At 57.5% G+C, this 56,697-nt stretch overlaps 1 protein-coding gene across 1 annotated transcript; it reads left to right on the top strand.

Moving 5' to 3' along the window:
- Window positions 1-14,706: 14,706 nt before the first annotated feature.
- LOC121497818 (cell wall protein DAN4-like) lies at window positions 14,707-50,434 on the top strand. The gene is made up of 6 exons (XM_041767524.1): window positions 14,707-14,932; window positions 29,825-29,995; window positions 30,422-30,622; window positions 30,678-30,822; window positions 43,567-43,781; window positions 50,307-50,434. Exons 1-6 carry the CDS (start codon window positions 14,707-14,709, stop codon window positions 50,432-50,434), a joined length of 1,086 nt encoding a protein of 361 aa, XP_041623458.1.
- The last annotated feature ends 6,263 nt before the right edge of the window (window positions 50,435-56,697 follow it).

The following is a 56,697-nucleotide window of genomic DNA, read 5'->3' as shown; positions in this document are numbered from 1 at the left end:
TTGCTGGAAGGATTCCTTTTTTTAACCTTTTATTTATTTATTATGAGAGAGAGAGCACATGCGACCAGAGGGAGGGGCAGAGGGAGAAGAAAAGAGAATCTCAAGAAGTCTCCATGCTGAGTGTGGGGCCCCACGCGGGGCTTGACCCTGAGATCATGACCTGAGCAGAAATCAAGACTCGGTGCCTAAGCCACCCAGGTGCTCCTGGAAGGGCCCCATTGTACAGGTGGGAAACTAAGCCCGAGAGTAATGGATGGATAGAGTATCTAACTCTTGGCCCAGAATCCCTTCTGGCATCCCAGAGTTTAAATAAAGTCATAGAATTTTCAAAAAAAAAAAAAAAAAGCTCTCGATGACATTCCTCTGGGAAAACAAGGTCCCCATTTCCAATTTTTGCCCCAGAGAGAAACTCTGTATCTGTGACCAGTACATACCGGGTACAGCTGGGCTGATGGTAACGGTGGCCACAGAGATACTGGTTGGTTGATTTTCCTCTGGACACTCGAACATCCTTAAACCCCCTTCCTGTAGCAGGTGCCGAGGAGGATGGATACCTCACACGCTGGGCTCAGCACTTCACTTATGTTATTTCAGGAATGGGCAAACTTTGTCTATAAAGACGTATTTTCTGTTTTGTGGGCCATGCGGTCTCTGTCACAAGTATTCAGCTCTGATGTGGCGCGAGGGCGGCCGTGCGTAAACACACGAGCATGTCTGTGTTCCAGTAAAACTTTATTTACACACTTAAATTTGAATTTCAGCTAATTTCCTATCATTTCTTTTGATATTTTTCAACTACTAAAAAATGTAAGAGCCACTCTCAGCTGGCAGGTCGTTTAAGACGGGCAGCAGGTGGATTTGGCCCACCGGCCGCGGCTCGCTCACAACAACCAGATGTAGTTTTTGTTGTTCCCCCCATTTTAAAGGCGAAGAAACCAAGTCCCAGAGCTCTTTGGGAATCCGCGTAAGGACCCACAGCTAGCCAGGGGCAGAATCATGGTTCCGAGTCCGGCAGTCAGGCCCCAGAGTAGGGGTGGAGGGGACAAGCTGCCCAGGGAAGGGCACGCAGCAAGGGGGAGACGCAGCCCTGCTCCAGGCCCCGAACTCGGTCCGGGGCTTGCTCTTCCACACCGTGCATTTATTCCTCATTTATTCCAACTAATGCTCATTTGCTAAGTAGATCTGGAAATGCTGACATGAGAGTCAGTTGGGGGTGGCAGACAGGGGACGAGAAGGCGGGAGTGAGAGACGGGCAAGAGGGGCCACCGCGTCCACACGCATCCACACGCATCCACACGCACGCACACACAACGGCTTCCATTTCCTGAGATGTCCACCTGCTTTTATGAATATAAGTGGATTTGTAACAAGCATTGCAGCTGCATATAAGGCATTCAGACATGGAGACAATTTTACTAGATAATAGACTATCATGCAGGATACAATTTAAATTAAAAAATGCAATTTTCACCTTGAAATGAACAAATGATTACAATTTCTATACAAATTAAGGCATTCAGCCTCTCTTTCAGTAGTGGCACCAGCCCATGAAATATGACATAATTACCATGAAATACATTTTCAAATATTTTGATTTTTGTCCGCCGCTTTTTAAAAAACATAGGCCGCCTTCTAGGTCTCCGAGTGTGTGTTGGCATTTCCCACCTTCTGGGAAAAACACATTAAAAAGAAAAGCCAAAGTCCCCGAAGATGAAGTTGGCCCCCCTCCCTGCCCTCCCCTCCTCCCATCTCCTCACCCCTCTGAGTTCCCTGCCCTCCCCCTCCCCCTCCCTTGGCTCAGAGATAAAATTGAAAAAAGGCAGACGGAGGAGAGGGACGCAGGCGACCAGCTCCAAAGCCTGAGATTTATCTAAATTGCTACGCTTATCTGAAGAATCGCATCTGTTGGTTATCTCAACGCCAGCCACTCCAACCCTCCACCCGCCTCTTCTCTGGAAATCGCTTCCCCAGCCCCCAGCTCTCCCCCCTACCAACACGCAACCCCCCCTCCCACCCACCTCCACTCTTATTTTTTAATTATTTTTCCATTCTGTTGTCTCTTTATGGCTGGAGACGGAAGGATGAGCAGGCGCTGCCTGGGGCTCGCTCCAGCCCCCGTGGGCTAGACAAGGAACTTTGGGGTTGGGCAGGAGCAGACTGGGGAGGCGGCCAGTGGGTCTGGGCTCCCGGGGCGGGGTCTCTGTCCACCACCCAGGCTGGGTGACTTTGATGAAGGTCATCCCCGGGCTAATCGGTCTCCTCCCTGTGCCCTGGTGAACGACCCCGTCCCTGGGGTCTGCGCTGTGGGTGGACCTCGGGAGCCGTTAGATCTGCATCCGGATCACTTAACAGCAGACCTTGACCTCCCGCTCGGGTTTGGTCTTGGCTCTGAGCCTCCAGCCCTGACCCGTGGCCTCCTGGGTGGGCTTCACGGCTCCCGGTCCCCGCCCCTCCCCTGCCACCCTTGGGAGTCGGTTCCCCTCTCGTCCCGGGCCAGCTGTCCAGGGCCTTTCTCTCCTCCAGGGTGACACCAGGCCTTCCTCAGCCCCGCCTGGGTTGGTTGAGAGTCTGGCCCCTTCTCTGGCTCGGCAGGGTTGCCCTCCCACTTTCTCCCTGAGATGGAGCCTAAGGAGGAGCAGCTATGATAAGAAGCAGGGCCTAGAGCCCTTTGCTTTATACTTTGCACGTCGGCTCTTGTTTCGGAGCACCGCCACCTGCTTTGACTCGCTCCCACATTGCAGCTGACCCTGTGCAGGGAGGCCTCACTCACGAGGGACAAACTCAGCATTCACCGGAGGAGGTCACCGGGTATCATTGGTCACCAGACCAATGTAGGAAATTCCCAAAGCGATTCCAGACGCAGGGCCGTGTCTCCCAGCCATCTGTTTGGAAGATACTCCGTGGGACTCTATGGCCTTGGACCACATCCTACCCTACACTCCACCCTCCCACCCCCTTCCCGACCCCAGGGCCACGAAGACTGGGCCGTTCTCCAGCTTAGAAAGCAAAACGGGATAGCTTGGTGGAAAGAGAATCGGTTCTTGGGTCGAGCATTCGGGGTTACAGAGTCTCACCTCTACCTCTTTTTTGTTCTCCGACCTCGGCCAGTTTGGTCTCTGCTCAGTGTTCTCATCTGTAAGATGGAGGTGATGATTCTCGCACGCGGAGGCCACGAGAATTAACTCTGAGAGCACACGGCAGGCCTTCGCAGCTGTGAATGTCTCCCTCCCGTGCTGTGGCTCCAACGTGCTAAGGGATTTGGAGATATTGTTTAAAAAAAAAAAAATCTTTCTATTTGTCAAAAAAACCCAAGCTCCAACATGTCTATCACTTAGAAAAGTGTTGGTGTTTGGGGATGAGTCAAGTCTCTATGCCTGGAATAGACCCCAAGATATGAAAGACACACGTGTGGGTACCCGGGGACAGTGTTGGGAGCCGAGCGGAAGGAGAAAGGAGGGATTCCTGGGACAGACTATTATCGTAAACAGAATGTTGATCGAGCACCGACTCCGTTACAGGCCTTGTGCTGAGGCTCGTCATCTCATTTAACGTTCATGACAGTATTATGAGGTCGCGATTCACACCGTTTAACAAATGGAGACGCTGAGTCACAGAGAGGGTATGTCGTCTGGCCACGATCACAGTAGAAGTAGAAGTAGAAGAGCTGGGATTTGAACCCAAGCTTCTGGGCTCCCAAAAACTGCAAAACTCATGTGCTCAAGGCAGACCAGATGACCACCTTTTCCCACTTACTCATTTTCTTGGTGAAAAGACACAAATAAGGTATGACCTTGGGACCAAAGGCATGTCAACAGCTAATGGCTTGAGTATGATGTGTTCACAGTTAGCTTTACTCCAAAACAGAGTTCAGTGATGCCGAGTCCAGGAAGCAGGGTTACCGAGCCCCTCTGTGCCGCTCTGGTCCGACCAAGACTCAGGGAGCAGCTGAGGCGGCAGGGGTGTGGGAGGGGATGGGGAACACATGGTCAGGGGGTCAGATTGCACTCGGGGTGCTGCAAAGCCCCCCTCGGGGCTCGGCCAGCTCATTGCTGTCTCCGGTCCTCCGCATCTTCCCCTATAGAATGAAGGGGCTGACCTGAAATCAGCCGTCTGCACGCATTTCCACGGGCCTCCCAAGGAAAGGGAAGGCACTGTCAGTGCCCACGCCCGGGGCACGCTGGGTGGGCCAATAACCCCAAACATCCCCGCCCCCAGGCCAACATTCATCTACAACAGTCAAACGTTTTTCATCTTATCTCAAAAATGCGTTCTAAATTTGCATCCTGTTCCCAAGTCTCTGCTATAGGAACTGTAATTACGTAATTTTTATCTAAATAGATAGAATGATATATAACATGATGTCTATTTATACGTTCATAATATATTTTATGTATTTGTAATTTTTTTTAAAAAAAAGACATAATATAAAAATGGTGCCAGCTCCGTTCTGCATCTTCCCTGTCACAATTCTATCAAAAACCACCCCCCCCCCCCCACCGCCCACCAACCCCTGGGAACGTCACACGACATTTCTTTCCTGTGGCTTTGCATTGCCTGCAGATTCAGCAAAAGACCACATCGTTTTTAATTGCCCTTCCTCCCAAAGCCAAAGTTCTTCTAGTATAACATTCTATTATTATAATATCCACACATTCTAACATTGAATCGTTTTAACATCCTAACATTATAACATCGTCACCCTTGATTATGACATTAACGCGCGGGCACCGTCTCCCTCCAAGCCACTCTATCTGGTCTTCGGTGAGGCCCTTGAATCTTTGGCTCACCTGCTCCGAAGGGTCTGGTTCTGAGTCAAGGGTGGGAAGGTGCTCAGCCCTCCTAGTTCCCCTGGGAGCGCAAACCAGCCCCGTGAATGAGCCCTGGGGAAACTTCCCGGGGGTGGGGGGCACCCAGACCAGTCTGTCCCCTGCCTCCCACCTCCACAGCCATGCAACTTGGACATAGATAAGGCATTTGGTCATCCTGGTCTTGGGGCAAAATGATGCCCCTTACAAGTTGTTTGAGATCTTATGTAATCCAGTAGCATCTAATAATTATTATCATAGCTAACGTTTGCTGGGTGCTTGCTAAGTATTCCACATTCACTCTATGTGTGATCTGCACAACTTCCCGGCTCTATTATTGATCCTCATTGACCGAAGAGAAAGCAGAGGCTCAGAGAGATTCACTGACATGCCCAAGTCCCACTGCTGATTGCTGAGAGAGGCAGGACTCTAGCTCGTGACGTCTGGTTCCGTCGGACCAGTGAGTGGAGATGGACCCATGGAGAGTGAGGAATCGAACTCAGAGCCGGACATTGCAGTAATTGTTTACTGTAAGTGAATGTGTGCATGAACAGAGTCCACTTAGAACTGTACCAGCCTTCAGAAACGAGCAGCCAACATCTAGAGGAGTGGAGGGTTAGCTGTATTGTTACAGATCACGGATGCTCAGAGTGGCCAAGATGGTCTAAAAGGCCACCCAGCTGCAAAGTGACCAGGACCGGGCGGTGGATGGGAACGGCTGGCACACAGGTCTGCTGCGCAGGGCATTGTTGTCTGTCCTCCATGGAGCTGCTTCAACAGCAACCTGATACCCAGCAGCCTCGCAGGGCCATCCTGGGTGCCTTGGAAAGTCACTGGTGGCAGGTTCCGATGACCTTGGGCTCAGCAACCTCAGAGATGCTTTAGGGAAAATAAATATGAAATTGGCATCAGAATCCCATTAGAAAGACAGGATTTGCTAGGCCGTGTATTAAACAAAGCTGAGGGGCACCTGGGTGGCTCAGTCGGTTAAGCATCCGACTCTTGATTTCAGCTCAGGTCATGATCTCAGGATCCTGGGATGGAGCCTGTAACACACGCTGCCCTTGGTGGGGAGTCTGCTTAAGATTCTCTCTCTCTCTCTCTCTCTCTCTCTCTCTCTGCCCCTCTCCTGCACTCTCTTTCTCTAAAATAAATAAATAAATATTTTTAAAAAATAAATAAAACAAAGCTGAGTGGCAGTGATGGGGTGGGGGATAAAGGTCCTTAAACATCTTCATCGTGGTTGGCCAAGGTGCTCCACTCCTGGGTCCCCCAGCCTCTGGGGAAAAGCTCTGACCAAGCGCTCTCCACGGGGATGACAGGAGAGTGAAATAAAATGAGAAGAACCCAAAGGTCCAACAATCGGGGGATGATTAAGGAAAATATGGTATCTCCACTCAGTGAGCTGCTCTTGCGGACACTTTAAGGGACATTTACATCTTCAACGACAGAGAGAAAGGCGGATAATCCAGTGATGATCCAAATAATTTAGGACAGAAAACCGACTTTGTGATATGCTCTCCAACACGTGAGCGTTCCCAGAAGGTAGACTGGAGGAGCGGGGTGAGAGCTCACGGGCCTGCCGTCCAGTGGCATTGTGCAGATGCTTCATTGCCCCGGGCCAGGGAGAGGTAACTAGAGGCACGTGATTTAGTAAAATCCCCAGAGCTTCAAGCCCGAGTGTGTCCAGTGACTAAGAATTAGTGAAACGCTACTCACTGCGTCTGTCCCCACGGGGCACGGGGAGAGCTTGTGGGCTCGTTTGGTGCCCCCCGCCCCGTCCCCACACCCTGATGTGGCGGGGTGTCCCCTTTCCAGGGCCTTTCTTGTGCGGATGTGCCAAGGCCACCATCTACGAGCCATCAGAAAGGTTCCCTCTAAACAGAGGGTCGTTTCAACAGGACACTAGCGTCACAGCCTCCAGCAATCCTCACCTGGCTGAGCAGTAGGGATTGGGCAATAATGCTTCCTTTTATCATTACTAATACTTGTCATGGTGGCCACCATTCACTGGGCACCTTACATGCAAGAGCTAAGACCCCAACATGCATCACACCATTTGATCCCGGGGACGAGGGGTAGGACGGTCCCCGTTTGGACACGTGTGCTCTGAGGTTCTTCTGGTTAACGGGGTCACTCAGGGGCCGGTGCCAAAGTGGGGTCCAAGCCCTAGCCCCTCTGACCTTCGCCACCACCAAGCCCAGCTCACTAGGCGGGAGCCTGTGAGTAGCAACCGGACCCCCGCGCGTAGGAAGGCACTGGTCCCCTCCCTGCCCTAAGGAAGTATGTGCATACTCTTTAGTTATTAAGCATGGAAAGAGCTCCAAGAGATGCAGGCGGGTGAAAAAATAATAGTACTAAAGTGCAGAACTGTGTGTGGTGAGCCACCATCTGTGCATTAAGGAGGAAAAAATATAGGTAGGGAGCTTGCTTGCACATGCGTGAGAAATCTCTGGAAGCTACACGAGAAGCGGGCTACAGGGGCCACCTCTGGGGAGGGGGACAGAGGGAGATGCCTTTGTCCTTAGATTCCTGAATCACATGAACGGGTGGTATTGAATAATTAAAACTGGGAATTTGGGGTGCCTGGTGGCTCAGCGGTGGAGCATCTGCCTGCCTTTGGTTCAGGATGTGATCCCAGGATCCTGGGATCGAGTCCCACATCGGGCTCCCAGCAAGGAGCCTGCTTCTCCCTCTGCCTGTGTCTCTGCCTCTCTCTGTGTGTCTCTCATGAATAAATAAATACAATCTTTAAAAAAAAAAAGATTTAGACAAGAAAGCTAGAGAGAGAGAGAGACAGAGAGAGAAGCTCAAGAACACTGGACAAAAAAAAGAATAAGAGAAAGGTGGTTTATATAGAAGTTCATCCATTCGACAGCTACGACCTGAGCACTTACTCTATCCCCAGGCTGTGTTGGGCACTGGGGTGCAGCAGGGAACCACATGGTCACAGTTCTTGACCTCAGAGAGCTCCCATTCTAGGAAAGGGAGACAGGCGGCAAACAAGTGAACACACGAAGACCGGAAAGAATCATTACAAATGGGCTGCAGCAGAAGGGGTGCGGGCCCTGCCCGGGGGGTGATGGTGCTGAACTAGATGCCTCTGAGCAGACCATACGGACACAGAAGCCTGAATGATGCAGGGGAGGCAGCCACCCGGAAGCTGGGGAAGTGCCTTCTGGACAGAACAGTCAGTGCAAAGGCCCTGTGGCAGAGAAGGGCATATTCTATTGGCGTTCTGGAGCAGTGAGGGAAGGGTTCCACCTCAACCTTTTTGCAGGAGGAGAACTATTTTAACACCCAGCTAACAGTCCAATTTTTTCCTTTCCTAAGAATTCAAACAAGGTGACGGAGCCCCCTTCCCCCACCACTGGAATTAGTCTCTCTGCCCAGGACTGGGCCGTTATCACTTTGCCATTTACGCTTCCAGATTCCTTTCTATGCATCCAACACGGAAACAGCAATGCGGTTTGCAGAAGGTGAAGACCTGAGGCCACATCGCATGTTTTTCCAATTTGACGTTTTACTCTCCGAATCTTGAAGAGCTTCGCGAGCCCTTGTACCTTTAACCTATTTTTTTTAAATTTTTATTTATTTATGATAGTCACAGAGAGAGAGAGAGAGAGAGAGAGAGGCAGAGACACAGGCAGAGGGAGAAGCAGGCTCCATGCACCGGGAGCCTGATGTGGGATTCGATCCCGGGTCTCCAGGATCGCGCCCTGGGCCAAAGGCAGGCGCCAAACCGCTGCGCCACCCAGGGATCCCCCTTTAACCTATTTTTAAAAATCCACTCCTGGTTTCGACTCCATGAACATTTATTTGGTTTTTTAAAAAAATGTTTTTAAAGATTTTATTTATTTATTCATGACAGACACACAGAGAGAGAGGCAGAGGGGAGCCCAAGCAGGTGTTTTCTGGGTGAAGAGGTCACAGTTAGAGGTCGCAGCCTTACCCGCATTATCATCTTGCAGCCATCCTAGAAATGGGTGTTATCATTTCTGCTTTAGAGAGCAGAAGCAGCAGACACAGAGAGGTTCAGAAATCTGAGGACACACAGCCAGTATGTGGAAGACTGAGGGTTCAAACCCAGGCTATCAGCGCTTTAAATCACTTCATTTCATGGCTTCAAAAAGTAGAGGGTGGCGTGGAGAGTGTCCTGCTGGTGGCTGCCGAGCGCCCCTCCGCTTGCAAGGCCGAGCACCCAGCCCATCAGGGAGACGGGGGTCCCCAGCGAGCTGGTGATGCCCTAGGGGGCAGGCAGGGATCTGACAGCGGCGGGGGACCTCACAAGAGTTTGGTGAAACCCCGCTGCTGCTTCGGGACCAGGACAAGGGAAGGGCTCAGCCCCGGGGGCACCGGAGACACTGGGAAGTGGGGGGAGCCCCCTGCGGCCCGTTGGGGAGGGGAAGGGACTCGCTCAGGGCCCGCCTCAGAGGTCTCGGGGTGAAGATGGTGAGGACGAGGGTGGTGTAGATCTGTGCTGCTCATGCTTGAGTTCGCAGCACCCAGAGGGCTTGCCGTGTGGACCCGGCCCCCCTGGCCCCAGAGTTCCAGATTCAGCGGGTCCGAGATGGGGAGGGATAATTCACATCTCTGACAAGCTGCCACCGGGGACCCACCGGGAGACTCCCTGGTGCAGTTGCTGGAGGAGGAGAGCTGGCTTGGGAAGGGCCTGAACCCAGGGCCTGTACCCCCTGCCCCCCGCCCGCCCCCAGGGGCCGTCAGCACTTGGTAGCTACTCTTATCTTATTTCCAGGCAGGAATTTAAGACGCGGGGAGAGAGGCTGAGTGGCTTTCTGAGGCCCCCAGTGCATCAGAGCCCGTGATCTCCCATTGTGTCCCCCAGCTTCTGCAGGGGACCCCGGAGGCCCTGTGGCTCCCCTGGAGCCAGCCTCCCCGCCCCGCCCCTCACCTGGTCCTCAGCCCCACCGTTGGCACTGAAGGAGGTGCCGAAGAGAGTGGGAAAGGGGGTGGGGCCAGGGGGCCTTCCGTCCCTGGGGGGGCAGGGAGCAGGGGAGGGGCAGGGGAAGGAGGGGGCCCGGTGAGTGTGGAAAGGAGGAAGGATGAGGATGAGGGCATTCTGAGCATCGTTCAGCAGGTACGCACCGAGCACCCACTGTGTCCTGGGGTTGGAGGAGGGCTGACGCTTCAGACGGGAAAGCTGGCACCAGGCAGGGGAAGGACTGGCCTGGGGTCCACCTGGTCTCTGTCCCGGGGTCCCTGCTGGCTGAGGGGCTCCCCGAGCCAGTCAGGGCCTGCTGAGGCATCTCCAGGGGGTGTACCCACCCCTCCTTTGGCCGCAGAGATGCTGGCCAGCGACGCCGGAAGGCAAGAGAGAAGCACCTGCCAGTTGTTGAGCTCCTGCGAGGTGCCCGTTCCCCCTGAAACCCTGAGAGGGAGGCACTACTGTCCCCTCTTTATAGATGAGGACACAGATCCACAGGAAGGGGTGACTCATCCAGGACCGTCTGCTCACCTCCCACGAGGCGCTGGCTCCGAGCGGAATTGGCCCTTCACCTGCACGGTCTCGGAGCGACGCAGGGAGGTCGGAGCTGGTGCAGCTCAGCGAGGCCCGCCACCCACCCGAGGTCACGCAGCCAGCGGACGCAGGAATTTCGTCGTCATCCTGGGAGATGACGATGCTCTCTGGGGGACGTTGCCTGGGCAGAGATGCCCGCGCCAGGGCGTGGTCAGTCACCCCTCCACTGGCCCTGCACGCGGGGGCCTCGTTCCCCATTTCCACCCTCTACCCCAGCAGTGCCTGCACCCCTGCCTGCCCCCTCTGGCTGCCCAACTGTCACGGATTATTCTGGGGACCCTGGGGACAGGGGAGGGAACATCTGGATCCTGTTACAGGGCCTAGCTGGGGGTCCGGGGGGAGGGGGGTGCCAAGGCAACAGAGCACGGGACCTAAATGAGTTTCAGAACCTCCGAGGAGCCCGGGTGTGGGCGGGTGAGGGGCCGAGGGGCTGCGGTCCGGGCGGAGCAGGAAGGTGGGATCAGAGCAGGCCTGAGAACCCTTCCTGAGCCGCTGGGGCCAGGCGGGAGGCAGGATTATGGAATTAGTTCAGGAGGCAGCACCGGGCAGGGGTTGGCGAGGGTGGCCCCAGGCGGTGGCCCAGCCAGGCTCCGTCCCCTCCTCTCAGGGGGACACTGGGCACTGAGGGCTCGGCGGGAATATGGTTTGGTTTAGGGGCCAGCCCCGCGGAACAGGTCAAATCAAATTCAGCTTGAAATTCCAGGCCGGTCACGGCAGCCCAGGTGAGGGCCGAGTGCCAAAGTCAACAGTGAGGCCGGTGGGGTTGTGCAGGGCACGGGTGGGGGTCCGCACCGTGGGGGCCTCACTGCGCTGGGGGAGGGCCGGACCGAGGGGAGAAACCCCAAAGAGACCACCATTCTCAAAGCACAGGAAGCAGCAGTATTACACCCCCCTTTTTTTATATGAATGAGGAAACTGAGTCACAGAAGGGCTGTTTGCCGGAAGGTCACAGAGCTAATAAGTGGCAGAGCTGGGGCAGGGATTGGAGGCCTTTTTGCTCCCCTAAGGGTGTACTTTGGCCACATCATGCTCTCTCTCCACAGCGCGCAGTGTGGATGGTAGAGCCAGGGGCGGTGAGGTCGAGGCCAAGGGCGCCGGCACCCTAGGGTGCAAGGCTGGGCACAAAGGCACTGGCACTCAGCTCGGACGCACACCCCCGAGAGGCGTTGGCCCTGGCACAAGACTTGCACAAAGTCTGTGTAAGACAAGCCTCAGCCCACGAACGACTGGATACAGACGATGGCAAGGGCACAAGGGACACTGATCCCCCCTCTCCTTCAATCTAGGAAGCCTTCTTAGCTCCAGTGGAATTTCAGAGACAAGAGGCAGAGCTGGGTGGGTGGAGGCTTTGGGGTCAGACAGACACAGGTTTGGGTCCAGGCTCTTCCTTACACCTGCTGTGTGACCTTGGGCAAATTACTTAACTTCCCTGAGCCCCAGTTTCCTTATCTATAAAGTAGGATTCATGGTGCCTTCCCCTCAGGGAAGATTTTGCAAGCATGGTGTGAGGTGATAAATGCAAAACATTTACCTGCAGGACCTGCACATAGTAGGTATTCAGGAATCATCAGGTGAGAGCCTGGGACTGACCCCAGGGAGCATGTGACACCGTGGGTGATGCCAATCAGACCTGAGTCCCGTGCAAGTTCCACGTTCCTGGTGGCAGGTGCCTGTCTCTGCCCTCGGCCGGATCGGGCGGCAGGTATGCCGGGGAACCTGCATCTGGCCCCAGGTCAGTGCTCGTTGGGGACTGGGGGGGAATACAATGACAGAGGGTCACAGAGTGACCATAAGGATGGCAGAGGTGAGGACAGTGGAGGGGGTGAGAGGTGATGACAGCGGGCAGCCTGGGTGGCTCAGTCATGGGGTTGGGGGGCAGCAACCTACTCTTGGTTTCAGCTCAGCTCATGACCTCGGGTGGTGGGATCGAGCCCCTCATCGGGCTCCACGCTAAGCACAGCGTCTGCTTCAGATTCTCTTTCTGCCCCTCCCCCACCAAATAAATAAATTTTTTTTTTTTAAAAAAAGAGGTGATGACAGGTGAGGTCCCTGATGAGGCGGTGCTTGAGCTGGAACCTGAGTCCCACCCTGAGTCATGCTTTTTGTAAAATAACCTAACACATATTGCCATCGTGGCACTGCTTTACGCGCGTCCCTTGTGTGGGCACCTGGGTCTCTCCCGCATCTCTCTGGGGCGGCACCGTATCACCCCCGTTTGACAGACAAGGAAACTGAGGCCCCGTGGTTTGCTCAAACTCACACAGACAGAAGTAGCAGATCCAGGCAGATGCAGGAGCCAGGCCTACCTGACTGCGGGGCCCCCGTGACTAACCTCCAAACGCTGGACACCAAACCTTCAAGACTGGACGCCAACGCTGCCCAGATTTGGGAGGAAAATTGCAGAGTTTCTCACTGTTTAGTGGATCCAGAAAGACAGGCTGGCTTTGTGGGGACGGCACTCATAATACTGCTTCCGATGAAGCCGTGTCAGAAAAGCAGGACGATCTCTGGTCGTCACAAGCCTGCACGCTGAAGCCAGATGGTCTGGGTTCAAATCCTACCTCTGCCATTTGACGCTGTGCATCCCTGGATAAGTTGCCTATGTTCTCTGCGTCTCTGTTTCCTTATGTGGTGAAATATGGGGCTCACGATCATCCCTGCCACTCAGAGGAGTTGAGTTTTTTAGTGTTTTAATGTGCTCGCAGACGGCAGGCACTTAGTAGGGGTGTCCCGGGCTCGGTCCAGCATCAGAGCAGCCTTCAAATACCGGGACCCTGTGGCTCTGGAGGGTAAGTCCCACCTGGTTGAGGCAGAGCCATCGGAGAGTCGAGACCCAGGCCATCAGCGGAGGGGGTGTCATCTCACCCCTGCTCCTCCTGCCAGGAAGCCACACTGGCCTGCTCCCTCTCTCCTCCACCTGCCCCACAACGTCTAGGAGGCCACCCAGGCCTGGACACAGCCCGAGAGCTCTTGAGAGCAAGATCCAGCTGCAACACCACACTGACTTGGAGGCCACCCGGGCTTCTACTGGGCCTGCCACCGGTCCGTCCTCCTGGGGTCAGCGGGGTCCAGCAGCCCCACCTCGGGGTGGCCATGACCGTGGTGGAAGCTGCTGCGTCCTCTTGCACGTGTGTGCTGACCACCGGCATCATCCTTGGCCCAGGAGATGCCCCGAGCACGAGGCCCCTGCCCTCACAGAGCTCACCTCCCAGGGGGACGGGGGACAGGGGACAACGGTAATGTCATCCCAGGAGATACAATGGGAGGAACACGCAGAAAAATAGAGCGGGTCAAAAGGGTGAGGAGGAAGGAGGGAAGTGTCGGCAAAAGAAGCCTATAGACGTGTGCAATTGCAAAAATAGTAATTGCAAAAAAAAAAAAAAAAAACCCTGCACGCTTCCTCTCTTCCACTAAGCATTTGCTCAGGAAGGTAAGAGCTGTGCGGATTCCCGGGGAACGGAGCAACCGACTCTCGGCAGCAAAGCTTTCTGTAAAGCTTCATGTCACCTTACAGGGAAGGTGACATGCCCTTCTCCGGAACCTTCTCTAGGCGATGGCCACCCAGGGAGGAGCGGGCCTCTGCCCCCGCCTGCCTCTCAGAGGCCACGATGAAGCACCTGCACGTCTAGGCCTCACTGTCACAGGGGGTCACGGCCTCACAAGCCCGCCCGGCGGAGGGGCTGGCCGGCCTCACCCAGGCGGTCTGAGAAAGCCTTCACGCAGCCCTCCCCCGGCCGGGCAGGCGCTGTTCACCAAGCAGGCGCTGCTGGACGCACTGCATGGATGCCTGCTGGATGCGCGGCGTGGCGCTCACACCTGAGTCAGGATCTGGGGATCCCTTCCCGTCCTGGGTCTCCCCGGTGTCCGACCCCTCGGCCAGCGGCCACGGCCAGCCCAGGGCTCGGCCCCTCGGCCGGCCCGAGGCCCCAGGCAGGAAAGGGCATGCGGCTCCTTTAAGGCAGGCCCCAGCTGGGTCGCCTGGATATTGGAGCAGGACGAGATTAGGTGGCAGGAGGCTCGGGGCCCAGGCCAGATGCGCCTGAGCGGGGCCTTGTTATGTATTCATGAGCTGTGAGGAAAAGAAATAAAAGGATTCATTATCGCCCAAACTGTTACTAATGACATGTACCTGGAGCCCGAGCACCTCTGGAAATCTAATGCGACACACTCCGAGAGAAAATGTATTCCCGGGCCCGGCCACGCGGCCGATGGAAAATGTCCCCTCCCTGCCCGTCCTCATTGCCATTCACTCAGGGCGACATTTACAATTCTTCTGCCATTATGTCCGACCAGGGCCTCTGAGCCTCTGTCACGACCCGCACATTAGCTGAAAATTGGAAATTCCACAGCGTGGCCGTGGCCATGGCCGTGGCCGTGGTGGGCTGGGACGCAGCAGGGTGCGGGAAGCGGAGGCACAGGGGACCGGGGGAGAGGAGTGCCAGGGGCGCGGTGCTGCTGGCCTTGAGGGGCCCTCCGGCCCAGATCTGTCCCCAGACCCGGCCACCCACCACACCCTTGGGTGGCCAGGGCGAGGACCGGCCCCCTTTCGCGTCTTCCCCTTCGCCCTCCCTCCCACCCACTTCCTCTCGTGAGTCCTGCAGCCTCCTGCATACCAATCCCGGATCCTTTGTTCCCTTCAGAGCCTCGGTAGAAAACAGTCCAAACAACTCAGCAAGAGACGTTAGATCAGATCTTTCTTTTTTTTTTTTTTTAAGATTTTTAAAAATTTATTTATTCATGACAGGTAGAGAGGAAGAGAGGCAGACACAGAAGCAGGCTCCATGCAAGGAGCCCAATGTGGGACTCGATCCCGCGACCCCGGGATCACACCCTGAGCCAAAGGCAGAGGCTCAACCGCTGAGCCACCCAGGCGTCCGTCCCATTCCAGATATTATTTTGCAAGATGAATAAACGTGTGCAGGGAGCGCGGCGCGAGCGAGCGTCGTGTCGACCCGTCTTCACCCCCGCACTGTGCAGCGGGCTGTGTTTGGATCCCCATTTTACAGATATGAAAACCCAGGTTTGGAGACGTGGAGGGATTTGGCCAGGGTCACACGGCTGGGGGGGAGCAGACCTGGGATTGGCCCCGGGGCTCGGGTGATTCCTGCACATGGGCCTTGTCCTGGCACCAGGTGGAAACTCCGAGCTCAAGCCTCAGCTCCTCCCAGAAGCCTTCTAGGGCAGGCCTCAGCCTACTGTGACCAGATCTCGGGGACAGGCACCTCTAGCTGCCCTAAGACCAGCTGTCCCACGCGGCAAACTGCGAGTCTCTGCTTCGCATCCCTTCCTGGCAAAGGTACAGCTGGCGGCCTGTCCCACCTGCCATGGCCTGGGGAGCAAGCGCCCCGTCACCTGCCGCCTTCTGCGGTGCTGAGCACCCACTCGGCATGCAGGGAAGCCTCGTAGACTGGCCGTCTGTGCCTTGCGACTTGGGAGGCAGTGGGAGGAGGCAGGAGGTAACCAGCATAGGCCCCACCCAAGGAAGTTTTCATGGAAATGATGGAAAAAATAAAGTATTTCAGATAAACAATAAATAACTTTTTAATACAAACATGTCCTAAATATTATTTTTTAAGAGTTTACTTATTTATTCATGAGAGACACACAGAGAGAGAGGCAGAGACACAGGCAGAGGGAGAAGCAGGCTCCATGCAGGGAGCCTGATGCGGGACTCGATCCCAGGACCCCAGGATCACGCCCTGGGCCGAAGGCAGACGTTCAACCGCTGAGCCACCCAGGCGCCCCTGGCCTAAATATTATTGTTTACCCAAAAGTCTAATTGACATGAGGTCTTGTATTTTCATTTGCTAAATCTGGCAGTCCTAGCCCTGAGGTGCCCCAAACTGCCCCACAAGGGACCCGGCTCACCTGGGGGCTATGGACTCCATGACCCCAAACCACTAGTTTCCAAGCTCTTAAAACACTTCAGCTAGAGGGGTGCCTGGTTGGCTCAAGTGGTTAAGCGTCTGACTCTTGGTTTCGGCTCAGGTTGCGATCTCAGAGTCGTGCGATGGAGCCCCACGTCAGGCTCTGAGCCTGGGGAGTCTCCTTAAGATTCTCTCTCCATCCCTCTCGGCCCCTCTTCACCTCTCTCTCTCTCTCTCTCTCCCCCTCTCTCTCTCTTCTCTAAAACAAAACAGCAAAACGAACAAACAACCAAAAAAAAAAACATAAAACAAACTTCAGCTAGAGATTCTATTTCCCAGACCTGCCTGTGGCTACGTGTGGTCACATAAGTTAGGTTCTGGTCAGTGAGATCTAAGTAAAAGTGATATTGGATGATTTGGGGTCATGATTTGGGGTCATGCCTTGGCGGGAAAGGACAGATATCTCTTACCCATTCCCACTTCCTGGTTGCTGGGCTGCAGATGAAAGGGCAGGAGCTGCAGCAGTCATACTGAACCCAGAAGTAGAGGCCACACGTGGAGGATGGCAGTCGCTCTAGGACAGCTGAACCACTTACTTCACTTACTTCTTCACAAGATTGAAAAATAACTAGATAAATAAACAGAAAAAAAAAACTTTTAACTTGTTTAAGCCACTGTATTGTTGGGTAAACTTATTCTTTTTTTTTTTTTTTTTTTTTTGAGAGAGAGAGAGCAGGAGCAAGGAGAGGGACAGAGACAGAGAGAATCTCAAGCAGACTCCACGCTATGCATGGAGCCAGACATGGGGCTTGATCTCACGACCCTGAGATCATGACCTGAGCCAAAACCGAGAGCCAGACGCTTAACTGACTAAGCCACCCAGGTGCCCTTTGGGTTTACTTCTTCTAGTAGCTTAGCCTGGACCCCAACAAATACACCCTTTCACCAAAATGCCAGGCAGATGAAGAAGGGGCTTCATCTCATTCACTGTTGTAACACTTGTATGTGTCACCACATCAGACCTAAATATTTGCAGAACAAATAAGTGAATGGCTGATCTAGACGAACTCTTAAGGGTATATTAACAGTTGATTAATCAATTAATTACCACCATTGGCATTTAATCAAAGCTTACTAAAGTGTTTAATATATAGTAACTCCTTGGATCTTACCTTGGGGAAGTGTTCTTACCCTCCGGGGTAGGAACCACTCACACCCACATTGTGCAAAAGACAAGGCGAGGCTGCCTCTCCTGGTTTGGAGAGCAGATAGGTGGGAGCACAAGGATGCCGTCTGGTTTTGGGGCCATCCCGCTGCCTTCACCCTGACCCCTGGGATAGAGACATGAGGGAACGGGCAACACTACAGCTCTATCCATATATTCACTCATCAAATCTGCCACCAGTTAAGTGCCAGGCACTATTCTAGAAGCTAGGAATTCAGGAATAGGCAAGACAAAAAAAAAAAAAAAAAAAAAAACTATGCCTACACAGTGCTTATATTTTAGTGGAGGAGACGGACTATAAAGGAAAATGAGTAAAATATAGATGTTACTGCAGGATTCCATTCCTATGAAGCCCAAGAACAAACAAAACTAATCTATGGTGATAGAACTGCCTTCAGAGGGGGGATTTGCTGGAAGAGACACGAGAGGGCTTTCTGGGGATGATTAGAAATGCATGTCTTAACTGGGGACGTGGTAACATGGGTGTGTACGTTTGTCAAAACTCACCAAACTCTCCATGTAAGGTCTGTAAATTTTGCCATATACAAATTAAGCCTTCTAAATTAATTAATTAATTAATATGTATGGAAGAAATACAGTGTTCGGATGGTTCTCAGTGCTGAGGATAGAACGAAGAAGGAAGTCAGGGGTGGGAAATTGGGATTTTACATAGTGTATCCATGGAAGGGAGGGAGGAAGGGGGGAGGAAGGGAGAGAGAGAAGAAGCGAAGGAGGTGAAGAAATGAAGGGACAAGTAGTAAGAGCCATTTCTTGTCCAGAAAGGGGCATTCGCAGTATGAATCCATTCGCCCAGAGCTTCAGAGTCTTGGACAATCAGGCTTCTCCAACACGGGAGGGGCAGCAGTAGTTTCTACTTGAGAACAGCCTCTTGCGTGGGGTTTCAACAAGGAGCGGTTTGAAGACAAACTCCATGTCCCAGGGTCTCAAAGCAGAAATCATGCCACAGACGAACACGGATGACTTCTCTGCTCATGGGGGGAGAAGGAGATGCTCCCCCCACCCCTCTCCTCCTGATCCCCAAACCCCTACATCTCTGAGAACACATTCCCCCTACACACCATCCTCCCCAACTAGAATAAATGACACTGGGACAACTGGAAATTTGTATGGAAAAAAAAAAGTCAATCTTGAGCCCTTCCTCACACCATACACTATCAATTCTAGATGGACTGTAGCTCTAAATGTGGAAGTAAGATAATCAGACTTTTACAAGAAAACAGAACACCTCTGTGACCTTGAGGTAGACTAGAACCTCTTCAAGTCACAAGCCACTGAGAAGGTGGAAACCCAGCCCTCGGAGAGGGAGGGAGGTGACACTTGCATGTGTTTGAAAAGGACTCATATCCAGAATATTAGAAAGTCTTTTTTTTTCTATAAATAAATAAGAAAGAGAGAAAGTCGTAGCAAAATGATTAAGAGACTTGAACAGACATCCCACAAAAAAGCAAATATCCAAATGGCCAATAGGCATGAAAAGGTGCTTTGATTTCATTCATCGTTTGGGAAGTCTAGATCAGGACTAGATTCCGGAACGAGCGTGGGAGGAGATACCATGGTTCTCAAGAACGTGATGTAGACCGGCGGAGCGCCGCATACTCTGCTGTTGGGGGTGTCAACTGGTGCGACCCCTCCGGGACACTGGCCATGTCTATAAAGCTGTACGTACACCTCCCCTGCGATCCAGCAATTTCTCTTCCACGTCCGACATACGCGTCCGACAAGAGTGCTGATGTTCACCAAATGCCATTTACTGTCAAGCCCACGACAGTGACCTCCACAGCGGCCTTGTTCTGGAAACCATCCAGATGTCCATGGACAGTAGAACAAGTAGATAGTTTGAGACAGAGTCTTGCAGTGAGAGGACGCGGCTTGGCCCTGAGAATGAATGAACGAGGTACAACCACACACGATGGCCGGGCTGCACGCCAAGTGCTGGAGGACCGTGCTGAGAGGAAGGCGGGTATCTTTGGAGGAAGGTGCCGTGGGCCGGGGGGGCTCACTGGGAGATGGTTTGGCCATGTTCTGCTTCTTTTTTTTTTTTTTTTTAAGATTTTATTTATTTGAGGGAGAGAGAGCATGAGCAGGGGGAGGTGCAGAGGGAGAGGGAGAAGCAGACCCCCCCACACTGAGCCGGGAGCCCAGCGTGGGGCTCGATCCCAGGACCCCGAGATCAGCTACCTGAGCTGAAGGTAGATACTTAACCGACTGAGCCCTCCAGGTGCACCCCCTCCATGTTCTGTTCCTTGACCGGGGTACCAGCCACACAGGTGTGTCTACCTGGTGGAAAGTTTCCCAGCTGTATGCTTGCGATTTGTGCTCCCCTCTGTATTTATGTCACACTTCAATTAAAAATGTGGGTTTGTTTTTTTTAAAAAAACTTTAAAGTCAGAATTTGCCCACCTACCGCAGGGGCTCAGCTCACGAGCTCCTTGGCATCCTGAAGCGACATCTACTTATCTGGACACGTGGTAGCTAAGCTTCTAGTGAGAAGTGGCTTTCTTTGCAGGAAGGGATGTCTTCCCGAGAGTGGCTCTTTCCTTCTGGCCTTTGTGAGACAGAGGGACACGTGGGGGGCTCCATGAAACTAAGCAATAGCTTCTGTAAGAGTCGGCCCCAAATGCCAGGAGGGCGCGGACACTTCTGGCCAAGGAGGGGTAAAAGGGGTTCTTGGCACCCCGCTCTTTGGGAATCACTGATCCAACAAAGTCTTCCCCTGGTGTTTCTCACTCGCCATCCGTAAAGCCCACCTCAGTACCCAGCATGTAGAGGTGCTCACTAGACGAACTAGTGCAAAAAAAAAAAAAAAGGTGCATCAATAACACGAAGTCACCACAGCAGCTCTGGTACTGGTTACACCCCCACACACACCCAGTGATGGGGAACTCATCCCCTCTGGAGGGAGCCCAACCGTGGAGAGCTCCAGCTGCCGGAGGGCTGCCCTTGGATGGAGCCCCCCACCCCATCCTCCTCCTATATCCTCAACCCCCTTCCAGAATAAACCTCCCCTAGGGGCCTCCCATCACCCGCCCCCCCCATACACACCACCTGTCAGAGCCAGGGAAGAGGAGCCCTGCTCAGGCCTGCGGGCGGGAGAAGGAAGGGAGAAGTGGTTTGGCGCCACACTGGGCATCCATTCACTCACTCGAGCATTTGTTCATTCAGCAACCTTCCTCCGGGCTCCCATTCTTGGGTAGACTCTGAGCGATGCATGAAGGACCGAGATGAATAAGAAACTGCTCCTGCCCCCGGCTTACTAGGGATGGGGCTGGCAGGTGAGGATGGCCTGCGTAGGGCCAGGGCCACGCTGAAGGGGAGGCCTGGCACCTGGAAATGAGTCTAAAGAGGCCAGAGATCCGATCCCCATCCACCCGCCTGCTGCTCACCGGGGTGGTGGCAACACTAATGCTAATAATACTAATAGCAGGGTCCTCGGCACCCCGTATCACGTCAGCTCCTCTGACAGTGACAGTACTAGCATTGCCTTCCATGTTACAGATGCGGAAGCTTCGGGATGAAATCACGTTGCTCAGAAGATACGCTGCCAAGGAGTGGGGAAAACGGGATTCAAACGCGGAAGAGTCTGAACTAGGAGCCACAACACCCCCGTAAGGGTGGAGGGGCACGGGAGCACGGGAGAAGGAACAGCCAAGCAAGGCTGCTCTTGGTGGAATCTAGGAAGACTCCCTGCAGGAGGTGGCCCTTGCTCCCGTTCTGGAAGGATGTTGAGAGGCTGACCACGCAAATGGACAACTGCCTCGCCGCCTAAGGTAAAAAGCAGAATGTCGACCCGCAGCTGGCAGCAGCCTGCCCAGGAAATCCGTCCCTTATCCCCAAACCAGCCAGCCAGGCGGCCTGCTGCAAGTCAGACCTGCCGGAAGCCCGGTTGCTATCTCTGGTGATGGGCCGGGAAGCTAAACACTAACTTTCTAACAGTCAGCATCGAATGGCTGGATTAATAACCCACAGCTTTCCCTAATGGTCCTTCCCGCTTCCACCTGAGGACCAACCGGAGAAAGCCAAGTTCGTGCCCCTCACCCATCACACAGGATGCCCTGCTTGCGGTTGTCCCACCTGCACGTCCGCTTTGCCGCGGCCTCCCAGCAGGGCACACCTGGAGCCTCCCCGTTGTTCTCCCCACCATAGAGCTTTCCCACTTCGCCGGCCTTCGAGTCTCTGCCGGAACACAAGGGATGGTGGCTGACTCCCTTGCTACGCGGTAAGCGCGGAATAAAAAGCCTTTGCTCCTCTCGTTCGGTTGGTCTCGTTGATCTCCACAACAGGTAGGAGCTCACCAGGCGCCACGGCAGGGGCGGGAGGAAGGGGTGGGTTAGCCAGCCACGGGGAGTGGGGAGACAAGGAGACACCAGGGCAGTGGGAGCGAGCCCAGGTAACTCCCACTCGGCTTTCAATGCCCAGTTCAGGAGGTGTCCTCGGCACCCATGGGCTGGTGACTATTTCGGGGGTCCCCGGAGACCAAGTGAAGCTGCCTGACCAGCGCCCAGCTGGGGACCCCTGGGGACAGCTTGAGTCACACACAGCAGCACCTGCCCGGATGGGGAGCCCAAGACCAAAGAGACCCCTGTGCACCTGCCCTCTCCGGGCTGCTCAGACCCCTCTGCTGGGCCCTGCCCCCCGACCCGGGCGCCCCTTCCCCCTCGCGTGTCAGCCACATCTTCTCCACTTTGGCTGCCCTCCCTGGCTCTACTAACAGGTACGGACTAGCAGAACATTCTGATTTAATCAAGGCCGCAGACAGGATCCCCCTGCTGCCACTGCTTGTACTGCCCGAGGCCCAGGACGCTCAGATTAATTCACAGGATGTCACAGACACTGTTCTGCTGTGTTTGTCATCTCCCCAGCCAGGTGTGAGGCTTCCTGTGGCCCTGGACACAAGGCCTCGGCGTCCAGGCCCAGAGTCTCCACCGCCACCTCCCCACGGCCTTCGCACCAATCGCCCCCAGCTCAGAGGCGGGGCCTGGGGCCAGACCCTACTTCAAACATCTGGATCTGGAGTCGGTGAGAGAGAAGAGACAGAGAGGCTGGCCCGGGGGTGCAGAAGATCTGGAGTCTCAGAGCCTCAACTCCCCCCCCCCCCCCCCCCAGGGGAAAATTAAATTGCCCTAAGGTCCCAGCCACACCCCCTCTCTGTTCCCTCCTCTTTTTACCTTCAGTTTGCAAAGTGGTGTCTGATAGCGCGCTGTGTGCCAAGGTCTAGGGACCCTGCCGTGAGTGAGACATGGTCCTGCGTCCAGGCAATGTGCTCTGGGCCTCAGTGTCTTCATCCACAGAAGGGGACACCCATGTCTCCCCGGACTGCTGCACAGGGCGATCGTGAGGGTGCTGGGAAGTTGTCAATGTGGCCATTACGGGGGATCGGTGGAAAGAAGACCCCACACAGAGTCAGGGGCTCTGGGTTCAAGTCCCAGACAACCATCAGCTAGCGGAGGGGCCTCAGGCACGTCACCACCCCTCCCTGAGCTTGCCTGCTCAGCTGAAAAATGGGGAGAGCATGAAGACTCAAATTAGGAGCTATTGGTCAAGCCCGGCGTCCTAAGCACTGTTCTTTGCAGGGATGGATTAATTTAAGCCCCACCCCCTCCCATTTTCCAGATGAAAGAAGCTAAAACACAAAAGGTCAAATATCATATTCAAGGTCATGCAGCGCGGGTACTGGGGCCACGTACAAAGCCCGGCAGTCTGGCTCCGAGCCCACTCTCTCAAGCCCTTGTGCCCCACGACCGATCAGATCCCAGGTGGGTGAGCAACCCGGCCCAAACCAGCACCTGCCACAGTCGTGGCAAACTAAGGCGTCTTCGGTGCTGCCTCGGAGCCCTCAGCAACCAGGTATGATTTCTTCCATAAGTTTCTTGCTGTTTTTATGTTTATCGGTTTAAAATTCAGACCGAGAACTGTCCCAGGGTAAGTGCCCTACCTCTCTCATCAGACACTGTCTGCCGAGTCTCTCCCATCAGACAGGGAGTTCCCCAAAGCAGGGGCTCTCTCTCCCCATCATCCTGGGAGTTCTGGGGGGTGAGGACAGGAGGGAAGCACTGGTTCTCACCCCAGCTTTGCACCTGCCTGTCTTTATCTCCACCTGGGGGGCCAGCCGTTCCCAGAGACATCTGGTCTACCTCCCAAGGGGCCCCACCCACCCAATGACCTTTTCCATCCGCCTTGGAGAAACGAAATCCCCTTTCCTAAATCACTGCCAGGGTTGGAAGAATGTGAGAAACCTGGAGCTGGGAGCTTTGGCTGCTGAAGTGCTAAGAGTTAATTCAATTAGCCGGGACGTGTGAAGCTCAGACGGCAGGCCTCCGGCTGGACTTCCCCGCCTCGCCCCGAGCCGCCCCGCACCCAGCGTCCCCTCCCAGCACCCCACTTTGTGGCCCCCATAGTCTTCATTTACACAATAGCTAAGGCCTGAAAGATGAGTGAGTCCGACCCCCATGAGGACAGCGATGGCCTTACCCACGGCCCCCCGGCAAGTCGTGCAGAGTCTGGCTTTGACCTCATGGTTTCTGAATCAGGCTCTAAGCTCTGCCTTTGCATTTGCCCTTCCCTCTATCTAGAATGCTCTTCCCTCAGCTCTTTGCTTGGCTCCCCCTTTCTCATCCTTAAGGTTTCAGCTCAAGTCGCCTTTCCTCAAGCATAGTCCCAGCCCCTCCCCAGAAGTGTCTGTCCCCTTTCCTGCTTGATCATCCACATGCACTTGTCCCCAGCTGACATTGCCTCGTCTACCAGTTACCCTCTGCCTCTGCTTCTAGACTGTCAGCCCCGTGAAGGCAGGACGTGGCTGTCTGCTGCACGTCCACGTAGCTGGCAACTGTGTCCTTGTCACCTGGCATGTTGCTGGCCCTATATCTCTTTGAGGGATGAATAAGTGAAGGTCTATGAAGACCCTAACTGACCGGGACATGGACCTCCTCTTCTGCAACGGTGGAAGGAAGGATGCCAAGGGGTCCGGCCCTGCCGCCTGCACCCTTCCCACAGCCCAGCTGTGGCTGCAGCCACCTCTGATTAGGCCCCAATTAATGGAGAGGCCTTTCAGCCATAAGCTTCCATTAGTCACTCAGGGTTCAGCTGTGAAGTCTGGCTAATGGCCAAGACAGTGGCCTCCAGAGAGGCCGGTGGGGAAGGAAATTTGGGAGGTCTCAGCGGTGTGACTATCTGAGCTGTGGCAGAAAGGCCAGGGATGACGTGGGGAAGGGGTACAGGAGCTAGGGGCAAGGTGAGGCCAACAACCTGAAGTGTTGCTTTAGTCTTCTGTCCCAGGGCCGGGAGCTCACTCAGGGAGGGTTTTCGATGTCTCCCATTGTACATAGGAGGCAAGTGAGTCTCAGAGAAGTTGCATAAGCTACCCAAGATCACACAGCAAGTGGATGGCGGAGCCAGGATTTAACCTCCAAAAGCCTGGCCCCGAGGTCTGATCCCCTTTTGAGAATGTTCTATGCTCCTCTGTGCTCTAAAACAGGTGTCGCAAAGAGGTTATGGGGAAACCGTCCTCCCATAGGACAGCTTGGTGATGGGCAGCAAAGCCTCGACGACAGTCCACACTCTCTGATCCAGGGATTGTACTTCTAGAAATCTGTTCTAGGGGAGCGACGTGGCATATGGACCATGGTTTATGCACAGTGATGCTCATCACAGTATGATTTAGAACGGAAAATGGGAGAAGAGTGGAATCGAATCTGATGAAGTGGTTATGCGGTCGCCATGAATGATGTTTATGGAGCATTTGCAACGACACAGGCAGCAAAGACTGACGTCGGGTAAAATATCAGGGTTTGGAACGGCAGGCAAGCCCGCGGAAAAGTGTTCAACGCCACCAGTCACCGGGGCAGTGCAAGCCAAGACCACGATGAGCGATGGCTACAAACAGCTAAAACAAACAATAGTGACGATACGAAATGCTGGTAACGATGAGGAGAAACTGAATCTCTCGTACACGGCCGGTGGGAACGTAACGTGGTGTAGCCGCTCCAGCAAATACTTTGGCAGTCTCTCTTAAAAACTAAATATACACGTACCGTACAACCCAGCAATTACCGTCCTGGGCATTTATCCCAGAGACATGAAAACTGATGCCCACGCAAAAACCTGTGCATGAATGTTCATAGCAGCTTTCTTCGCAACAGGCCAAAGCTTTAAAACAACCAAAACATCCCTCTGCGGGTGAACAGTTAAACAAAGAGGGGGTACGTCCGTGTTCCTCGGGCAAAAGGAGGAATGAAGTATCGATACAGGCAACGACATGGGTGACTCTCTAGAGAACTATACTGAGTGTAAAAAAAAAAAAAAAAAAAAAAGGAGGTCACATAATATATGATTCCATTTATATAACATTTTCGACATAACCCAGAATTATAGAGATGGAGAACAGATGCGTGGTGGCCGGGGGGTCGGGGCCGGTGCGTGAGAGAGAGGTGGGCATAGCACAAGGAAGAGCCTTGCGTCCTGTACCTTGATTGTTGCCATAGTGGTTGCACAACCCCACACGCGTGATGAGAACCACACAGCACAGTGCGCCCATGGCGGGTTTTTGGCTTTGCTCTTCCACCACTGTTCCGTAGTTACAAGCTGAGACCATGGCAGGGAACTGGGCAAAGCGTACACAGAACCTCCCTGTCCTATCTTTGCGGTTTCCTGGTGACCCATGATTATTTCAAGACAAATTTATTTTCATTCTCCAATTTCTTTTTTAAGTAATCTCCACTTAACCCCACAGGGGGGCCCGAACTCACGACCGCACCATCAGGAGTCGCGTGTTCTACCAACCGAGCCAGCAGGGTTCCCCGAGAAGAAGTGTTCTGTGAAGCGGGACTCGCGAGCACCTACGGCACGGCATGACCTTCGAGATGGGATGATGGTGGTGGGGAAAGTGGAGCTTCCCCCCCAAGATAGTGACCCCCTGGGAAACTTGGAGCTCCGACCTCATGTCCTACGGAAAGCGCTTTTCGATCATCACCTTATTCCCACAAATCTTCCAGCGACATCGCGTTACTATCGCCGTCTTACAGAAGAGGAAACTGAGTCACGGGGAGTTGGGGAGTGCCCGTCGCGGGCGCAGAACAGAGATAGGAACCCAGGATAAGAGCCTCTCCGCGGCTCCCCGCTGCCTTCCCTGTAGCAACGTGCGCCACTGGGTGGTGGTGTTTATTTTCCCCTTTGTGTCTCTGTATTTCCTCTAATAAGCATGTCTTACTGTAATAATCAGAAGAAAAAATAAGCAAACACTAGAAAGTGTTCCTTGGTGGGTTGCCTGTTTGTTCTGGAGCCCGTGGCACACGTCTACAGTTTCTGTCTCAAAGACACTCTATCCCGGCTGCTGGCACAGCGCGACCCCACTTCCCCCTCGCAGACAGTGGGGTCTGCAGTGAGAAGCCCCGGGTCCGCCCGCGCCCACCAGAGGCCCTTGGGCGACAGCTTGGTTTCCTCATCTCCAAAATGGGAATCAGAAAAAAAAAGGGGGGGGGATCAGTAGACTCGGGCACTCCTCAGGGCCGCGATGAGGACAGAGGGGTACCCGGTGTATCCTACCCACACGTACTGCGTACCTCCTAGGTGGGAACGCTCCGTCCTCCACACAGCGGAAGCCAGGATTAACAAGCCCGCTACCTCCCTCCTGGGACACGGCAGGGGAGAAAGAGCCAAGCAAACAACATCACCACTGCTGTTGTGTTGTTGTCTCTGGCTGGCTGGCTGCAGCCGCGTCCACGCAGACGGGGCGGGCGCCGTGCCTGGGGAACTGGGCGGCCCGGTGGGGGCATCGGAGCCTCCCTGGGAACGGCAGCCCCACAGGACCGAGGGGAAGGCACCGCAGCCCGCAAGCTCCAAAGAGCCCGAGAGACCCCACTTCACCCGCCGGTTTGCCACACTGAGAATCGATTTGGAAGGGTGTTTCCCAGAATTGGGCTGGCCTCCTGGTGTCATTATTCATCGTACCCTGGCCGCCAGCCGCCTCCGCGCCAAACCCTCTCCACCCTCACCGCCTCTTGCATCTGGGACCTCCATCGCGACTGAGATGGGAGGGCAGCTGGGGCAGGAAGCTGGTTCCCGTAAATACCCCCACCCACCCCCGCGCCGCGGGTCTGGATGCCAGCACCCCACCCACCCCCCAGCCCCCCCATCCCAGCCTTCACCAGCTGAGCCCCTTGGAGAGGCTGGGTAAGGAATGTCACACTGGGGCCAGGGGAGCCTTTCCCAGGCTGGGGCTTAGATGAGAGGGGTCCAGGCCAAGTGACCAGAGCTGGGGCTGCCAGGGGTGGGGGTTGCACTTCCTGCCCCCAAGGGGAAGATGAGACCATTGCCAGCTTCCCATGGCCATCACAGCCTACAGATGTTCTGGGGAGTGTTCAGGAAGTGCAGGGATTAAGGCAGGGAATAGGGAGCTGTGCCCAGGGAAGATGGAAGAGGTCATAGGGGGCAGGGGGAGGGGGGGAGGGCAGGGGACCGAGGACCCAGGCCACCTCTGTCACTGACATGCTGCACAACAGCCCACATCCCTCTCTGGGCCTCACCCGTCCATCCACAACCCAAGAGGGCTGGACCAGCCGGTTTTACCCCACGGTGCTCACCGAGCACCTCCCGGGGGACTGAGGGTCTGTGGGGAGGGCAGACGTTGAAGGATTTCATGGGACCAAGTGGGACCAAGCAGTGAACAGACCCAAGGGGCAGGTCCAGGTACCGCAACTGGGTGTGGCAGGGAATCAGGGTGGGCTTCCCCGGAAGTCAGGGCCGGGCCTGGCAGCCCAAAAGGTGGGAGCAGTGCAGGGGGGACAGGGCATGACTTCTTCGGGGACACCGTGATCCAGGGACAGCTGGTATGTGGTGGGGATCAAAGGCTCTGGGGGCTGGCCCACGGCTGACACAGCCCTGCCGGCGGCAGTAGGGAGTTTCATCTTTACCTTTAAAACAACCAGCAGCCATTGACGGTAAAGACAGGCCAAGGTCTGCGCTTTGAAACGTTCCCACCCAGAACCCACATGGATAAAGCCGGCAAGAGAGGTGCTGCTGTGCCCGAGGCCGGGGCCCCCCTCCTGCCCAGAGATGCCGCAGGCTCTGAGGAACCCAGTTTGGGAACCGGGCTGCACAACCTCTCCGGCCCCTTCCAGCACCAACATGCTAGGCTCTGTGAGGATTTTAGGACATCCCTTAACACCCACAGCCAAGCCCCTGCACCTGCTGATCGTCTGGCCTGACTGTGCTCTGTGCACAAAGGGAGTTCATCTGTGCATTCATTCATGCACTCATTCATTTATTCATTCAACAGGTGCTGGGAAGGCTGTGATGAACCTGTGAGCAGGCTCCTGCTCTCAAGGGACTCACGGGCCAAGACAGTGTTGCGTTCATCACAGTACATCAGGGGCTCACTCAGGGCCCAGCACCCAGGTCCCTAGCATGTCTCTGCTGAGTAAGTGAGTTCGAGAATGAAGGAGGGTGTGGGGCGCCTGGGTGGCCTGGTCAGTGAAGCGTCCAGATAGACACAGAGAGAGAGAGAGGCAGAGACACAGGAGGAGGGAGAAGCAGGCTCCACGCCAGGAGCCTGACGTGGGACTCGATCCCGGGTCTCCAGGATCGCGTCCTGGGCCAAAGGCAGGCGCTAAACCGCTGCACCACCCAGGGATCCCCGCGTCCAGCTCTTGATTGCGGCTCAGGTCGTGATCTTGGGGTTGTGAGACGGAACCCCACATCCAGCTCCACGCTCAGCGGGGAGTCTTCTTCCCTCCCTCCCCCTCCGCCCCTCCCCTTTGCTCTATTTCTTTCTCTCACTCTCTCCAAAATAAATAAATACATCTTTAGATATCTTTTTAAAAATTATTTATTTATTCATGAGAGACACAGAGAGAGCAGAGGCAGAGACACAGGCAGAGGGAGAAGCAGGCTCCATGCGGGGAGCCGGATGCAGGACTCGACCCCAGGACCCCTGAGCTAAAGGCAGGCGCTCAACTGCTGAGCCACCAGGGTGCCCCAATAAATAGATCTTTAAAAAAAGAGAGAGAGAATAAAGATGGGGAGGAAAGAGGAAAGGCCTGAGGAAAGGGAGGGGAAGGGCAGGATCAGCCCCCGTGGGAAAGGCTCTGAGGACCCTGCCTTCTGCTCGCTCGCCCCCGCCTCGTGTCGCTCCCCCTCTCTGCTCGTGGCCTGGCAGGCACCATGATCCCTCCCTGACCTGCCTGAATTGTGAGCAAATGCTTTTCCAGTCCAGGCTGGAGCTTTTCAAAACGAGAACAAGGCAAGGCAAAGAAAGGCAGATGCCAAGGCACACAGGCATGGTTGCAGGGCGCAGGCTCCTTGAGGAAAGTGTGGCCGGAGTCGCTGAGGAGTCATTGACCATGGTATCATCTCAGCCAGGTGTGCTGGGTGCTAGACCCAGACGACAGCCGCCCCCAAACCACCACCAGCAACCCCACCACCGGCGACGATGTCGGGACCACCACCAGCACCAGTAATCGTGTTAGCCATGTCACCACCACCACCACCACCACCACCAGTAACTGTGTTAGTCCTTCCGTCACCCAGACCAACACCACCAATACCAGTGACAGTGTTAGCACCCAAACCAACAATAACATTAGTACTCACGTCATCCTGACCACCAACGCCACCAATACTAGGAACGAGGTTAGCATCACCATCCTCATCATACCAGCCCCACCAGTAACAACACCCACACCGATACCAGTAATCACGTTACCACCACCATCAACATCAATACCAACACTACCAGTAACAACGCAATACCAACACCCACAGCCATACCAGTCATCGTTTTTTTCTTTTTTTTATTATTTATTTATTTATTTATTTATTTATTTATTTATGATAGACCTAGAGAGCGAGAGGCAGAGACACAGGCAGAGGAATAAGCAGGCTCCGTGTGAGGAGCCCAACGTGGGACTCGATCCCGGGACTCCAGGATTGTGCCCTGGGCCAAAGGCAGGCGCCAAACCGCTGAGCCACCCAGGGATCCCCAATACCAGTAATCTTGTTAGCACCACCATCAACACCAACTTCGTCAGGAACAATGTCGACACCCCCATTAGCACCAACACCACTAATAAGATTGTCAGCACCAACACCACTGGCACCACCGGTAATAATCTTAGCCTCGCCACCGCCAACACCAACACCACCAGAAGTAATAGTGGCACCGACACTGCCAACGGTAACATCACGACTCCTGGTAACGACACGAAGAATAATCTCAACGCGAGGACCAGGGACCGATAATACCGTCCCTGACGACACGGCCACCAGTCACAGCGTTGACACCAACACCATCAACACCACCAGCACCACCACCACCCACTCCGACACCAATAACAAGAGCATTATCACTACCAACCCTGCCCCTCAGTCACACGAGTAAGACCATCTCCAACACCCTAGCACCATCATCAACAAGAGCAAAAATCATCCCACCCACAGCACCTCCTACCACGTCAGCCCACCACTGACGCTGATAGAAAACCCAGCAATACCGTCAACAGCACAAACCCCCTGCGCTCTACCGTCAGCGCCGCTCCACCTTTGTGCCAGACGTGGTTTCAACGAAGGCTCACCCCAAGTCCACACAGTACCCCTGGTAACACCTCTACTGTAACCAAGAGAGGACAGAGGCTCAGAAAGGCTAAACACAGTGTGTGGGCACAGGGCTGTGGGTTCCCGACTCCCGCTCCAGTGCTCTCCCTACTGTAGCCTAGTCCATCTCCTTCACCCGGAGGTGGCCTGTGAGCTTGCTGCGAGGTGGGCCGGAAATCTCTTGTCCCCGGCACTTACTGGCTGTGAGGCCTTAGGGGAGTCTCTACGAATCTCAGGGTCTCTCCTTCCTCACCTGTCGAAATGGGGACAGTAAATCATCGTGTTCCAGGGAGGTGAGCAGACTCCCACAGACACAGTAAGTCGCCAGGCAGGGCACCGGGGGCTCAGAAGGCAAGGCGTGGGTAGCAGCTGTTACTGTTATTAGGGTTGGCAAGAAAAAAAAATGTTCTCATTCTGCAGATCGGGGCTCAAAGTATCCGTATGCTGTCGGTAGCAACAATCATAATGACCCCGAGTGCTTGTGGAGGGCTGAGCGCACTGCCAGGCTGTGTCCTGAGTGTGGAGCATCGCGAGGTCGAGGCCCGGGAACGGTCACTAATTAACGAGGAGGAAACGGCTGCGCTGGGATGTGAACCAGGCAGGCAGTCTGGGCCTGTGCCCCCTCCAGGAACATAATTAGCAGCCAAAGCACCTACTACGTGCTGGTGCTTCCCACGTAGCGGTGCAAGCTTCACCACCTTGCCGAGCGGATAACACCGACCCCGAGATGGACTTGAACTTGGGCTCCCCACTTCGGCTGGCTCCAAAGTGAGGCTCTCACGGAGCCTCGGGGCCGCCCCCCTCGCCTCCGGGTCTCAGGCTGTGGCACCCCAGCTAACCAGGAGGGACCTCAGCACCCCAGGGCGGCGCCCTCAGTCCGCCACCACCCAGGGCAGGCCTACGCCGGGGTCTGTTGGGGCACAGAAGGTGGCGGATTCCAAGCCCGCCTCCCGGCTTCCGGGGCTGTCGGGGCTCCAAGAGGGCCCCCCGCCAAGCCTGACACGGGCCCAGGGGAGCGCGGGGCGGGGTGGGGGGCGGTCAGGCCTGTTGGGTTCTTGGCATCCCCGCGAGCAGCTGCCCGGGCAGAAAGGTTTCATCTTTCCAGACTGGATAGAGGAATCTGCCCCCCTCCCAAGTTCTCGTTCCCAGCGAAAGACCTTGGCAAGACCCCTGATCCTCTCTCCTTCCCTGGGACGGATGGCTTCCAGCTGCCTGCCGCCCCGGCCTGGGAAAATCCTAGGAGCTCTGCAGGTCCCAGGACCTCTGAAACCCGAGTGGCCCCTGCAGCACCCGGCCCTCCCGTCCGCCCCACCCAGGGCCCCCGCAGGCACCACCTCCCTCGCTGCCCCCCGGTTTTCCCCAGCCAGCCCCAATGACAGCAAGCACAAACACGGAGCACTTAGAACCTGGGCGGGGGATTAAGCAGAGGAACGATCCCGTCATCGATCGCCCAGGGCATGCCCACCGGTGGGGGTCACCTCACCCGTGCTCAGTCAGGGTTCCCCACGCCCTTGGACGTCGGGCGCCTTACAAACGGGGAAACAGGCTCAGAGGCATAAGATGCCCGGTCCCATCGCTGATGAACAGCACAGCTGGGGAGTAGCTGGGTCGCTCTGCGGTCCTCCAACTCCCTCGCTAAAAAAGTGGGGAAACTGAGGCCCGAGCCAAGAGGACACTGCCTGGAGCATCGGGGCTGGGTGTGAGCCCAGGTGTGTCTCACCCCGGGGATGGTTCTCAGTCCGCTCCCCTCCCTGCCTTCGAGCCAGGATGCTCTTCTGGCTTCATGGACCCTGCCTGGACCCTTCATGGACCCCGCAGCCAGCCTCCATCCCTCCTTCATCCCCACAGAGGAGAGGGTCTTTGTGCAATGTGGGTCTCCTTCAGGCCCTGCGGTGACTGCCATCACCTTGAGAGCAGCGCATGGCCCTGGCCCTGTGAGCACAGCCCTGTCCCTGTCCCCGGCGCCCTCGAGATGCTCCCCCTCCAGCCTCATATCCTACACAACGTCCGTTCCCCCAGACACGCGCAGCCCTGCTGTGCTTAGGGACGCTGCTGCTTCAGCCCGGCCTGCTCTTGCCCTCACTGCGGGGCTCCACACTGCATCCTGACTGCACCCCCCCAGCTTGCCTGCCTCCCCCACCAGGCTCGGGCTTGGCTCCATTGCTCTCTGGGGACACTCTGCAGGACCTGCCACCTCTCCCCGTCTGGTCGGAGAGCAGCAGAGCACAGCAGCCAAAAAGCCCAGGCCCGGGACGGACCCTCGCTCTTATCACAGCCTCGTCACCCTGGGCTGTGTCAGTGGTGCTTGGAGCCGGCAAGGGCGCCAGAGGGCCCCCCAGTGCCTTCCCCCAACACCGCCTCCACGACGGCCTGGAATGACCAGCTTAGGAAGAGTGAGAGGAACAGGTGTCGCCCCCTCCCTCCGCCCCCCTGCAGCGGGGGCCTTTCCCACACGCGGCCGCCAGCTGGGGAAGATGGATGGGCCCTCCCCGGCCAGGGCCCAGGAACAGAGGGCTCATGTCACAGGAGGCTTCACATCCTCGGCTGCAAAGGGCCATAAAACGTCCTGGAGCCAGACATGGGATTCAGGCCATTTTTCCAAGTCATGGGAGATTGGTTGTTTGTTGGAGATTTTTTTTTTCTTTTTCTTTCTTTCTTTCTTTCTTTCTTTCTTTCTTTCTTTCTTTCTTTCTTTCTTCTTTTTTCTTTCTTTTTTCTTTCTTTTTTTTTTTTTTTTTAGAAGAAAAAGAGAGAGAAGGAGGGAAGACTTTCTGTAGCACTGTCCCCAACTCCAGCTGCCTGTCGCAGTCGCGGTCAGGAGACACCAGTGGTGGCTTCCCGCACAGGCTTCCTCTGCCTCCGCCCGCCCATCCAGCCCGGGCCAGGCCACAGCGGTTCCCCTCCCTTGTTCCCCCAGAGGGATGGAGGGGCCTCGGGCCTCTAAATCGGGTCCCTCTAGCTCCCTGTCCCACCCGCCGCGGGGTTTGTCAAAAGCAGAGACGGGGTTGCACTGGAGCATCTGAACAGCCCAGCCAAGAGCAAGGAAATGGGATAGAGCGGGCCCCTTCTGCTCTGACCCCCTCCATCCCGTGTGCACCTTAGTGGGGCGCTCCACTCGATGTCACGCAAGCGCCGGACCTCTCTCTGGGACTCACTGCTCCCTGCTGAGATATGGGTACCGTTGTCCTTTTGATCATGGAGACAGGACTGCTGAGTGCTGACTATGTGCCAGACACAAGGCCTGCTGAGTGTTTACCCACGATCTGCTGTGGCTCACCACCCCCTCACCCTCCACCCCCACAGGGCCACAGATGGGGTGTGAAAGGATTAACGGCTTGCCCTAGGGTCACCCTGCAAGGCGGTGGGAACTGAGATTTGAACCTGAGCATCTGGCGCTATATGCTGTGCCTCATCCCATGGCCTCCAGCAAATGCTAAAGGCTCTGAATGAAAGCTGGGGGTGCAGGGGGGTCGGGGGGAGCTCTGGCACGGTGGGAGGGACGTCACCCCAGGTCCCACTTCCAGGACAGAACTTCCAGGTTCCCTGCCAAACCCTAGGCCAGAGGCAGAGATCCTCATCCCGCCCTGCGCCCCAGGCCACCTCCCTCCTTCCCCCTTCCTGGACTTGCTTCACCATCTACTGTCCAGAATTCAAATACCCTGAGGCCACCCCCCACCCCGTCCCCCCTCAGACTGTGGCGTGTTGGGGACAGAAGCTGATGATTGATTTCTTGAGCCTCCCTAGCTCCAAGCAGAGGGCCTGCCACCGATTCATTCATTCTGCAAGCGTTTATTGAGGACCTACTGTGTGCCCGGCGCTGTGTCGGCCCCGGAGCTACGCCAGTGTCCCCTTACACACAGCCCCTGCCCTCCTGGAGCTGACCTTCTGGTGGGACGGACAGGCACAGATCAAGTCGCTGTGCTGGGGGCCTTAGGCGATGTGGTGGTTGGAGGGCAGGGGTGTCTCATGTTTACACGGAGACCCGACGCATTAGGAGGAGCAGCCTGGGAAATGAGGGGAAATGTAGCCCAACTTCCTCTGCTTACAGATAGGGAAACTGAGTCCCAGAGAGCTCACACAGCCAGTTAGCAGCTGAGTTGGGACGAGGTGCCCGGGGGCCCCCACACCTGCCCGGGGCTTGGGCGCTTGTTCCCCTCCCCACCCCACCCCCCAGGAGGCCAGCAAGGGGACAGGGCAGGTGTCTCCAAGCCCGAGGCACAGCCTGGGGAAGAGCAGGAGGGAGGTGACGGGGCCCTGGATCTGCGGAGGAGTGGGGGCTGCGGCCCACCTGTCGGGCACAGAGCCCCTCCTGGGGCTGGCCCGAGCCTCCCCAAGGCCTGCCTGCCCACCCCACTGAGTGGGCTTCAGAAAATTGATTTTCTAACAGCCATCCATCAACCCAGCACATCCAGCTGTTGGCGTGACACCCGCATCCCCAGAGGCTCATCCACCTGAGGAGGAGCTCCCTCCTCCTCAAAATGACCTATGTGATTCCAGGAGCTGGTAACTGGAGACCAGAAGAGCACCTCCCTGGCCCCCTTACCCCCAGCAGCCCTGGGAGGGGCCTTCAGGGCCACCTAGCTCACCCCTCCCCCAAGATGCCTCTTTGGCCTCACAGCCACCGGTCTGCTTGAATGCCCCTCGGCGACAGGGCGCTCAGCCCCTCCCGCGGCAGCCCTGGCGATGACTCCAGCTCCACCCGAGACAATGAGGCAAGTTGATATCACACTTGTTCAGGAGATGACAAGATTGGGCTCCACGGCAACCTGGACAGTCCCTAGGAGAGGCGAGGGCCTCTTACTATGGATACGAGGACCCAGTTATAAAGACAAGGGGACCCAAGGCCAAGAACCACATGTCACCCATGTTGAAGGTAATAGGACGACCCCTCGGAAGATAAGCAGGTGCTGTTAGGATCCCAGGGCAGGAGCCGAGGAGTTGAGCCCAGAGAGGGGATGCAACCTGCCTGACGTCACACAGCCACGGCGGGTAGGCCTTGAGCCAGGGCCTTCGCTTCCCAAGTGTTGGGCCAGAACCATACTCTGATCCACAGGCCTTCTGCAGGCCCCTGGGAGCAGTCAAGACCCCAGAACTCACACCCTCCTCTCCGTACGTCAGTCCATCACCCCCGAGGCGCTCGTTTGGCAGGGACTTGTGGGACAGATGAGCTGGACCCACAGCTGGCAGGAACAGGGCCACAAAGAGTTAAGGCTCTGCTGGGACTGCCTTGATCCCCCTCAGCAGGCAGGAGGAACGGGGGTTTGGGTTTCATGCCACCCCCCACCCTGGACTGGCTATAAAATACGATCGTGTCTCACTGCTGATTGATGGTCTGGGGAGAACCTTGGGGAGGTGGGCTGGGGCGAGATCAGATTTTCAAGGGCTCAAGCACTGATATTCTATCCGAGGCCTCCTGGAACCCGCCACCGGCCCATCTCCACGGACCCTGCAAGCCCCGGAGGAGCCTGGGTAGTGGAGAGGCCAGGCAGATTGCCACGAAGCAGAGGGTTCCCGGGCCCAGCACCTGCCCTGAGAGTGGCCCTCGGGGTCTCCTCCAGTGGCCCTGGCCACCTTGGGCCTGGGCGGCTGCTTACCCACTTGTGCCTTCTTCTCCCCAGTACCTACCAGGTGCCGCCCCTGGCTCCATGGAGCTTTCCATCCAGCAGGCCCACGAAAGAATGAGTCTAGAATTTCGTTCCCACCCCTGGTGTCCAGGACCGAGGACCAGGTCAAGGGTTAAGGGCTGCCTGGGGTTTGGGCTCTGCCTCCAGGCTGACCCAGGCTTGAACCCCAGCTGTGCCGCAGAGGACCGACCCTTCCGTGCCTTCTCTGCACGGGGGCCCTGAGACGGTGTCTACCGTTTGGAGGTCCCGTGTGGAGCCAAAGAGGTCGTGAGTACAGAGCTCTCAACCCGGGGCCTGGCGCTGAGTGAGTATAATCAACGTTGTCCCTTACGATCTCAGGTCCCGGAAGAGGCCCGGCGTCCTGCGTGAACGAATGAGGCGGGTGCGCTGGGCAGCTCATCTGATCCCACCGTGGTGTGTGAGGTGGGGAGACTGAGGCTCGGCGGCAGCACTGCCGTCCTCCTGCGGGCCTCCACTGGAGACTTCCCCCTTTCCTCGTCGCTGACTCCTGGCCTGATAAGGAGGGTCGGCGAGGGTCGGCAGCCCGAGGCCTTTGCTGGAGGCGCAGCTCAAGGAGAAGCTGTCTTCGCAGACCAGTGAGGTCTCGCTTTTGGCCCCTCGTCAGCCATGGATGTGCAGAACCCAGCCTGGGGACACCCTGGGAGCTGGCGCTGCTCAGCAGAGAGCCTGGGACAGGTGAGAGAGCCTGGGTCAGGTGAGAGAACCCCGGGTCAGGTGAGAGAGCCCCGGGTCAGGTGAGAGAGCCCGGGACAGGTCAGAGAGCCTGGGACAGGTCAGAGAGCCTGGGACAGGTCAGAGAGCCCCAGGTCAGGTGAGAGAGCCCAGGACAGGTCAGAGAGTCCTGGGTCAGGTGAGAGAGCCTGGGACAGGTGAGAGAGCCCCAGATCAGGTGAGAGAGCCCCAGATCAGGTGAGAGAGCCCAGGACAGGTGAGAGAGCCCGGACACGTGAGAGAGCCCAGATCAGGTGAGAGAGCCCAGGACAGGTGAGAGAGTCCTGGGTCAGGTGAGAGAGCCTAGGGAAGGTGAGAGAGTCCTGGGTCAGGTGAAAGAGCCTGGGACAGGTGAGAGAGCCCCGAGTCAGGTGAGAGAGCCTAGGGAAGGTGAGAGAGCCCCAGATCAGGTAAGAGAGCCTGGGACAGGTGAGAGAGCCCCAGGTCAGGTGAGAGAGCCCAGGACAGGTGAGAGAGTCCTGGGTCAGGTGAGGGAGCCTGGGACAGGTGAGAGAGTCCTGGGTCAGGTGAGAGAGCCTGGGACAGGTGAGAGAGCCCCAGATCAGGTGAGAGAGCCCATATCAGGTTGGGGAGCCCCGGCCATGCCCCTTCAGCGTCCATCCCTCTCGGGTTCTGCCCCCAGTGTTGGTCACGTGACGGCGTGGGCATTAAATGTGCAGGCTCGAGCGCCTGGCTCCCCAGAATTCAGACCCCAGCCTCGGATCGCACGCTGGTGCAGCCGCTCTGCAAAGCAGTGCGGACGTTCCTCAAGAAGTTAAAAACAGAGCTGCCCTGCGGCCCAGCAATTGTACTACCAGGGATTTACCCCAAAGGTACAGATGTAGTGACCGAAGGGGCACCTGCACCCCGGTGTTCACAGCAGCAGTGTGCACAGGGGCCAGGTTGTGGAAAGAGCCCAGATGTCCACCGACGGCTGATGGATAAAGAAGATGCAGTGCACACACAAGAGTATTACTCAGCCATCAAAAACACGAAAGCCTGCGGCCTGCAACACCGTGGGTGGGACCGGGGGATATTATTCTCAGTGAAATAAGTCAATCAGAGAAAGACAATTGTCACATGATCTCACTCTCAATCACAGGAAACAAACTGAGGGTGGGGGGACAGGGTGGCTGGGGGATGGGCATGGCGGAGGGCGCGTGATGTCACGAGCACAGGGTGTTATGTAAGACCGGTGAATCGCTGACCTCTACCTCTGAAACCAATATTACATGTTAATTAATTGAATTTCAATAACATTTTAAAAACAACGACAACAAAACAAATTCCACCATCATCTAATAGCTGTGTGTCCTCTCTCTCTCCAAGCCTCAGTTTACCCCTCTGTTCACTGGGGATAAGATGATGAGAGAGGGCAGACGGTTCGTTTCCGGTCTACCCTGGGCTCATAGTAGGTGCTCAGTTAGCGTATGAGTGATGGGGATTTCCAGGGCCCAGTCTGGTCCCACAAATAGACTCCGAAGGGAGAAGAACCCGCAGCTGGCAGCTGGCCTTCAGCCCTGCCCCAATCTCCCTGCTTCTCAGCACCCCCAATCCCCGGGCCCCGGGGACCCTAATCCACCCCAGAGTGACATGCGCCAAGTGCCCCAACCCAGCGCCCGCCTGCACAGGGGCCGGGGATCACACGGGTCAGGAGAAACCCAAGCCCCTAGACCCAGAGGAATGTCAACAGCAGATTAGACCTCGTGCTGTTCCCAGGACCCACAGCGCGCCCCCACCTTCTGCTCCAGGCCCCGTCCCCGAAGCCAGGAAAGCCAGGCCTGTTGACAGAGCCCTTCCCTCCTGTCACAGAGGCTCAGAGACAGCGAGGGGCTTGCCCTGAGTCACACAGCAGCCTCGGCCTGAGCCAAGGCCAGACCCCAGGCCTCGCTGCTTCCGGCGCCCCGTACTGACTGTGACCTTGACCAGGTCAACAAAGCTTTTCTCCCTCCCTCACTTGTCAGTTAACACTCACTGCCCCAAACACCCTGGACGGATCCGCCCTCGCCCCCTCCCCACTCCATTCCCCCCACTCCCACCCCAACCTCAAGGGTCCTCCCAAATCTCATCAGCCAGGGGCTCTACAGAGGGGTTGCAGACTAGCAGGCCTGGGACCCACGGATATTTTATCCGGAGAAGAGGGGGATCCTCACACTGTAGCAAAAATTCATATTTCTTGGGGCACCCGGGGGCTCAGTAGGTTAAGCTCTGCCTTTAGCTCAAGTCGTGATCCCAGGAGTCCTGGGATCAAGTCCTGCATCGGGCTCCCTGCTCAGCGGGGGTCTTCTTCTGTCCCTCCCTCTGCTCCTGCTCCCTCTCTCTCTCTCTCTCTCAAATAAATGAATAAAATATTTTTTTAAAAAGTCCATATTTCTAGCCTCTCTTGAAAACAATGTTAAGGGATCCCTGGGTGGCGCAGCGGTTTGGCGCCTGCCTTTGGCCCAGGGCGTGATCCTGGAGACCCAGGATCGAATCCCACGTCGGGCTCCCAGTGCATGGAGCCTGCTTCTCCCTCTGCCTGTGTCTCTGCCTCTCTCTCTCTCTCTCTCTCTCTCTCTCTGTGTGACTCTCATAAAATTAAAAAAAAAAAAAAAAAAAAAAAAACAATGTTAAGGCTACACCTTTCCCCATGGTCCCCATGCAGGATCAGCCCAGCCTCTGTCAGCAATTCGGTTTACAAACTCTCGGGTCGGGCTTCCCCTTGGGGTGCGAGACAGTTTAGGGGAACATGGAAACTAATCCCCACCGAGCGCTGAGGCCGTGCTGGCCACTGTTCTGGGTGCATCACATGCGTTGGGACATCAGGCCCCTTAATGATGGGAATTCCTGTTGTCCCACCCACGAAGAACCCGCACTCGGCTGCACACCTGGTGGACGAAGGTCACAGTCCAGAATGCGGAACCGGAGCCCCAGGCCGGGTCCAGCAACCCCGAAGCCCAGAGCTCCTGCCACTTCGCATTCAAAGCGGGGGGACCACTGCTTCCTGGGCCTACAAACTCGAGTCTCTGGATTCAAATCCCTCCAACTCACACCATTTTCTGGGCAGACTCTCCAGCTCCCCTCTGCTCCCCAGAGAGGCTCCCTCCCCACCCCAGCATCTAGTCCTGGAAAGTTTCTGGGGTTCACCTGCAACCCCATACTTCCCTCTCTCACCCCACACTGCCATCATGGTGCTGAAGCAAATAACGAGGGTCTGGCCGGGGCCACCCTCCTTCGTCAGCTCCCTCCCTCCTTCCTTACACTGCCCTGTGTCCCCCAGGAAAACCGAGCACCTTCTGATCCCATGGCCTGCCCTCCTCCCTGCCTCCCTGCCCCTCTGCCTCCCTGCCTGAGCTCACTGAGCCCCCACCTCTCAGGAACTCCCCCTCCCCAGGTCCAAACCTTTCCCTCTGGGTCAGTGTCCCCTGCACCCCTTACCTTCCCCACCTGTGGAATGGAGGCCAGGATCCCCCCGTGCAGGGACTGCATGAGGATTTATCCCACCCTCCATCGAACAGCTACTGATCCCCTGAGGGTTCCGTGCGATAATGTCAGCAGAGCACCCCCACCACAGTAGGAGCTCAGTCCACGCTGCCTCGCCTGCGTTTTTCTACCTGTCTTATCTCAGGCTCTACATTTCCAGTATCCGGGAGGTAGGATCTTACTTTTGTTCAGCTTCTTTTGCTTCTGGGCCCAGAGGGTCGCCTGGCACATCCCAAGAAGTTCACACTCTGAACATCATACGAAGAAACCCCAGGGATGCCCAGGTGGCTCAGTGGCTGAGCAGCTGCCTTCGGCTCAGGTCATGATCCCGGGCTCCTGGGATCGAGTCCCGCATCGGGCCCCCTGCTCAATGGGGAGCCTGCTTCTCCCTCTGCCTCTGCGCTTCCCCCTGCTCTCTCTCTCTCTCAATTAAATAAATAAATAAATCCTAAAAAATAAAATAAAAGACAAAACTCGAGTCCCAGTGCCCTAGGGCTTGGGCCCCAAGTGACCTTTGCCCTCTGGCAGCAGCGGTGACGCACGGAGAGGGGTCCCAGTCGGGGTGTCAGCATCAGAGAGCAGGTAGGCTGATAGGGAGGAAACACTCCGTCTGAGCTCACAACCACCTTGGTCGTGGATTCACTCGGTTGGCACTTACGTAGCGAGCACCTACTATGTGCCGGTTTTGTTCTAGGAAGTGGGGTCCCAGCAGCGACCAGGACAGAGGTCCCTGCTCTCAGGACACCTACATCCCAGCAGGGAGAGACAGATCACACACTCAGAAACCAAAGAAATAAGCAAGATGGTCTCGGATGCAGGAAAGGGCTAGGGGGAAAGTCAAGGCCGGGAGGCTCCTGGGCCAGGCCGGAGAGCACGGCGGCCGACTCCGACGTGGGCCAAAATGGGGGGCAATGTGCAGGAGGCTCCCGAGTGAGATGTGGGGTGCAGGAAGGTGGGCTGCGCGTTGGCAGGTGCCCTGGGCGTGTGGAAGAGCTTGCGGTTAGGAGCCCGAAACCGGCGGGTGCCCATGGAGCTTCAGTCGCGTCCGGCGTCTCGGCCTGACCTAGTGACCTAGTGACCTCGTGCGTCACTTCAGCCCCGTGACGCTCAGCGACCGCGTCTGTGGTACGGGACTGGAGGACGGTGGGGACCAGGTGAGCCTGCGGATGCACAGGGCTCGGGAACCTGTCAAACCCTATCAATCCGGAGCCACAACTGTTATCAGCACCACCACGACCGAATTTCCTGGGAGGGAGATGCTCCCGGCGTGGGGGGCACACGGCAGGCAACGTGCAGAGGCACCGCGGTCCCACGTGTCCCCAGCGCCCACCGCCCAGGGGACCTCCTGCCTCGAGACAGGACAGAGGGACAGGGTGCAGCTCCCATCCCGGCTCGGCCACTGGCTCCGGCCTGAGCTGGGGGCTGACCGATCCTAGCCTCAGTTTCCCCTTCTGTCAAGCGAGGGGACCGGGCCAGCGGACTCTGATGGCCCTTGCAGCTGGGAGCCTGTTAAAGACCTGCTCTTCCTCCGTCGGGAGGCTCGGTGTTGGGCCCAGCTGGCCACACCTGGGGCAGGGCTCCCGGCGCGGCTCGCCCACAGGCCTGCTTCACCCCTAGGCCTCCTGGTCCCGGCCCGGTGGGGGTTAATCAGCCAGGCAGCCTCCCCCCTGCAGGAGGAACGGAGAAGGGGGCGCCCAGGGTCCCGGGTTCCCCCCTGCACCCTGCCCCCCAAGCACACCCTGCACAGCTGCCTCCGCATCCCCGCCCCGGGCTTCCCAGGCTCCCGGGGACCCAGGAGGAAGTGAATCGCATTCTTGAGGGCCTGTGTCAAGCTCTCAGCTTCCTGCTCCCCCCTCTCAGACCCCCCCACACCCCGACCAGTTCCCCGGGTCCCCTCTTGCGCCTCCCCCTGCCAGGGCAGCTTAGCGGGCACAACCCCTGGGCCTCCATTCCCACCCCTGCAAAATGGAGACAATCCCTACGTCCAGGGGGGGACACTCAAGAGGCGGGTCCGTATGTAGGAAGTTCTGGGCACATGGTGACAGCCGCTGACACCGCCGGGCAGCCCGTCAGTCCTCACAACGCGCACAACCTGGAGGCAGGCTTCTCTGCATTCTCTAGGCAAGGAAACCAAAGCCCAGAGACGGTGAGTGGATTGCCTGAGGTCACACAGCTGATCCATGGGATTCGAAGCCGGAGTCAAACCCGGGCCTTTCTGGCCCCCCAAACCCACAGGCTTAATTACCCTTAAAGTGTCTGTCGCCCTTCATGCCTGGTGGCGGCTCCTCTTGTGACTCTAATGCTCGCTCTCTCTCCCTCCTTCCGCAGCGCCTCCGCTCCCCGCCTCTCAGCCTTCCTGACCCTTCCAGCACCACACGTGTGCTCACACCTTTCCTGGAATGCCCAGCCCCGAACCACCCCCCACCCCCGGCTGGCCACCCTGATCCTCCAACCTCTGCATCTCCTCTGACCCCAAACATGCACCTGACATCCGGTCACCTACCACCTTGTTTTAGACCGTGCGTGTGCGTGCGTGCGTGTGCGTGTGAAATTGCTGTTTTATCGATGACTCCTGAAGATGAAAAGTCATATTCACTTTTTCACCAAAATGTGCTGGCACGAAACCCATGTTGGGTGCGTGGCTGACAGATTGAAATCCGTAGGTTTTGCTCCTGCCATCGCCATCCCACCCCCTCCTCACCACTGCCAGCTCCTGCAGCCGGAAAGGCACCAACACCTTCATCTCCTTTGTCACAAATGCTACGGTCGTCCTGGGCTATGGCAACAGCCCTGAGGCCGTCACCACAGCTTCCGACGACGACGTGTCTACTCGATGCATCACCCGGACCAGGCGCTGTGCCGGGAGCCTTCCGAGCACCTTCTCATTTACTCCTCCCAGCGACCAGGCCCTGCCCTGTGGAGCGAGTACTCTTTGTATTTTGTTGTTTTTGTTTTTGTTTTTTTAAGATTATTTATTCATGAGAGACACAGAGAGAGGCAGAGACACAGGCTGAGGGACAAGCAGGCTCCCTGCAGGGAGCTTGATGCAGGACTCGATCCCGGGACCTGGGATCACGCCCTGAACCAAAGGCAGACACCAACCACAGAGCCACCCAGGCGTCCCTGGAGCGAGTACTCTTATCCACTGTGCCCATTTTATGGATAAGGAAACTGAGACACTGGAGGGTTTCTGTTCTTTCTCTTCTTTCTTTCTCTTTTTTTTTTTTTTTTTGCTTTTTGTTTATTCATGTGTTTCGTTTTTCGGAGTGGAACGTGAGTGAAATCATATTTGTCTTCCTCAGGCTGACTGAGCTCACGTGGCACACTGCCCACTAGGTCCATCCACGTTATCACAAGTAGAACGATCTCCTCCTTTTCTACGGCTGCGTCATATTCCATCCTACGGGTACGGGTACGTGTATATAGAGCGCGTCTTCCTTAGCCGTGCGCCTGTGGACTGGCCCCAGGGTTGCTTCCCGGAAGGGTTTCTTGAGCCCTTGAAGTGATGGAGTCAGGAGAGGAGCCCAGGCTAGTCTGACTCAGGTCCATCATCTGAAATGCTTCACACCATCTCCCCCAAAACCACAGCAAAAACTGTCACCACTTTGCATCACTAAAGCCTGCTCAGCAATGTGAGCCCAAGGCAGGGGAGCGACCCGGGATGCCGGCCTCGGGACCCCAGCCCGGCCGGGCCACCGGGGGGCCACTCCTACCTGTCCCCCCCGGGGTAGCCACCTCTACACAGGGGGGCCCTGGAGAGGAAAGGTCAGGCCTTTGTTTGAATGACTGCATTCTACAAGCATTCATTCAATTCAATCTACATTTATTGAGCGCCACTGGGTGAGCCAGGGGGACACAGAAGTAGACAAAAGAGGAACAGGCCCTACTCAGATGGAACGTGGGGGACGGACTTCAAATCAATCATTCCAGGAGGGACAGGGCACCGAAGAGAGGAGCCGGCTGTAAAATGTGAGTGGAATGGGATGACCTAACCTAGTCTGGGAAATCCAAGGGAACTTCCTGGAGGAAGTAACAGTGAAGCTGAGACCTGAAGGCCAAGTGGGAATGAGCTTAGGCTAAAAAGGAGAGTATGTTGGGGCCCTGGGCAGGAGTTCTGGTGAAGGATACAGGATGTGCAAAGGCCCTGGGGGTGGGAAAGTCACCTCCTCTTAGAAGAACCAAAGAGAGCATGAGACAAAGATACTCAGAGGACACAGGGGAAGGTGGGAGCGACCAGAAATTGAGGAAGTCCTGCCAGCCTCGTGGAGAGTGGAGGACAGACCATGGCGGGGACAGGGTGGCGGTTGTCTCTGGCATTTGGAAGGAGAGTGCCCAGTTGAGAAGACAAGGGGCCCCGGCAAGCCAGCGTGAGGCCCAGCGGAGGCAGCCGGAAGGGCCGAGGGGGCGGAGGAAATGCTATGGATGGTGCTTGGCGATCATGCAGGGAGAATCAATTGCGCGGGCTGGTGCCGGCCTGGCACCGGGACACAAACGCCGAAACGTCAGGCCTGTGATCTGAGAGCATCGCCCAGCAGCCGGCGAGGGAGCGCGCGGCCCCACGGGTGCAGGCAGAGACGGGGGATGAACAGCAACCCCAACACCCCCTCACGGAAACGGGGCATCCCAGATGGCGCTGGCGTGCAAGGGCCGGAGGATGTGTGTCCTGAGCTCTTGTGCACGCAGACAGCTCAGCTCCGCAGACGCGGGCCGGGAGGGCCAGCTGGGCCGGGATGCGACGTGCGCCTGCAGATCCGTGCGAATCAGGAGCAGGCAAGAGAGTCGAGAAAGTGCGGCCACCCCGGAGGGTGAGGGAGGTGGCTGGGGGGAGGGCAGGTGGAGGGAGACCCCCCCATGGGGACCTGGGGAAGCTGCCTCTCCGCTGGCCTGGTGCCTGCCTCCCAAACACAGCAGCCCCAAAGCACATCCTCCGAGCACCTACTCTGGGCTGGGAACTCTCCCACGTCCTGTTTGAATTTCTGACTCTACCTTCCCAGAGAGGGTGTGACCTGCAGGGGGAGGTGTGCGGGTGGGAGAGCGGAGCGGCCCGCGGAGGCCACCCCCCAGGTGACCAAGGAACCAGCACCAAAGCGACGGTGAAGGGATGCTCCCGAGTCCCGACGCCAGGCCTGGCACCGTCAGGAGCCCTCTCCAGGCTCCAGCACATCTGATCCGTGCCGTCAGGTGCTCTGAGGGGCATCACCATCCCCAGTGTACACATGGGGAAGCTGAGGCTCCTAGAGCAGTAACTTGGCCAAAGCTGCCCTGCTGATAATGAGAGACGAGCCGAGAGTGGAACTCCATGCCCGGTAGCGGGTCTACACCTGCAGCCCTCAGCCCCCCGATCCACCTCGGACAAGGAAACATGCCAGGTGTAGGACGACGGCTCCGGGGAAGAGCTGGAAGTCCCAGGACACACGGCACCCAGCAGGGGGAAGAGGCCGGGGACAGGTGTCAGGGATCCAGAGCTCAGAGCACAGCTTCCCGGGTCCCAGCGGGTTCTCACCCAGCCCCTGGCTTCTGCGGGGCTCTCCTCTTACACTTGGGGTCAGGGCGCTGCCTGCTTAGACCTTCCCGGGGCTTCCCCCGTGACCTGGGAATAAAACCCCCAGAGCTCCGTGTGGCCTGGGAGGCCCTGCCCATCCCCTGCTGCCACCTGCCCCTCAGCACTCGCTGCTTCCTCTGCCCAGGCCTGGCCGCCCCCTGAGACCCCTGCCCTGACCCGGCCACTGCCCCGCTCCTCCCAGCACTTGCCTCGGCCCGACGTGTCTCGTTCGTGCTTTCTCTTTTCTCTGTACGATCCCCCCTGCGTGCTGGAATGTCAGCTCACGCGTGCAGGGGTCACACATGTCCTGCTCTTGTCTCCAGCATCTAGAACCATGCCCGGCACGCAGAAGGTGCTCAATAAACATCTGTTAAAGAATGGGGATGGAAGGACGCCTGGGTGGCTCAGCGGTTGAGCGTCTGCCTTCGGCCCAGGGCGTGACCCCAGGGTCCCAGGATCGAGTCCTGCATCAGGTTCCCTGCAGGGAGCCTGCTTCTCCCTCTGCCCGTGTCTCTGCCTCTTTGTGTGTCTCATATATAAATTGAAAAAAAAAAAAAAAAAAGAACATGGCTGGGCGGTGGCCAACCAAGTTTCCCACATGAGGTCAAGGCTCTGCACACAGGGAAACTGAGGCTCCCGGAGGCTGCATCGCGGCGGAGGGCGGAGGCTCGGAGGCGCTCTTGCCGCAGAGCTGGGATCTGTCCACGGCCCCGCGTGCCTCCTTTCCACACCGAGTGTTCACGGGCTTCTCTCCCTCATGCCCCCTTGCCCCGGCCCCTGCCCTCCTCGCCCACCCCTGCCGGGGCTGGACCCTCAGCAGCATCACGGCCTGCCAGCCGGGCTCGCTTGAGGTGGAGGTGACCTAGTGACACACTACAGTGCCACACACCCTCTCCATTCCTCAGACCCTGTGTTATTCCTTCTGCTACTTGTCCCTCAGCCCCACCTGGAGCTCGCGCCTCCCACACTAGCACAGGTGCGTGCGGGTGCACGCCCGGGGACCCCGGGGAGCCGTGGGCAAGCACGTCCACACACACAGCTGCAGAGCCGTGCCCAGAGGCACGCGGCGCTCGAGTGCTGACACACGCACAGACACACCTGTGCGCCCTCACCCCCGTGCGACACCTGCCACGTGTGCACACGCGTGCTCGTCCACAGGAACCCACACGACCCTGGTCTCCTCCCCCTCACACACCCGAGCCTGGAGACCCTCGTGCACCTGGTCACGTGGAAGCACACACGTGAGCCGTGAACACAGCCAGCCTGGGCCTCCGGCGCTGTGCAGAGAGAGGGGACCGGCCCAGGGGGGCCAGCGGGGACGCGTTGGCGCGAGTCTGCACAGCCATGTCCCCCCTCGGCTGTGTCTCCCACTGCGGCCTCTCCCCAGGGCAGGCGATGGGCCACAGAGGGTGTGCCCGGGGTCTGGCCTCAGGCTCTGAGGACCGGGGACCCCAAGCCCTGCCAAGCCAGACCACCAGACCCCGGAGCCAGAGCCCAGCGGCTGTGAGGCCTCCCTTGCCCAGGACTGGGGTCAACAGCACCATCTGCTGTCGGCTTCTAGAACTATCCGTCGAGGGCCTCTTCCTGGCCATCCTGGGGCTTTCCCGGACCAGACCCAGGTCACGACCCTGAGAACCAGCTGCAGTTGAGGGGACACCGGCTCCCAAGGTCTAGAGCAAGGCTCATCATCGGAGCCACCCAAGGTGGGCACCACACTCCTTTTACAAACAGGGAAACTGAGGCCCAAGTCAGGGAGTGACGAGATCCACGGATTGCCCCAGGAGGAAGGGCAAGACGGTTCACAAAAGAAGAGCGTTCTCAAACTCCTCATTTTGTCTCATGTCTTTTTTTTTTAAGATTGTATTTGTTAATTAATGAGAGACAGAGAGAGAGAGAGGCAGAGACACAGGCAGAGGGAGAAGCAGGCTCCGTGCAGGGAGCCTGACGTGGGACTCGATCCCAAGACCCCTGGGTCACGCCATGGGCTGAAGGCGGACGCTCCACCACCGAGCCACCTGGGCGTCCTGTGTCTTAGGACTGAGTTCCATAGACTTCCCTGGGGGAGCTGCGTGGTGGCGCCGGCAGGCTGCGGTGAAGCCCCGGGGACACAGGGGGCCCTGCCGTCGCCAGGAAGGCCCACGGTGGCCTCACCCAAATGGGTGCAGGCACCCCTGAGCCTGTGAAAGCAGCCCCAGAGGCGGGGGGTGGGGGCAGGCAGGAAACCGCAAAGGGATGAGGGATGTGGGGAGGGCCAGGCCCCAGCCCCGGGGCAACGGGGTGGTTCCCGAGGTCACGGGAGCCGATGGTAGGCTCCGAATCGGTCCGGGTCCCCCAACTCCCAGCCCAGAGCCTTTGCCTTCCACGCGGCTGGCCCCCTCCTTCCCTTGGGCTCAGAATCACCCGTTCTGGGGCTGGGGGGCTCCTCCACCCTGGAAGCATCCACCGGCCTCCACCCTAGACCAGGGGGCTCCGACCAGGGGGCTCCGACGAGCCTCGCAGAGCAGGAGGCCTGGGGACAGGGCGGCCTCCAACAGGTTCCTAAGCCCAGCCCTGGGCCCCGCTCCCGTCCCTGGCAGCCTCCTCGTAAGATGTCATGGCCTCTCGGGGCTTGAGGGGTTCCTAACAGTAGCGGGCAGACCAGGGTGCTGCGGTTTATTAGGGGGGGGGCATCTCCCCGCACGCAGCCACTTACAGCCCAGGAGAGCCGGCCTCGGGGAGCTGCACCACCCCAAGGGGCTGCGCCAGGGCTCGCCGCTGGGACACTGGCCCCACTGACACCGGCCAGGGCAGCGCTTGCATCTTGGAACCCATTCAGCAGTATTGGCGTCCCACTGCGACAGGGGTACAGAGACACGCGGAAGCTCAGTAACAAGTATTTATCAAGCACCTGCTGTATACCCGGCACAGTCCCGAGTACTAGGATACAGCACAGGATCGAACCGACGGAACCCTCTTCTCCTGGGAGACAGACAAGCAAGATGAATCACCAGACGGTGATACAGGTCGTGGAAAAAAGCAGAGCGTGGAGGCAGGATAGGGAGCACCTGATGGGGTGCGGGTGTGACAATAAACAGGAGGAGGCTCAGGGACGGGTCACTGAGGAGGGAGGGTTTGAGCAGGAACCTGAGGAGGTGGGGGAACCAGCCGGGTGGACGTGCCTTCCAGGCTGAGGAACTGGCATGTGCAAAGGCCCTGGGGTGGGGGGAGCATGTGTGGTGACTGTGCTTGAGAAACGGCAAGGGGGCCGGTGTGGCTGGAGCAGCGCGAGCAGAGGCGAGTGAGAGCGGGCGGTGGCAGGGGGATCGCGTCGAGTCTTGGGGGGCCCCATCAGGGCTCCAGCCTCCACTCTGGTAGCAAGATCTAACTAGGTTTCAGCGGGTACTTCAGATACCGTCGGCTTAACGGACTGGAGGGGGGCTCGGACAGAAGAAGCCGGGAGACCAGTGAGGGGCCGCCCAGAAACCCGGGGGAGAGATGAGGGTGGGCCAGGCTGGAAGAGGTCACACTTGGGCTCTGCTCTGAAGGTGGACGCACGCGCACACACACACGCACACACACACACACGCACACGCACACGCACGCACACATGCTTCCCGCGTCACTGTTCCCCCAGAGGCAGTCCTTTGCCACTCTCAGGAGCAGCTTAAACCTTCAGCTCTTGTCTCATCCCCTCCTTACCTAAGTGGGGAAACTGAGGCACAGAACAGCAAAGAGATTTGCCAGTCATTCAGGGACTCAGAACCAGGACACAGTCTCCTGACTCCCTGCCCAGTGCTCACTCTCTCGCGTGCTACAAGCCCCGGCCTGCCCCTCAGCGCAGAGGTCGGGGGTTTGGTCAGGCCTGCCCACTCTTGCCACAGAAGGGGGGTGACATGGGGACTGAGAAGGAACACAGCTTTGTCCACCAGACCTCATCCCCCTCTACTCCATCCGCGGTCTGCTCCGCCCCAGCCAGAATCTGGATGGATCCTCTCACAGCCCAGATCTAGCAGAGCACGTCTACACCCTGCTGGTTAAGGAGACACCGAAGAAGTGACCGTGGCCTTTAGCCCCTAACTCAGAGACTTAATGAAGGCATTCAGCCGGAAAGAAAGGGATCAGCATTAACATGCTCTTCACTGTCACCACCACCACCACCACCAGGATAATCATTGACATCACCCATGTGGTTAACCCATCACCACCACCACTACCACCACCACCACCACCACCACCACCACCACCACCACCACCACCAGGATAATCATTGACATCACCCATGTGGTTAACCCATCACCATCACTGCTACCAACACCAATACAACCACCACCACCACCACCACCAATATCATCACCACCACCACTACCACCACCATCACCACCACCACCACCAAGATAATCATTGACATCACCCATGTGGTTAACCCATCACCACCACCACTACCACCACCACCACCATCACCACCACCACCACCATCACCACCACCACCACCATCACCAGGATAATCATTGACATCACCCATGTGGTTAACCCATCACCATCACTACTACCAACACCAATACAACCACCACCACCACCACCACCAATACCATCACCACCACCACTACCACCACCATCACCATCACCACTACCACCACCATCACCATCACCACCATCACCACCATCACCATCACCACCATCACCACCACCACCATCACCAGGATAATCATTGACATCACCCATGTGGTTAACCCATCACCATCACCACCACCATCACCATCACCAACACAATCAGCCCATCACCATCACCAACAACAACATCACCACCACCAGGACAATCACCGACATCACCAACTCAGCCAACCCACCACCATCACTACCACCATCGCCATCACCAACACAACAGCCCATCGCCATCACCACCACTGTTTCTACCAACAGCACCACCACCAACACAAACACTGCCACCACTGTCATTGCCGCCGCCACCAGCTTCACCCCCAGCATAAACACCATCGTGATAATCATTGTCATCACCATCCACACATGTCATCCTCTCCACCGTCATTGCTGAGTGGACCAAGCTTGGGTTGCCCCAGGGAGCCCAGGGAGCCCCTGCAGCTGACACGGAACCTGGAAATCTCTCTGGAGAGAGTGAGGGGCTGAGTCCCAGCCCCCAGGGAGGAGTCGGCCCGGTGAGCACAGGGAGGAGTGGGGCTGGGAGCACCGGGCCGCCTGCTGCTGCACCTGGAGGGTGGGAGCAACCGACAGGACCTCTCCCGTGCAGGCGTGGGCTGACCACGGGGACGACGGACCGGAGTCCGAGCAGCTAGAAAGCGGTGACAGCAGTTCAGGAGGAGACAGGCGAGCAGCCCCCGGGAGCCCGCTCGTGAGGCGAGCGCCTGGAGCGGGTGGCTCCTGAGTTGGGGCTCAGCGGGCAGGTGAGCCTGGCCCAGGGGAGTGAGTGCCACCCTGGCACCATCACGGCTTCCAACTCCCGTCCATGGCCACAGCAAGCAGCCCCATGACAGCCGCACCGCAGCTGGGGACACATCCCGTCACCCCACCACGAAGCCCGCTCCCGGGCCCTTCTGCCTCCTTCCCTTAAGGACGCGCCCCCTCGGGCGCTTGGTGGAGGCCCTCGTGGGTTCTCCTCCTGGGAAGCAGAGCCCGAGATGGACACTCGTGGGCAGGCGTCCCGAGGACAGCCCGTGGGCGGACACATGTCCACGAGGCGGGAGAGGAGTGGCCTTGGGCCCAGGGAGAGGCCGGGCTACATGCTGGCACCACAAAGGTCTGGGCGGACCCCACGGGGTCCCCTTCACAGCCGCCCTCAGGGGGCCCGGGAGAGTTGGCCCTGACCCTCCTCGGTGTGGGGTCGCAGCTCTGGAGAGGGCCGAGCACCGCCGCCCGCCACCCTCCCAGCAGCCACCTGGGGGGTCACCTGGGGCCCCCACTGCAGCATCCACCACAGACGCTCACTAAATGCTACGTTCCCACCTTCCCTGGCACCTGGGTGTGGCCGCGTGACTCCACTCTGGCCAATAGCCTGCGACAGGAGATCGTGTGCGCCGCCTCCAGGATGTGCCCTATGCTGCCCTCCCCACGCTCCCACCCACCGGCTGGGACGCTGCCGTGAGAGTGGGAGCCACAGGCACCACGGGGGGTCCAGGGCTGGGTGCGACATGTACAGGGCGGCCGAGTTGCCCGCCAGGTCTCCACGGCACAGCTCCAGACCGTTACCTATTAGGGAAACAACTGCTGCTGTGTTTAAGCATTTTGGGGGCGGGGGGGGGGCTCTTTGTTGTAACCTGCTCTCCTTTACCCTGTTTGAGCGGCCACCACCTACGTCATGTCCTGACGACAGGATGACCAGGGTGTTACAAGGTTGCCGTCAGGGTCAAGCAAAATAGGGACGCCTGGGTGGCTCAGTGGTGACACGTCTGCCTTGGGCTCAGGGCGTGATCCCGGGGTCCTGGGATCGAGTCCCGCATCGGGCTCCCTGCATGGAGCCTGCTTCTCCCTCTGCCTGTGTCTCTGCTTCTCTCTGTGTCTCTCATGAATAAATAAATAAAATATTTTTTTAAAAAAGGATAAAACAAAATAGTGTACAGATGACAGGAACAAGAAGTGTCACCCTCTTTCAAGCTCGCCACCCTATTGCCCACGTGTCCTCGATGGTGCCCCTTGTCGTGGGGACTTTAATAAGTCGCGGGCGGCCCTGCATCACTGTGAAGGCCACTTCCCTGGCACCCACACCCTAGTGACTGGAAGGGTCAGCATCGTTCTCACCGACGGTCAGACCTCGATCCATCACCAAACAGGGACACAGGGCCTCCTGGAGCCTCAGTCTTCTCATCCGTAGAGAGGGGATGAGAACCCCCAGGATTAAACAGGATGATGTATGTGAAACACTCATAAAAGATGCCCCCAGCCCCTGCTACTGTCACACGGTTGCTCTTTCTCTTCCTAAAACACCTGCACGGACCCACACGAGGAAGCGAGCCCCGGTGCTTCCCTGGGCCTGGAAACGTGCCGGGCGAGGTCGGGGACCCGAAGTCCGACAGCTGGAGCCCGCGCCTGCGTGTCGTGTGGACCTCCCCAGCAGGTCCCTCAGGAAGCGGGGACCGGCCCCCCACCCCACGCCGAGCGTCCCTCTGATTCCTGGTGGAAGGAATCGGCTCGAGGCCGCCGGCCCAGGGCCCAGCCCCCTCCTCCTCCACGTGGGGAGCGCCGGGTCCCCCCACCCCGATCGGTGCGGGGGGCAGAGGCAGAGCCGCATCTGCCCGGCGCTTCAAAGCTCTTTGACACTTGTTAATGTCTTCCCGCTTCCGTGCAGGAGGGTCTGGTTCGCATTAGCACCCCGGGCCCCGCGGTGGTCGGACGCGGGGCTTGGGCTCCATCCAGAAAGTGTCAGACTCCGCTGGGGCTCCTCCGACTACTTATCTAACATGGAACATCGAATGGTTTGATCTGCCAATTAGGCTCACCCGGAGCTGCTAACTGGAAGCAGATGGGCCTATATGTTGTCGTATGGAAACCTTGCACTCCCCCCTCCCTGCAGAAGGGGCAGGCGGCGCCCCGCCCTTCCCCGCTCAGCCGCCCCAGCACCCCCGATGGCAGCAGGTCCAGGGCCTCCCTCGGCGGGGGGTTGGGGGGGCAGTGGGGGGAGACCTCACCCGTGAGGCTCGGCCTCATCCCCTATTCCCCGAGCTGGAGGCAACGGTTGTTGCCAGCTGTGGAGCGAGCGGGGACCAGAGTCCACCCAAGTGGCCCCAAATCCCCAGGAGGTCTCCAAGCTGCTGCCGATCTCCACCACCCGGTGCTGCTGGGCCGGGCCCTGGGGGGACCTGTACACAGCAGGTCAGCACCGGCCGTGAGCTGGGCCCCGGCTGCACGGAGGCAGGGGTGGTGTGAATGAAGGGGTCCCTCGGGGTCGCTGCTCACTCTCTGGTGGCCCAAACCCACCCACAGTGCCACCCAAACCAGGATCCCCCCAGGGCCCACCTGCCACCAAGGGGCATTGATGCCACCCCAGCTCCATGGCACACGGGCCCAGGCCACCACCCTGGCTCAGCTGGACCTCCCGGGGTGGGGGGAGGCCTCCTGCCTCCTCTCTCGGACCCACACCACCTGTCTCCTCTCTTCAAAACCTCTCCAAGTGTCTCTCTCTTAGGACAAAGTCCAAATTCCTGACAACGATCATAGCTAATACCTGACACTTGCTCCGCGCCAGGCACCCCGTACGTGTCTTCGTGGGGCAGCTCATGTTCGCCCCTGGGGGGTGGATGTTGTGACCATCACCCCATTCTGTAGAGGAGGAGCCTGCAGCCCAGGGGCGGGGAGGGGGGTGTCCGTGAACTCCCCCAGAGGCACACAGCCAGATGCCGCTCCCTCCTCTGTCTCCCTCTCCGTCTCTCTGTGCCCCATCTGTCTCCCTCCCTCCTCCTCCTTCCCTCTATACCCCCCTGCCCTAACCCTCTCTGCCTTCATCTCCCTCCTTTTGGTGTCCTGAGTCCTCCACCAGGACACAAGCTGCCCAGGCACAGCCAACAAGCGCCCAGCGCCCTGAGCAGCAAATACATCAGACATGAGACAAAAGCCCCACTGAGAACAGCCCACCCCTGACTCAGGTGGTCACAGTCCCGAGAGGCAGCAGCCTGGGAGCACCAAGGATTTCCTCTGCCCCAAAGCAGGGCGGCCTTCCTGGGGGAGGAGGCACTTGAACTGGGCCTTAAGGGATCAGTGGAAGTCCAGCAGGACTGGGAGGGAGGAGGGACAGCTGGAGCACAGGGACGAAGCCAGGCCTGTGTTTGGGGGGAAGAGCAGGAGCCCACGGGGGCCACTGGGAGGGGGGCAGGAGCGGCGAGCGGGAGCCGGATCTTGAAGCACCCGAAGGACATGCAAAGGCGGCCGGGCGCCGTCGTGCAGGCACCGGGGGAGCCACGGAAGGGGTCCGTGCTGGGAAAGCCTGTGACCGGGTCGGGGTTAAGGGGACATCAGGCAGCGAGCGGGGCAGGTGTGGGAACGGTGTCAGGGGCCCAGGCAAGGGAAGCTTGAGAGATGCTCCAAGACACCTGTCGACAGGTCAGAGTGTGCCCAAGGGAGGGGACTTGGGCGGCGCTCGAAGTCAGGTCCTGAGGGCAACTGATGACCGTTAGACCGAAAGGAGATGAACTGAGAACTCAGTACGGTACCCCCCAGTTCTCCAAACCCCAGCTCCGTGACTTAGAAGCTGGGTGACCCTGAGCTAGTTAACCAGCCTCTCTGGGCTTCAGTTTCCTCTCCAGCAGGATACGGACGTGCTGGCTTGCCAGGGGCAGCACCCCCAACTCTGCGAACCTTAAGCAGCAGGGGCACACGAACGGACTGGGGACGATCCCAGAGGTGGGGCTGCCTTCAGGGGGGATCCATCAGCCCGGAAGGCTCCATGGGCCCAGTCTCTCCATCCTTCCCCTTTACCTTCCTCAAAGCCCCGTTTCCCTGTAAGGCTGACTTGCCCTCGTGGACCACACAGGAGTCGCCCCCATGTGCCGCGTCTCAGCCTTACTAGCTCCTACAGAAAGAATCTGTGTCCCAGGTAAAGTCCCCCCAGAGAGCCTTTCGGACCAGACCAACCCTCAGCCTCAGTCACCTGCCCCACTGGGCCCTGGAGCCAGGACAGAGTCGGCTTCCCCAGAACAACATAGATCTCTCCTGGGAGAGGACAGCGGCTGCAGGTAGGGTGGGACACAAGGGGATGCCAGCGGGCATCGGCACCTGTGGCCACCAAGGCTCACGGGTGCCCATCGGGTAGGGTCACCGTGGGGACATGCGAAGCACCTGGCACGGGGTCGGCACTCCTGGAGAGGCAATTGTTTTTGCCGCCGCTACACATGAAAGGCCATTATGAGAAAGAGGAATGAGATTTACTTCGTGGCCCCAAAAGATGAAACTGGGGCCCGTAGATGGAAACCCTGAAGAAGAGTTGGGTTTGAGGCAATCTAAGGAAAATTTCTAACAGCGGGCGCCGTGCCCCGTGAGCCTCCCATCAGGGGAGGGGATAGAGAAGGAGGACGAGGTCAGCTCAGGGCAGCTGTGGAAGGAGGTGTGGAGCAGGTGGCCCTGAGGTCGGGGAGGGGGGTCCGGGATTCTCTCCCCAGTGGCGGTCCCGGAGGCAGAACCAGGAAAAGGAGGTCATTATCTCTCTCAAAAAAAAAAAAAATTTAAACCACGGCGTCAGAAGCATGCAAGAAAAGAGAATTAAGAGCTTAAGACTCCCTGAGCCTGACAATCTGGTCCCGAGGGCGAGGGGGACGGGACGCAGGCACCTCCAGAGCTGCTCGCTGGGAGCTCAGGGCT

Source organism: Vulpes lagopus, chromosome 8 (genome assembly GCF_018345385.1).
Source record: "Vulpes lagopus strain Blue_001 chromosome 8, ASM1834538v1, whole genome shotgun sequence".
Taxonomy (NCBI): domain Eukaryota; kingdom Metazoa; phylum Chordata; class Mammalia; order Carnivora; family Canidae; genus Vulpes; species Vulpes lagopus.
This window is presented reverse-complemented; position numbering and strand designations above follow the sequence as displayed.

Bases quoted from the DNA above. Each gene is read 5' to 3' on its own strand.
- LOC121497818 (XM_041767524.1), top strand. From the start codon at position 14,707: ATGGCCGTGGCCGTGGTGGGCTGGGACGCAGCAGGGTGCGGGAAGCGG. The intron at 30,823-43,566 runs GTAAGACCATCT...CACCACTGCCAG, and splicing joins CCTGCCCCTCAGTCACACGA to CTCCTGCAGCCGGAAAGGCA. The intron at 43,782-50,306 runs GTACTCTTTGTA...TTTGTCCACCAG, and splicing joins GGCCCTGCCCTGTGGAGCGA to ACCTCATCCCCCTCTACTCC.